This window comes from Beta vulgaris, chromosome 5 (assembly GCF_026745355.1).
Source record: "Beta vulgaris subsp. vulgaris cultivar EL10 chromosome 5, EL10.2, whole genome shotgun sequence".
Lineage (NCBI taxonomy): Eukaryota > Viridiplantae > Streptophyta > Magnoliopsida > Caryophyllales > Amaranthaceae > Beta > Beta vulgaris.
In genome coordinates, this window is record NC_079206.1 from 2,892,585 (window position 1) to 2,963,687 (window position 71,103).

Genomic DNA, 71,103 nt, shown 5'->3' on the forward strand with positions numbered 1-71,103 from the left:
TGGGTTTGTTCTTGGGCAGCTGGTGCCCTGGTGGTTTATAAAAGGATGGTTGGTTTTGTCATAGTAATTCTGCTCTTTACATGGCAGCTCGAGCCTGTTTCCGAGCTTTAAAAACGGGTACAGCAATAAGGGTCTACTAGGATCCAAATCCACAGGCTCTTCCTCTTTAGTTAGCTCTCTGCGAAACCATACGAAACGGAAATTCATACTAAGTGGACTATACAAGGAGTTTGCACTCTTGCCATGACCTTCACCTAGTGTCATTTCCCGAAAAAAAGAGAGTAGAATATGGTGTACAGAATGCTCGTAATGTAGCTGTAACTTGTAGGAAATGAAGCTCTGTATAGCTACTTTATAATTTGCTATGCTCGTCAGAAAAAAGAAAAAGTATTATTTCTGGTTTTTTAATTTCAAGAATCTCAAATGAAATACAAGTTCTTCAACTCTACCTAAGCCCTAATAGAATCTGCAGAGGGAAAAACATTTTCCTTCAAGTTGTATGTGTGTGTTTTGGGTATATGATTTACAGTAATGGGGAAAAGACTATTTCCCTTCATGTGTGCAATGTTGAGGGTCTGTGAAACAAGCTCTGATCAATAGTTTTACCGGGTCCGAGATGACCTATTTTAAGAAGAAATACGCTTTTTATCCAAGAGTTAGATATCTATCAAGAGAAGCGAACGTTTATGAGTCCCAAAATGACTGAAAAATATCCTCTCTATTGTCAGATATCCAATTGTTAGATAAATGATCACAGAAGATGAGCTGGTCGTTGCTGATGTCCTTTCCTCTAGTTATAGACAAATGAACTTACAGTAGCAGCGATTTGTCATTCACAGTCAATCACGGTCCGTGTGTTGAGGGCCAAGAGTGGTCTTCATTAAGGTCTATATTGAGTGTAGATACAAAAATTCCCACATGCAAAGTCAAACAGCTGCACATACAGCCCCTGAAACAATTCAAAGATTATGCTCAGACAAGTCCTTCACTTTATATGGACTCTTTCAGTAAACAATGGAAATTTACGTCTTTTCCAGTTCGGAAAATGTGACACCTTTGTGATTATCCACATGCTCATCGATTGCAATATACAAGGAACGAGAATCAAATATGACAAAATAATTCATTAAAACTATTCAATTTTTCATTAGTCAAAACTACATTTATCAGTTGTCAGTTTCAGTTTTAAAATTTCAAGTAATATAATATAAGTTGTATAACGAACTTAAAACTATCCAAACTTGCACTAGTTAAATCTACATTTTCTCTTTTTATTTTATTAGGAAAATAAGAAAGAAAAGAAAGAAGCGTGGGAGTACATATCGTTTAATTTTAAAACAAGCATGTAACATGCTAGCTCCCACATTATTCAGAAAGCATATGCCAATGATGGCTGCCATCTGATAGTATCTCCAAAAAAACTTGTATTGATTTGCAAGCTTCAAAACGACATGGATAGTATTAAACATTTGGTTGAAACGACTTGGGCATGACAAGGTACATGGGTTGTTTCATGATAGATTTAACAGAAGGGAAGTGAATCCCCACTCCTGCAATCCCTATCTCTCCTTGGGTTGGTCAAAATTCACAAGAGTTACCTGATGATGAAGAAGAACAGCAAAGCTTTGCTTCATCAATGTGCTTCACATCAAGTCCAATAAACCAAGACCCAGCACTGATGTCATCGTGGGCAAAGGTTCTAAGAATAGATCTGCAAAATACATTACAGGCTTTCATGATTTTTTCATCCCAGCTGACCCAGTCATTAGCACACAAATAAAAGCTTGAATGTATATGTGTGTGCTGCACATGTCTGCATGTGTGAATAAGACAGGAACAAGCAGAGATATTCAACCTGTTTATTGATACAAACTGAGCCAATTCCTGCGATATGACAAAAACCTCACCAGAAGCATGTCGAAAGTACCTGCCACAAACATATAGTCTTTTAGGCAAATTACACCAGATATAAGTGAATAATTTTAAACTCGGATATATCCTCCACGAGTGAGCAAAAGATAAAATCATAATGAAGCAATTAGAAAACAAAGAAAAATTCAAACAAGAATGAAGAATTTCTGTTTTCGAAGCAAAATTCAATGGGTTATCATCCATCCAATACACAAATTGGACTTTCGCTTGAGTATAATTCGAGAGGTGAATACCTCATTGCATATAATTTTTCCTATTTAATTTCACAATCATGATATTCTGCAACTTGGAAAACTTGCGTCCATTAAAAACACATGTTATCCACAATTGAACTGCCAAACAGTAATCCATATTTCTATGAGATACAGATACTCCCTCCATTCAAAACACTTGCAACCAAGCTCCTTGACATGCAGTTTAAAGAGGATGATAGACAATGTAAATAGACAAACTAAGACTATTTAAACAATTAATAACCCAATCACTACTCTTAACTGTGCTTTAACATCTAAATTAATTTGTCTCTCATCCTAGCAAAACTGTGTACCAAGGAACTTGGTTGCAACCGGAAAGTATTTCAAAATTAAGGAAGTTCTTAATACCAAAATTAAAATTCAATTCCATATGTCGCTTTCCCATGCCTCAAAATTTTTTGCAAGCAATATAAAACATGCCACTTTCAAAGTATATTAACACGATGCTACTAGTCAATGACTCAGTGGACTCATCACCCTCTCCCTCCGATTATCTTCCTCTTTATAATTAAAAATTGATGTGATGATGTATTATAAGTTATAACCCACCAGGCATATAAAGTATACGTGAGTGCAAGCTAACATTCAGATTCCAATTTCGAGTCACAAATTTCCAAAATCTTCCTACTGCTTCAGTTGATTTGATTGTGGCATGATAAGTGTTCAGACTATGGGTGGCAAGAACCAATATTTACACTTTATAATTCCTTTTTATAATGTTAACCTGATTATTATTGTTAAACTGGTGCCTACTAACAATAGTACTTTTCCTGTTATAGTGGCAACCAACAAGGCGATTTAATCCAATTATGAATATAAGACCTCAGTTTGTAAAAAATCACCGTCCAATATTATTTATAAGGGGAAGCGCCTCAAAAGAGAAACAACTTTGCCAAGATAAACTTAAAACCTATTTCCCAGCAAAACTCAATATTCATCGAGTTGACCATCCTTCCCTTTTATTTCTTCTTTTCTATCAAGTGACTCACTTTCTCACACTCACTTCTTTCATTACCTCCATTATTCTTTATTCTTCAGTACTTTGCAGGTAACTATATTCAATCCCCTCTCCGCTGCATAATCCAAACATCTATGATATTTCTTCTTCATGCTCTTACAACACTGGTCTAGGAGAAGATGGCACTGAAAACCAAACCCCATTACAGAAATCTGGAAGAATTGATGACAGCACTAAGAGAACCATTAGATACACTCATCTATATAATTATTTAAAAGTGTGGACAACACAATCTATCAAACATGTGGCATCATCCCTCTTGCAAAGGACCTCACTCTATCTCAACCTCATAAACTTACAAAACAATATCTATGTAAAGGCTCGAGCCTCTAAACTCTGAGTATGGATGAAAGATACTGATCAACCAATCTAGTACAATCAAACTCATGCTCTTATCACAAATAAGAATGAAATTGTTGGCCTTTAGTGGTGATTAAGAGTTCAATATAATAATTGAAATGCATGATATACTTGACTTATTCCCTTCTTTTTAGTAATATACTTCCATTTCAAATCAACAACACACCTTGATTGAACGTAATTATGTTCACTACTCGCAAAATGTAAGACAAGCAAGTTGGGGCATCATTAGGACCACTCACTAACTATAACTCTACAATGAAGACCTCAAAATAAATGTGACAATAATTGACATGGCCACAGGTAGTCCAAATCATGCAGCTATATATGGTTGGTTTAGGGGTTTTGTCAGCATCTAATAATAGACAAACCAATAGAAACAAAAAGAGATTAGAGACTGAATGGGAAGCATGCAACAAAAGACAAAAAAGGGGAGAAAAAAAGGGAAAGGAAAGGCAAGTCAACTTGCTGGAATATCGAACTCTTTTGCCAAAACATTGGTTTTAGCTGCAACTTGACAAACTCTTTGCATTCTAAAGGGTTTCCTAGGAAAAAAAATTAAAAAGATACTTTGTCACAAAATTGACTTTTATAAGGTGCTTTCTAACAGAAGATTCTATAAACTACCAAAGTGCAGGACTATGCATGCAGTGGAGGTCTTATAAGACAATCAATCAAGAAAAATAGTGCTTAATTTTATTTTCCGGCAACTTTGAATTCATCTTAAAGTTGGTAGTTTGAGAAGGTTTTTGTTTTGTTTGTTTGGTACTGCAGTTGGGTTGCTTTAGGTCCAAATATCGGTGAAGATATGATCTTGCTCATAAATAGTCTCAACTCACACTCCTTGAAATAGAACATGTGTTGATGTCTCCTTTATAAGGATTTATTTTATTCTTTTGCTTTGATTTGAAATAAGGACATGAATTTGGGGGTTGTACTGCTATAGGCTATAGCAATGAGACCCGCTGATCTTCCGACACAAAACACATACTCGCCACATGAAAATGAATATGGCCACATATGGGAATAGCAACATGGACATTTATTTGGGTTCATTGTACTGATATTTTAATTTCCTTCACTTTCAACATTTGAATTAAACATCTCGGATGAAAAAGGTGGAGGGAAAGCAAGGACGGGAAGAAGAAGAAGAAAAAGGCTCATGTAAGTCATGTGTCTACTATTCGGTCTACGGTAAACTGAAAGTCTTATTGGGTCCTTAGGTAAATCTTCTGACTCACTTCTTGATCTAGCTGTAAATATTCATGAGTATATTGACATGTGCAAATAAATACCGAATATAATATTCCTCAGCCCTCCACTTTTTTGAGTTAAAGTGAATTGAGCCTTTTGTATGTGCATCCAATATGTTTAGTTACATATCAACAAATGCATTGCATGATATCATGATGGACTGAACCTTGAAGCATTGCTTGAGATCCCTTTTTAATTCATTGCTCAGCTAATGGATAAGGATTTAGAGGGGAGGGGGGGGGGAGAGATAAAAGAAGATAAGGGAAATTTACATACGATTTTCCATCACCAAACTTCCACCAATCTGGTTCATACCATTTGTGACCCCTGCAAATTTATCAAGTTAATAAGATTTGGTATAATGACAGTATAAGATCAATTTCTTACATTTCAAAGTTAAGACAAGACATACGGCTCAGAAAAAACCTCCCCCGACTTCATGCACCCAATGTATATACGAGGCTTATCCAAATTTGCAGAAAGAACAGCTGCAAGGCCATCTGCAAGACAAAGCACAGCTCAGAGGCTTAATATCTCTTCATGAAAAAAAAAGTCTGTGTGCATGTCAGTAGATCAAAGCACATTCACATGCCAGTCAAAATCAACGAGAATACACATACCTATCTTAACATAAACATCGTCATTGATTTTGACATAAAACTCAGCCTCCCATGTTTCAGCGGCATGAGCCAAAAACAATTTTGTCTTTTTAGGATTCTCCTCTGGTGCCTCTATATGATCATCCTAAAGACGGAAAAGAAAACAAAAAATAAGGACATGTTGATTAATATCTATACACCAAGCATAAATGTCAACAATAGCTTTTGATTTCATATGTGCAGTTGTTTGAATCAACACGTGATAAGAGCATAGCTGAAGTTCACACTCTACCCCTCTATTATAAAGTGTAAGGAACTGTGTCTGAAGCTCTTTAGTGCAAACAAACTCCTATAGGACCCAGCTCATGGTTGAACAAGCTAAGCCCTCGGACAAATTCTAGATGAAAAGAGATCATGGATGTGAACATACAAGGATCATGAAGTCATTGGTCTGCCGGTTTTCAACATCAACCTCTCTGTCTAAACTGTCTCCACGGTTTGCACTGCAAGATAGCTTATTTTTAGTTGAAGTTTAAATATAAAGAACATGGCTTGTTAACAGCATTCCACACCATCTAACACAAACCTTCTTCCAATTACAAATCTTGAAACAATGCCCTTCTCATTCTCTAGCTTCTTTAATGCAGCTCCTACACAGATGCAACTATGAAGGTTATGCCTAACTTATATGACGAGGACTATAGACAAATGAAATCAATTACCAGTTGGCATCCATGCCTTTCGAATGGCATCTCTATTCCTCCTCCTCCCGAACTGTGTAGTAATTCCCATAACAGCTAAAAGTTTCTTCTTACCAGTAACATCATTCCCCTTAGAGTATTTTGTAACAAATCCTTCTTTTCTAGCAGCAGCCACCTCCATCTCAAGGGCTGACAACTTCTTTTGCTGTTCGCTGGAAACAATTATAAATCCTCAAAATTGGACTGTCCAAAAATCCGTATATGGATACTAATGAAACCAAAAAAATCAAACACTAAAACTGAAAGTAGACAACTTACCGACAAGCTATAACTTTTAATGTGTCATCAACAGATATAGTTGTGTGCCCCTAAAAATAAGAATTCGTAGTCAATTTTCTTTCACAGTGCATTATAATTTACCCATTTCTTTCCAAAGTACACTTACAAGTACATATTTTAAGTGCACCACAAAACTTCTTAAAATCTCTTAAACTACATCAAGTAAACATTTCAGACACACCATTCCTAGGCCCTATTCTTTTGGACCGAGAGAAACTGAACTAAACTCAACTTAACTGAAATTAGCTGAACTGAACAGAAATGAACTGAAAATAAGTCCAAAAGAACAGGGCCTTACTCTATCCTATCTATCATAACCATTACATAGCTCACACTCCTATCCTCTTACTCCGCTATTCGCCATTATCAGCTTACTCATTAAACTCCTCCTCATAAATAACATCTTCACATAACATATTAATTTTGCGAATGTGCCAAAGTAAATGGTACAGAAAGTATAGCATCAAATTTTGAATATACCTGACTAGTCCTCTTATCAAGTTCCTTGATAAGATAAACTCTATTCTCTGCATCTTGCCATAACCTTCCAATAAAAACAATCAAAATTCAACCAAACTATAAACTTCCAGTATTCGAACAAAAATTCAGCAACATTATGATCACTGAAAATCTCATATTACAATTAACAACAAACAAACTTAAGTTTACAGTAAAAAATAAATCGTTACGACAAGATAGAATGAAAAATTACCTTCCAGCAACGTAAACGGAAGCCATAGTAGCGAACATAGCAAGCATAAGAGCAGAAATTCGAGACCTAATTGGCGAACCAGAGAGTCGGTGACTCGATCCCCGACTCTGCATTGTTTCGTTCACACTTTCTCTGTATTGATTAGGTTTGCTGAATTCTTTGAATTGCGGCTTTTTAGGGTTTATATGAGAGATCAATCGAATTGAAATTGAATTTGAGATTGAAATTGTTGAATTGATAATTAATGTATGGCGGAATTTGAGAATTGTGCAATAAAGTGATTGATGACGAAAGGGGGGTTACTTTCGCGTTTCTGTTGTCAGCTACAACTCAAACTGACAGTTGAGACTTGGAGTTCCTTGTACTCTATAGCTATGTTATATGTAGAGAGCACCATTTATGTTGATTTTAAAATAGAGATCATCCATGATTCTCCTCTTTCTCTTTCTCTCTCTCTCCTTTTCAAAATCTTTTTTTAATATGTTTCCTTAATAAAAATGACTAGAAGTCAAAGATCATATTAGAATATGGAAAAAAATAATTATTTCTTTAAATGTAGCAAAATAAATATCTAATTGTAGAGCTCTAAAAATAAAATCAATGATGGAAAAAGAAAGAAATTACAAGGATGAAAGGAGAAGCTTTTTTCACGGACTGGTAAGGAAGTTCTCTTGAAATCTGTCATTCAGGTCATCTCGTTTATGTGATGGGTGCTTATAGATTCCCTGTTGCTATCATTACCTCCATACCCTCGGCCATGGCTCGATTCTGGTGGGGATATAGAGGAGACCGGCGTTCGATGCACTGGAGAAGTTGGGAGACTATGTACAACCCAAAGTGCTTAGGTAGTCTGATTTTTAAGGACCTTTTGTGTTTAATGATGCTCTTCTTGGAAGGCAAGTGTGGCGTATAATTCAATGTGAAGACTCCCTCTTAAGCAAGGTTCTAAAGGCTAAATATTACCTTCGCTCCAGCTTTCTCGAAGCTTCCTTAGGCTCGGTTGGGAGCTACTCATGGCGTAACAGTTGGGGTTCGAAATCGTTGGTGAGAGAAGGTGTTTTGTGGCGTGTGGGGAATGGAACAAACATTAAGATTTGGGATGATCTTTGGGTCCTGAATGGTGAGAGTCGCTTTTATCACTAGTACGAGAAATCAAAGCGATGGTTCGAAATCAACACTTTTGAAATTACATAATTGACCCATTTGGAAACCAAAGCAAAATAACAAGTTAACAACGTTCTTGAGGTATTTTAGAATAAAAGAAAAGCTTTACCCTTTACTAAAACAAAAGTATCGAAGTTGAAAGCGATGAGAAATCAGGTGCACTCATAGCGGAGGGAACGAGACAGAGCAATAAAGGAGCACCAGACAAACACGACAAACAACGCAACACAAAGTGTACAACAATAGTGTTGAACTTGCGAAGTGTATAACTCATAGCTCCGAACTCTAAATTGGGCGATTTTTGTGGCTACAACAACTCGAAGAAATCTACAACTTTGATGCATAAACAAAGAGAAAAATTGGGTTGCATGTTAGAGAAAATTCCAAGCAACAGATTGACAAAAACAGAAGAGAGAGAAAACTTAAGCTAAGGGTTCTTCCTTGGTTCATCATTTTGTGCTTTGTTTTCTTTTTGGTAAAATTGATAACAAAATCTTCAGGATCGTAATCTCCAGTAATTATTAGAGCTTAATTTGTGTGGTAAACCCTAAAATTTTGACAAGAAAGCAAATGGGTGTCATTCCCTCCAAGTGACACGAAGGAAGAGAAAGGAAATAATGGAGCTGATGGGATAAATTTGCTTTTGTTTTCTTTTTCTTTCCAAAAGCCAACAGATAAACTACTCAAATATAATCGACTACTAACCCATGTTCAATAAAGTAATTTCAAAACGCAATTAAGCAAAGAAAATATTAAAATTCAATAAGGTAATGATAGCTGCTTAAAAATATAGGCTATTACACGAATAGTCTAGATTTATTGAGGCACTGTGGCCAAGCCACCAAAGTTGTCGAAGAAGTCACTATTGCCACCTATAGGCTGTGTAAAACTAAATGCGGATGCTTCAATCAGTGAGGATAGGTGGGTGGGCATGGGAGTGGTGGCTCGAAAAGAAAAGGGGGATGTGTTGTTTGCGGCTACTTGTAGAGTGAAAGCATGGTGGTCGATAGAAGTGGCGGAAGGGAAGGCTCGTTGTTTTGCAATCAAGTTGGCCTGAAGTCATGAGCTACAAAATGTGATCTTTGAAACCGATTGTGTCACTATTGCGAATAGGTTCTAGAGGTGCTTTTTTTTTTTCTTATTTAGATGTTGTTCGAAGATGCTTTAGTTTTTAGTAAGGATTTTTCTTTTGTTAAATGGTCACATGTGCTAATTAAGGGATTTCTGTTTGGTGTTGAACAACCCTGGAAATGTCATTGTCCAGCAGCGGTTGCTCCATATGTATTTAATGGATGTTCTTTCCATTGAGTAATATATGCACCTCCGTTTTTCCTCTCACAAAAATAAAAATAAATATAAAAATAAAACCAACTATACATTTTTGGAATATTTGCTTCTAATAATGCAACTTTTTGGCCATTTGCAATACAACCTTTGGATTAATCCTGAATAATGCAACCTTTATACCTCATTTTCCTTGAGTAGGATAAAACTGGATAAACATATAAAACAGGTGAACTAGAACACTTGATGGTGAACAATTGGTGAGAAAGTTGCATATAAAGGTTGCTTAGAACCTATAAAAAGAAAAGAAACTACCAATTTTTTAAGTAAAATTTTATTTTATCCTACTCAAAGAAAATTGGGTATAAAGGTTGCATTATTCATAAATAATCAATAAGTTGTATTATTATTTGCAAAAGGCCAAAAGGTTGCATTATTAGAAGCAATTATTCCTACATTTTTTTATATTTTTAAAAGTTGTATCTATTATCTCTATCATGAAGTACTTCTATAAGTGAAGGGGGAGGAAGATGGTGTCCCCCTACAAAAAATCTGTTAATACCCTTAATAAATTTAAATTATCATATACATTAAATAATCTTTTCTGATTCCTACTTGTCATATACATTGAACAAGTTAACAATAAAATTGAATTCGAAATTTCAATTAAATATTAAATTAAGAAAAATAATTTCTTATTCTTCTTATATATGTGTTAAAAACTCTAATAAAAAATTAAATTTACAATATAACTTGAATTACACAATCAGAATAAAAAATACAGACTTGAATTTCATATTAATTAAAACCTAAATATTGACCATTATTCAGTAATCTATATTTAATCAAACACTTTTACTTTATTAATATTATTCAATGATTGAACCTGGTACATAAATTCTTTCGTTTTGTATAAGCACAAGCTTTCTTCTACTTTATATCTCTTTCTCTTAATGTTATATCTGAATAATGATGAACAAATAACTAAAAAAACAAAACGAAACATTGATTTAAGAAAAACTTATTAAAATAATTATAATGGATGAGATCATGTTTTAAGTGCTTATGAATATGACTCATCAAATTCCGCTTATAGTACTTATGATCTTACAATATTTCGATAACCCCTTTTGGCAATTCGGTCATTTGATGATAAACAATACATATATTCATGATTAAACCTATCATATAAACAATGCATTAATTATATACTCGATAGAGATGTGCGCATCGTACGTCCAAGATTATTTTTATTCATTTGGAACTCTTCTATATTACTTAAATAGTCATTAAGGATCCTCTAATTCAACAAAGAAAAAGTAGATCATATAGTTTTGGGTGTCATATGCACACATTAAATTCACTTGTATAATAAATATTGTACAAATTAGCTAAAAGTTGTAGCTTAATTTAAAAAAATGGATACTTAGGAGTTTGGGATATGTCTACGTAGCAAGTTAGCAACTAATTTGGTGTAGCCTACAAGAAAACATCGTTGGGTTGTTGCTAGCCAAGTTAATTTACAAATTCTGGCTACTTTCCGAAGTACTCTTTACCTGGCCTATTAAGAAACAATGACATCTTAGCAATCGGTGGCAACGACTCCTACACTATACCACCTGAATCGCCCATAACATTTATCTACAAAATTAGCTATATATAAGCTTGTGTTTCCTTTGCCAAATCATGTATCATTCATTTGCATGAGCATTTTTACAGCTTAAAGTCCTAGGAGAAGTAGTGAACTTTTCTCAAAGAAAGTGAGTAAAAGAGATTTAAGGAGATGGTAAATTTGATGGAGAGGGGGGTGTTACTAGTGCTTGTGGCTTGCATATTGCCAGCCATATTGGTTGAGTGTCGAGTTCGTCACTACAAGTTCAATGTAAGTGCTATCCTCATAAAACTTATTGCACGCATGCATGCATGTTATTAAGAATTTAGGTGTGAATTTAGGGTTTTAGTTTGATTAAAATTATCGTAATAATATAATGTTCCCTTTCGTTCTCTATTAATTTTTTAATTGAATCTTATTGTCTATTAAAAAAAATTCATATAGAAAGGACAAAAAGACTTCAAATCACATGTAAATCCGAATATATAATCAATTATAATGTACATCATTTTACATCTTAGACATATAATATTACAAAATTTGAAGTTTATTATATCATTGATTATAAATTATAATGTTCATCGTATTACATAGGTCGTTGACTCATTAGTAAATTTTGAAGTCGCATCATTAATCATAATTAGATCATATTGAATCAGTCATCATACATATTGTAAATTTCAGAGTTACATAATTCAATGAATATTTTAGTTGTCATGTTTTCTATTAAAGACCCAACAAAAATGTACTTATACTTTTTCAAAAAAAATTATATCCACATCGATGGTGTCACTAGACATTAGCAAACTTCTGTTAAAAGTCTTACTAAATGCTTTCGATTAAGTAACGAGGTTAATCAGCAATTATAAATATCTTTTGACGTAAAGGTCATTTTTTATTTATTGAACTTCTAAAATTATTTGGATAATGGTTTAGTTTTAAAAACTGGTAAAATATGCTTAATTAATGCTCTATCTAAGGGCCTACATCCTACTACAAAGTCCCCCCCCCTCCCGAATCTTGATGAGGTTTGATTCCATGACCTAGAGTCTTAGATCATGAGGAATGAGATATAGTTCTAAAGACTCAACTAAGGTACCGATGGAACTTATTTGAATAAACTTATATATATGTTGTTCGATCACATGTTGACTTAGTATGAAATTTTATTACATCTTTTAAAGCATTCCATGTATTTGTAGAATCTTCACCCACTAATAAGCATTTTCTAATAGGAGTACATACATAGTATATGAAACTTCTAAGGCTCTAGTAACTCATCCTTTGTTTTTAAATTACATAGTAATTCTATATATTAGTATATAGTCTATATATATTCTTATAACTGATGTGTTAAGAGTTTCTTTTGAAAGGAGATTTTAGATCTCCTAATGTTTCTTTCTCCTTATGTTTCTTAAAATAAATAAACAATAATAGTCGTCTAACCACAAACATTCTTAACCAATTAGGCGGTTACTAACTTAATGTAACGAATTACCACGTAAACACGTAGGGTGCATGCCTATGAATCAATTGAAATGAAAAAAAAGAAGTTAATTTAGCAAAAGTAGAAAGAAAGTCACTAAAAGTGTTTGGTTGGTAGTATAAGATGGTCTTTCGTCGATGTCTTTGATTTGGTGGAGTATAGATATCAGGGTAGGTTGTTGCTATTGCTATATTTCCTTTCAATTTGATGCACGATTATATTAAGTTTAGAAAGTCATATGTTGTTGTTTTACTTGTTATTTAGAAATATCACAATGATGTAAAAACAGACAAACTTTGCCCATCTTATTGTAATTTTGTCTACATTCTAATTTGCATGTATATATCTTTGAATTATTAGGTGGTGATGAAAAATCATACAAGACAATGTTCAACAAAATCAATTGTGACTGTTAATGGTAAATTTCCGGGCCCCACTATTGTGGCTAGAGAGGATGATACAGTGCTTGTGAAGGTGGTCAATCATGTTAAGTACAATCTTACCATTCATTGGTTAGTACTCCCTCTTATAATTTTTGGCCTAAATAAATTGATGAGAGATAAAATTAAATTTTCATAAAAAAAAGGATAAAATTAATGATCTAATGTATTTGATGTGAGAGAAAAGTGATAGACTATAAAAGAATAATAAAATACTAACTGTTATGGACTTCTAATAGCTACTCTAATAGCGGTTATACTGTTCATGTGTCTTGTTAGTGGCGCAGGCTACCCACTGTTAGTGTTTTATCATTACTAGTTTGGACTCTTATGATCATGATTTTGTTTGAATGTTTCACGTAAATGGCAAATATAGGGTAGTTTCAAGGAACTGAGAGAGTATATCTTTTTTATTAGGAAAGATAACTGGTACAAAGATCAACTCTTGCTAGACTACTAATTTACCGGGCACACTAGCTCAGAGTGTGGATACAAGGCTAAACAACCTATAATGCTCCAACAATTTTCACCTTTCCTATACAAAAAATATTATAAGCTGTTTTCTATTTATGGATGCCATATTGTTCCATTTACATGTAAATAATCATACCTTCTTGGAACTGATCATAATTGTTGATGAGATATTACCTATGAATAGTTCAGATTGTTAGGAATAGTGTATTGGCAACTCAATCTTGCAACTTCATTGTAGGCATTATTAAACATTAGACTAAGCTATAATTAATGGGAGAACAACACACTTAAGTCTTAAACCATGTACTCTATGATTTTCATCTTATTATTTTGATTTTGATTTTTGTTGTTTTATGATTCTGTAATGTGCAGGCATGGAATCAGACAAATAAGAACAGGGTGGTCAGATGGACCTGCATACATAGCACAATGCCCAATACAACCAGGACAAACTTACACTTACAATTTCACTGTGACGGGCCAAAGAGGAACTCTATTTTATCATGCCCATATACTTTGGCTTAGAGCCACTGTCCATGGTGCCATTGTTATATTGCCCAAACTTGGTGTTCCATATCCTTTTCCTAAGCCCGACAAGGAAAACATCATTGTCTTAGGTTAAAAAAAAAAACGTTGCTTACCATTCTTACATTCTATAGTCATATTCTCCGTATTAATGCTTCCTATACGCTTTGAAAAGAATGAAACTGTCAAAGGATCAACTCAACCAAAAGTCATATCCAGCGCTAAATATTCCACTGAGAACAGAGGGGTGGATGAGATTCAAATTTGTGATTTTTTTGTCATGCTGGCTCTTGATACCATGTCAGATGATCAACTCAACCAAAAGTTTAAGCTGACGGTTGAGGACCCAGAAATAGATCTATACTCTATCAGAATCACATTTCTTCTATGTGGGAGCTTTTTAATAGAAATGTTTCACTTATTTTAGAATGAAAGAAGTATAATTTTGAGATTTTAATAAACTAACCTAGAGATGAGGAGTCTTGGTGCGCACTTTCCTTAAACCTCCTTGTGGATTTTTATTGTTTGTGGTGGTATAACAATTGCAATTCTATATGAATTTTGTGCCAGTCACGTAATATCTTACGCATCACATTGTGCTTCTTCTAACTTGACTGAAAATTTGCATAGGTGAATGGTGGAAATCAGACGTCGAAGCTGTGATAAACGAAGCTCTAAAGTCTGGCTTGGCACCAAATGTTTCTGATGCTCATACGATCAATGGATATACAAGGCCCGTTAAGAATTGTAATTCAAAAGGTAACTACATAAAATCCCAAAATACAATCATAGTACTTTCTCCGTTTAATAATACTCGCTACACTTTCCATTGTAGGAAGTTTCACATTACTTGCTACACTTCCTTTTTGGAGAATAAACTCTCCTCTCACATGAGTCCCTTTTCTTTTTACTCTCTACCTCTCTCTTTTCCAAAAATTACCTAAGAGTCTGTGACTTGAGAAGTATAGCGAGTAATATGAAACATAGGAAGTATAATTTACCTGTTGTATTTCATATATTATGCATATACACACATATTCATATCTAATATAACATTGCAGAAATGTTCAACATACATGTGAAACCGGGGAAGAGATACATGCTACGCATCATCAATGCTGCACTTAATGAAGAGCTTTTCTTCAAGATTGCTGACCACAAACTCACTGTAGTAGAAGTTGATGCTACCTATGTTAAACCCTTTAAAACAGACACAATTGTGATATCACCAGGCCAAACTACCAATGTGATCCTAGAAGCTAATAATAAGGCAATGGGCAAGTACTTAGTAGTAGTTTCACCTTTTATGGATGCACCTGTCCCGGTGGATAATGCAACGGGCTTTGCCACACTTCGTTACCCCGCCTTTCGACACAAAACTCTATCCGCCACCCTCACCGCACCACCACCAATCAATGCCACCGCGGTAGCTGATAACTTCACCAATGCACTTAGATCACTTAACACAAAAGAGTTCCCAGCTAAAGTCCCACAAAAAGTTGATCATTCCTTATTTTTTACTGTTGGGTTAGGGGTAAATCCTTGCAAAACATGTGTTAATGGGTCTAGAATTGTGGCGGATATTAACAATATTACATTTGTTATGCCAGATATTTCTATTCTTCAAGCACATTACTATAACATAAGTGGAGTATTTACTGATGATTTCCCTGCAAAACCACCTACACCATTTAATTTCACAGGCAATAATCAAGTTACAAATGTTGGTACTACAAAAGGGACTAAAGTGTATAGACTTCCTTATAATGCAACAGTTCAATTAGTGTTGCAAGATACTGCAATAATAGCACCAGAGAATCACCCATTTCATCTTCATGGATTTAATTTCTTTGTAGTTGGGAAAGGTGTAGGAAATTTTAACCCGAAAAATGATCCGAAAAAGTTCAATCTCGTCGATCCTGTTGAACGGAATACGATCGGAGTACCATCTGGTGGATGGGCTGCTATCAGATTTAGAGCTGATAATCCAGGTAATGTATATAGTAGCTTTGAACATTTACTCAACTTATTCACCTATATAATTTTTATCATATACCACAACGTACCATAAATATGATACGTCCAAGACTACTTTTTGATCATTGATTATTTGAAATTCTCCAAATAAGCAAAATATATACTCCGTCCGTTTTCAAAAGTTCTTCCTACTTTTTTCAATTTTCTCTCACAAAAAGATTTCAAATAGGAACAACAAAAGAAAACGGAGGGAGCAGTTAAGAGGGAGAACTCTAAATCAGCAAATGAGGAAAGTTGTTGAACCCCATATATGTTGTGCACATGTGAGTTGTACCACATTGGAGAAAGAAAAGAGAAAGTACCACAATATAAGCTAGAGGAGCTACTCCTACTATTGCCAATAATTTTAGTATGAAACCTCGTTTGTGCTTGTATGTGGACCGAACTCTCCTCCTCCATACTGGGTTACTCGGATCCATTTTCAGTCATATCAAATTTATCAAAAATATAATGAAATGGCCGAACTCCAAATGAGCTAAAAATAGTCTACTGTACACTCGGGTGTATGATGATCACTCATTTAGTTTGTAGCTAATTGGTAAGATTTGTAATAGTTCTCTTTGTTGTTATGTACAGGTGTTTGGTTCTTTCATTGCCATTTGGAGATTCATACAACATGGGGGTTGAAAATGGCATTCTTAGTAGATGATGGCAAAGGACCAAGTGAATCTTTATTACCACCTCCAAATGATTTTCCTAAGTGTTAATAAGTTAATAAGCTTTAACAAATTTTCTATAGTTTTGTATTCTTTAAATTCTTAAGGGAACTCGGATGCACACAAGAAATGAGCTGAGATTTGCATCAATATTCAAACACGTCTTATTTAAAGAGGAGGGAAGAAATTGAAAGTAGATGTTATTTTTCTTGAGATGTAATCTAGTTGCCAAAAACCATGTATTATTGATGTTTCCATTCTTTGCTGTTACGAAATTTAAGTTCTAAACTATGATATTTGTTCCTATTGTAGACTTTGTAGCTCAATTTGAGATATTTGAGGAATAAGTAATCCAAAGTCAAATTATAGTATATTTTTCTTTTCTAACCCTTATTATAGTGTATTGTGTTTCAAGATAATCTTAATATGTGTTAAAATAATCTTTAATTTTTTATCTTAGTTGGTAAAGTCTTGTGCGAGTAATAATCAAGGCATGAGATTAAATTTTGTCTAGACAATTGTGCTTAATTGCTCTCTAACAGGATTAAGGTTTCGTTTGGTTCAAAATAAGGAATGGAAAGGGAATGGAATGGGATGAAAGGATGGAATGGAAATGGAATGTGTTACTTTAGACACTTGTTTGTTTTGATGTAGGAATGGAATCATTGGCCTAATGACTCCATTACTTTTTGTTTCCTATGGTGTGATGAGGGTTTCAAGATGGGGGAATCAAAATTGGGCTAGTAAGGGAGGGAAAAAAATGAATAACTCAACCAAACATAAAATAAGGGAGTGTGTTACCTCAATCCGTTTCCAAGCCTAAAATATTTCCAACCAAACGGACCCTAAAAAGAAAAAAGAAAAAACGTTGAACTAAGGCATATTCGTTCAAATTTTGTTTGTAACCTTGGAAATCTAGAATTAGAAATATGGAAAACTATTAAGGGGACATTCAAAATTAGTTCTTCAACTATTTTTTTTTTAAATCGCGATATTTTGACTTTTGCAATATTCATATGGCACCGTTGATCGGTAATTTTTTCTAATATATAAGAAAAAATAACCTATGTTGTTGGATGCATTTCAATGTATATTTTCATAATATCAACTTTATAATAATATTTACAAAAATAAATTTGGTGAAATTAATGTTCAATATCGTGTGTTAGCAAGCGTGAAAATAGTACATGAATTTAAAAATGGATTAAGTAACTGTTTTGAAAATCGACAACATAAAACTAAAAACTTCACAAAACAAACAACCCAACTACACAGGTCAACGCTTAAGAGTAGGGAGATATAAGAGAATCTCTACTCCCAAGCATAAGTAGGTAGTGGAGTTCGAACTTGTGACATCAAAGATTCAAAATCACGAGGTGAGTTCCCCACCTCTCCCACCAAGCAAGTTTGGCTATACATCAATATTTGTCGTAGCTTGTAATTTATCTCGATTTTTCGAAGTAATAATTAGGTGTATCCCTTAAAAGAAGGGTTATATAATTGTAAATTCTCATCTTGCTTACTTTACTTTTCAATTTTTTAATTTTTATACACCATCCTAACTATTAATTCCGAGCAAAGAGGATTCAATTATATCTCTATTATAACTCTTGATAAGTTTGATTTCCACTTAAAATATTTTAAATATTTTTTTTAAAAAAAAAAGTATTTAACTATTTAATATTAAGGTACATCTTTTTATAATTTGAAACATATATGATATTGTGTGCATTTGAATCTAGTAATACTTCCTCCGTTTTTTTACTCGCAACACTTTCCTAAAAGGAAAATTTATTAATTACTTGCAACACTTTTCTAAAAGAAAATTTTATTAATTACTTGCAACACTTTCTATTTTTGTTTTTCTTTTATCTCTATTTCTCTCCAATCACATGGACCCTCTTTTTTTTCCTCTCTACTTCTCTCGTATCCAAAAATTGTATTAAAGTTGATGAAAAAATAATTGTTGCGAGTAAAAATATGGTTGAAGTATATAGACCGTGAGTGCAACACATTTCCAAATAGAGATGGCCTCTTGTGCGGGTTGGTTTGTGGGCCCTAGTGGGCCGGGCTGAAATTTCATGGCCTAGGACCGGACCGTGAAATTCATGGTTTGGGTGGGCTGGTCCACGGGCTGAAAAATCTTAGCTTACACCGATTACGGATTTTCACATATCGAGAAGCAGTTCTAACGGTTCGTGGGCCTAGCGGGCTGGCATGATTTTTTTTTCAAAGTTATATTTATTATTGTTACATAAAACCTTTAAAATTAATTAAAATATATACAATTATTAATATTAATGAATAGTTTATTATTTTTGAATTTGATTGAATTATAACATATTCAATTTGATTGAATAATTACTTGGACTGGACTGCACTGGACCACTTTCATAGGCTAGACTCAAAAAATCTGGCCCATGATCCACCTACCAATTTCACAATTCGAGCTAGAATGAATCCGAATCGGACTTTTACGAGCTCAATCCTCACGGTCCAAGAGACATGCTAGAGTGGATGGGCTGAATCCGTCCCACGCTGTTGGTTATCTCTATTTTCCAGCCCACATCCGCAAGACATCTCCACATTATAAAGGCCCAATAGCCGAAACTTCACGAGATTTTTTTCCTCATATGTTTCACGACTGACCCAGTCACCAACAACAGTAAACGCTAAACCACCTCGTGAACAATCCTTCCTTTGCCAGCTCACTCTTTTTCTTTTCTTTTGTTAACCCTCTCCAAAATTTCTTATCACCATTATTTGTCTGACTCTAAAACTCTCTCCCAATAATTTACTACTACTAATACCAGAGAAAAGGAAAAAGGAAGGTTAGTTTTTTTGGTCTCTTTCTCATCATTCATTCATCGACACTTGAAGTCGAGAAAAAAAACTCATCTCCAGTTTTCTCTCACCCAATCATCCACAAACAAACCACAGGAGAGAGAAAATTCAAATTTTATTCAACAGATCCAAAGATGAATGACACCGATGTTCAAAAGCAGATCCAGCAGATGGTTAGATTCATCCGCCAAGAAGCGGAGGAGAAAGCTAATGAGATCTCTGTTGCTGCTGAAGAGGTTAATCTCTCGATTTTTTCTTTGATCGAGTGTTGAATTCGTTTTATTTGAATTTTTTTGATTGATTTTGTTTGTTTTTAGTTTGATTTTGGTTCGGATTTTCGATTCGAGGAACTAATTTGTTGAATTTTGATTGATTTGTTTTGCAGGAGTTTAACATTGAGAAGTTGCAGTTAGTTGAAGCGGAGAAGAAGAAGATCAGGCAGGAGTATGAGCGGAAAGAGAAGCAAGTTGATATTCGCAGGAAAATGTAAATTTTCTGCTGTTTATCTTGTTAATTGTTTAGTTACTTGCTGAATTTCATGTTGCGCTACTGCGATTTTGCTATTAGAGGACTTAGATTTATACGATTTGATCGGAAGATTGACTGTGATTGATACTAGATTTATTGTGAAGGTTAATGTAATCATGATAAGTGCATAATTAGGCTATTGCTTAGGGTTGACCTCCATTCAAATAATAATGATAATCTTGTTGAATCAGATATCTGCCTAGATTGATGCTTTATGTAGCTTAAAAGCTGCGAGAATCTAGGAATATTGATGCGGTAAATCGGCTGCTGTAGAAGGTCACAGTTTTTCTCTATAATATGCATCTGAAATGGTTACTTGCCTGATTTATTTATTCTTCCATGTTGCAAACTCATTGCCTTCTTAATGTAATTACGTTTGTTTTGCGTTGTTTTACTATAATGATGCAAGAATCTCTTTCCGCGCTAGAATTCTTTATTCAAGATTTCCATTGATGAACCTCTAGGATTCCTTGTTTAATAAGAGTTGAACACCTTCCGGATGTTTGAAACCAAAATTTGTATTATTGGATAAATTTGTGATGCAAACCTCTTTCCAATTTGTTGTCATCATTCAAAGTAATGTTTAATATCTTATAGATCAATAGAGATTGGTAGATCGAGAAACTGGTCATAGGACATTTTAGTGGTCCATGTCCTCTTTCAAATGTTTGAGGACACCTAGTTGACATTGTCATTTCTGTTACGATTAGTGGTTTTCTCTTCTCCAGGATACAGATTAGTGTGAAAGAAAACTTATTTTATGCATTTATTCAACTAGTGAATAGGTGTATGTGCTATGCAATCTGGTTTGTGTCTAGTAATATATTACTGTCACCCTTTAAGACAATGTATTGCATTAATTAGACACTATTGTATAAACGCAGACGCTGTAGTCTAAATGTCATTTTTCTTAAATCTTTCCTCCATTTATTACTTCATGCACCTTGTGAGGGGATATATATTAAAATAACCCTAATCTCGAAGATAGAGGTAAATTCAGGATAACTGCCGCTTGTATTCCCAGTATAAGATAAATGGAAGTGTTGTAATCTGGGCCTCTGTGGAAACATTTAGCCTAATGAAGACTCATTGATTTGCTTCTTTTGGCAGTGAGTACTCTATGCAGCTCAATGCATCTAGGATCAAGGTCCTTCAAGCTCAGGATGATCTAGTTAATTCCATGAAAGAGGAAGCATCCAAAGAATTGCTTCGTGTCAGTGGCGACCACCATCACTACAAAAAGCTCTTGAAAGAGCTTGTTGTTCAGGTTAGTACAATCAAGTTTGATACTATCTGTCTAGTCTTACATATAATATCTTATCTGATGCCACAAGATGGAGTCTACTTTTCATTTGCTAGTACATATATAGACCTTCTTGTGTGAATAAAGTGGGTTAGCTTGAGCTGGGGCTGAGATATCTTCACTTGAATGTCCTGGTGGCATGATTATAGAATACTTTTTTCTTCAGCTGGGTGATAGCTGGCAGTAGCAGAGAGACCGTCTCATTCTTTTTAACTTTTTTTTTATATTGTTTTAATTCTTCATTTGATTGAAATTATGTGAAATTGAGATTTGTCGTTGTTGTGCCCCTGTAATAATATTCACTTGCCTGTTAACAGAGTTTGCTTAGATTGAAAGAACCTGCTGTGTTGTTGCGCTGCCGGAAAGATGATGTGCACCTTGTGGAGCATGTTCTCCATTCAGCTAAAGAAGAATATGCTGAGAAAGCCAGTGTTCATTCTCCTGAGATTGTTGTTGACGATATCCATCTTCCACCAGGTCCTAGTCATCACCACACCCATGGTCTCTCTTGGTAAGTTACATTTTCAGGATTCAGTCTTTTCGGTGGATTAATTGGTATCGCTCTTGAACAGGTTTATCTTATTTTTGAAAGTTGCAGGCAGCCTTTAGGAGGCTTGTTCCGTTACCTTAATTTTTGAAATCTGTTGTAGAAGTCAATCTATTGAATCACTTTTTGTTTAAGTGTTGTGCAAGTGATGTAATTTTATTGCATGTTATTTCCAGTGCGGGAGGTGTTGTCTTGGCTTCTCGAGATGGCAAAATTGTGTGTGAGAACACGCTTGATGCAAGATTGGAGGTTGCATTCAGGAAGAAGCTTCCTCAGGTGATTTAAGCTTTCACTCTCATACTTAATGCTTTGTGTTTATTATGTTTTTGTTCAGTGGTGGATCCACGTCGAGGGTTGCGTCCTTGTGGGTGCGCATGTGCATCATAAGTTAAACAACTCAATGCATAGTGCCATAATACATTGATTGTATGTGGTATTGTGGTCTACTGATTTGTGTATGCATATAGAAGAAGAAGGTTGTGGTCCTCTTTTCACTATCACTTCAAATAAAATAGTGCACCAGCATAGAAAATTTATGGATCCACCACTATTTTTGTTGCCGGGACTCGTCATTTGACCTCAAGTACACGTGTTGGATCCTTGACACTCCAATATGAGTATGGATCCTTCCATATTCATTATGGACCAAAATTATGGAATTTTTTTTATTAAATTGCCTAGTTGGACACGTACCCCTGTGTCCACACGAGTACCTGACTTTGAGTAGCATAGTTTCTTTCAGGGTAGGCCTCAGGCGAGTGAGTGGGTGGGGGGAGGTCCTGGGTATACCAGAGTATTTGATACTGATACTGACTGCTACAATATATTCCTCCTACCCGGTTTATTTTCCTCATTCTTGATAGCTGAGTTTTGATTTTGAGTTCTTGACAGGCCTATAGTAATGCATATCTATTTGCACAATAGCACAATCAGAAATTAACTATATAATCTTCAGCTTTTGATGGATATTTCTCTGTTCATCTATATGTTATCATTATTGCAGATCCGCAAGGAGCTCTTTGGTATTGCTGCTGCATAATGAGTTGTGACCAGGAGAAACTCGTACGTTTCTTGTCACTGAGGCTGTTAAGATTTTGGATATGGTCACGGACCAGTCAACAATTTGTTCACTTCTGTTTACGAGTAGTACAAATTCTATTTATCCATTTGAGAGACAGTATGTTGATTAGTAAGTACATGAGTGTTTGATGTATTGATTTATTCAATCAGACGTATTGAAATGTTTATTTTTCCTGTTTATGGTCAGTCAATCAAATAAATGACAGCTCCAGATGAAAAGCTGCTTACCTTCATTAGCTTCTGTAAGTTCGGATAGTCTTCAGCAATGTATGGAAATATCGAATATTGAATTGCTGAATGTTATTAAAACCCATCTTTCATGTTTCGCTTTGAGCATTTATTTTCTCTTTCGGGTTCATTTCTAGATATGGCTTTTTTCGGAAATGTAACCCAACCAAGTGTTTTAACCCTCACGGTTTCTTATTTCAATCTAATGGTTCACTTGAAGTTGGGGATGGGAATTCGAACCTCTAAACCTGCAAGCACTTGCAGGTGGCAGGATTTGAACCCAAACCTCCTTGTCAAAACTCAGAAGGTAAAAATCCCATCACGGCACCACCTATCCCAACCTCGCTTGGTTTTCTGTATTTCCGGATTGGCAATAAGAATTGAGTATTTTTGTGGTTTACTATACTTTTATGGGACTCCATTTGCAGTTTTCCTCTGACTTCAATGATTAGAGAATGAGTTGAATGAGCTATGGCGTAAATATTTTGCTTTCCCTTTGTTTGGAATGAAGTGAAATATTCTAATTAGAACTGGACTCTTTTTTCCTGATGTGAACTGCTTTATGCAACTTCACCAACTTGTAAGTTAAGGATAGGAGTTAGCTCAAGTGGGTAGAGCGTTCTCCCTTGACCCTTGAGGTCAGGAGTTCGATCCTTACCTATGCTGGGGTATTTCCTTTATATGTCATACATGTCTTACCAACCAATGTGTAGAAAGACTTCACTTCTAATTTGTATACTATTCTCTTCGTTCACCCTAAAGAAGAAAAAAAAGAACATTATTGTTTTCATTGATGATTCCGACTTCCAAATAGCTAAAGGTGTATAAGACGTGTATAGTATATAGATATTTTTCGGTCGTCAGCATACAGCAGCGGCAAGAGTGTACCAAAAGTCGAAAAGCGATTTGAAAATGAAAGGGAAAATAACAAAATACAAGTGCATGTGTATGAGATCCATGATTTGCAATTTTACGAACTACTACTATTTCAAAGATTAATAATTATGCATCCCCCCTCTCCCCCCTTGCCTTTCTCTTGCATACTTTTGGCTGTTTCCTAAGATGGAGTGCCGAGAGCCCAAAATGCAAGTTGTGAATACAATATTACAATTGTTAGAAATTCATTGGTCAGTCCTTAAGCCCCATAAATATAATAATTGATCTTTAAAAAAAACATTAGGCATTTCTTAGGCCACGTCCCAATTAATGTAAATTTAGATGCTTGTGTTTTATTAGTTGTTTCAAATTAATTTTTACACTCTTATCTTCTCAAATACTTCGTCCGATTTTTATTAATTTACCTATTTTGACTTTTAATATTATTTATATACATGACTTTGACTACCTTTTGTGATCTGTACTTGAGGAAAATATAGTCATTTGAGATTTTGTTAGATTCTTCTCAATGTGTACTATTTGAATATGAGATATTAAAGTTTAAATTAATACCTCGACAGATATACTCCAAAGAAATGAGTAAACTAATAATAACCCAAGTAATATTTCTTCCAATGCTTCCTAAATCATACTTCAAGATATGTAATTACGAATAATGCATATCAACAAAATAAAAAGGTGGACTAAAAATAAACTATTACCCCCTCCTGTCTTTATTAGTTTACCCGTTTCTTTTGCACTAAGTTTGTAGAGAAATAATGTTTTGACACATAAAAGGAAAGATAAACTATTATTTTATATATAAATTAAATATATGTGATGAAAAGTCATTGATCCCATTCCGAAAATAAAAACAAAATAAATAATTAAACTAATAAGACATATCCGATAAAAAATACGGGAAAACTAATAAAGATCGGAAATATTATTTTTCTCTCCTGCCTTCAAAACTCAAACCTCCCCCATCTCTGAGACTCTCTCACGTAGACGTAACTCTTGGAGGGTCACTGTCCTTTCACTCCCTCGACGAGTCCGTCCACTTTCTATATCTTTCCCCAACCTCACTTTCTCTCTCCTCACCAACTCCCTTCTCACTCCATTCTCTCTCCTCAACAACAACAACAACAACAATGGCGGCCACAATATCTCCAGCTCAAATCGGTCTAGCAGGTCTAGCAGTAATGGGTCAAAACCTCGCTTTAAACATCGCCGAAAAAGGTTTCCCAATCTCCGTCTACAATCGCACTTCTTCAAAAGTCGACGAAACCCTAAATCGCGCAAAAATCGAAGGTGATCTTCCTCTAATTGGTCACTACACTCCTCGTGATTTCGTCCTCTCAATCCAACGCCCTAGATCCATCATCATCCTCGTGAAAGCTGGTTCACCTGTTGATCAAACCATCAATTCTCTCTCCTCTTTCATGGAACCTGGTGACACAATCATCGATGGTGGAAATGAATGGTACCAAAACACTGAACGACGTCTCAATGATGCACACTCTAATGGATTACTCTACCTTGGTATGGGTGTTTCTGGTGGAGAAGATGGAGCTCGTTATGGCCCTTCACTTATGCCGGGTGGTGATTTTAAGGCTTATGATAATGTAGAGAAGATTTTGAAGAAAGTTGCAGCTCAAGTTGATGATGGACCTTGTGTTACTTACATTGGTGAAGGTGGTGCGGGTAATTTTGTTAAGATGGTGCATAATGGGATTGAGTATGGAGATATGCAATTGATTTCGGAGGCGTATGATGTGTTGAAGAATGTTGGTGGATTGAGTAATGAGGAATTAGCTGAGATTTTTGATGAGTGGAATAAGAGTGAGCTTGAGAGTTTTTTGATTGAGATTACTGCTGATATTTTTAAGGTTAAAGATGAATTGGCTGATGGTGGATTGGTTGATAAGATTTTGGATAAGACTGGGATGAAAGGTACTGGTAAATGGACTGTTCAACAAGCTGCTGAACTCTCTGTTGCTGCTCCTACTATTGCTGCTTCTTTGGATTGCAGGTATAATAACTTAAACCTCGATTTTTCGATTTTTTTTAAAGATGTTGTTACAATGTTACTTGTCTGAGGATTTAGTGAATTGAGTGATGGAAAAGTATGTTACTTTAAGTATGGTTATTGTCTTATTGAATCATGAAGGAGAATGTGATTGATCAAATTGGATTTGGGTGTCTTAGGATGTGTGCTTGCAGGTTAAATTTGATGAAATGTTTATGTCTGGGTTATAGGATGTAAATTGTATCTGATTATTATTATGGATGAAAGTGGGGTTTTGTATGCTTGATGATTATTGGAGGATATATTGTATGTATGCTTATTGACATGGTATAACATTGCTTTGCAGGTACTTAAGTGGGTTGAAGGAGGAGAGAGAAAATGCGGCTAAGGTGTTGGAGGCCGCGGGAATGAAGGAGGAGGTCAATGCGGTTAGAGGAGGAGTTGATAAGAAGAGGTTGATTGATGATGTGAGGCAAGCTTTGTATGCTTCAAAGATATGTAGTTATGCTCAAGGGATGAATTTGTTGAGGGCAAAGAGTTCTGAAAAAGGTTGGGATTTGAATTTAGGGGAGTTGGCGAGGATTTGGAAAGGTGGGTGTATTATTAGGGCAGTTTTCTTGGACACGATTAAGAAGGCGTATCAAAGGAACCCCAACTTAGCTAGTTTGATTGTTGACCCTGAGTTTGCTAAAGAGATGGTACAGAGGCAAGCAGCTTGGAGGAGGGTTGTGGGTTTGGCGGTTTCTGCTGGGATAAGTACGCCGGGAATGTGTGCTAGTCTTGCTTATTTTGATACTTACAGGCGTGCCCGGCTTCCTGCCAACCTTGTTCAAGCTCAGAGGGACTACTTTGGCGCTCATACCTATGAGAGGGTTGATCGCCCTGGTTCCTACCACACAGAGTGGTCGAAGCTTGCTCGTAAGAGTAACCCTGGTGTTGCTGCTGCGCTTCACTGAGCTATGCTTTTTTTTCCTTGCCCTGTGTTCTCTTATCATGTATTTCTGTTGTTTCAAATTGAAGTTGGGATTTTGTGCCTCCAACGGTGATCCCTTGTTAGGCATAGGAATTGTTACAGTATTGTTTTAGCTCAGTAGAAATGATAGTGGGAACTGATGTTAATAAGAGCATGTCTTTTGAAATCAATACAAGCACTCACAGGTGCTGTCAAACTAAATTGAGTTTCTCTCTTCTTTACTGGGAAAAACATGTCCATAATTTTATTGGTCACTCCGACCTGTATATGTTATCTTGATAAGTTCTCTGCACTGACTCCAAAAAGTATTGGGCATAAGAGCTGTTCGTAAAGCTAGCTTTTGCGGCAGTTCAAATATTGTGAATGATGCAATTGAATTCTAAATGGTTTCCTCATTGGACGGTACCAGTGAGTTTCAACCATGATTACTAGTGCTCACATTAGTACATTTATGTTGGTCAGTGCAGGTCATGAAGCCAAAAATGTGATTCTGTGTTATCATTATGCTTCATTGCTTATTTGCTTTGTCTTTGAAAATATTGATATGAAGTAAATGAAAATCAGAATTCAGAGGTGTCGATAAAATACAGGAAAAAGCAGTTAGAAGTGGGATGGAGAACTCAGTGATGACCAGAAGGGGCTAATGTGAGCAGATGATCTGAAGATCTTTGTTTGCTGTGTTTTTGGATGAACAAGTAAGGAGGTTAGTATACTTAGCACCATGAGACTTTTGAGAACTGGTTTACCTCTCATCTTAAAGGAAACTGCAGTAGAGGAAGGTAAGAAATCAGTTGGCGGTGCTGTGTTCCAATCTTCTGCTGGTGCTCTAGGTTGAGTCCTAGTCTTTTATTTGGGAGTCTTCATGATGATGGTCTATGTTACTCGGACTCAGGTACTCATGTAGGTGCATATGCAAGTGTCTTAGTCGACTGTTTTGTGAAAAATTTCTTTGATTTTAGTCCAAAAGCTAAGTGTCCATACCAATATTGGAGTTCAAAATCCGACACAGGTACATAAGATAGAATAAAGAGTTTTAGCCTTTAGGTAACATAGATTCGTGGTATTGGTGTGATAATGACTCCATATTGTAGACTCTTTCATTATGTTAATTTAAATGTCCTGAAATGCTTGTACATTCCCTTTGTAGAAAACATTGTCTTCTATAGTTTCTAATGTTATCAATCACTTGGCTATGGCTTAGACACAAGTTTGTCCATAACAAGACATTCTCACATGCTGAAAGTTCATCTTCAGTTTACTTTGTTGCTTATACTGTATAAACTTCCATATTGTAGTCAACTAAAAATGACGCTAAGTGCACTTGAGTTGTTGCAATTCATAATCAAATAACTTTAGATGACCTTGGTCGCTGTGTATGCTAGATATATATAGATATTCTCGGTATTGGATGATACTTCTATATCTTAGTCTATGAGGTTGCGGTTGAATGCTTTTTTTTGAAATTTTAGTAGGAAGATAGTCGGCTTTTGTTATGTGGATATTGCACTGACACACATGTAAGTTGACCTCGGCCGTGTCCGAGAAAATCCACTCCGATGCCTAAGTTAGATTATACTTCTATGAGCGAAAAATATACTTCTATAATGGATTATATGGCTTACACTCTTTTCTCCTACTCGTTGGCTATTCTTTAGCAATGGCTATTGCTGCTGGGATTTACCTAAATAGCACTGTTGGGCCAGCTTATCTGGCCATTTGCTCAATCTTGTGAGCTGATAACATTACTGGTTCCAAACGGGTTTAAATATAGTAAACTGTGTTGACAACAGGGAAGAGGAAACGAAGAAGATAAAAACATAAACAAAAGAAATAAGGAAGAAGAAATGTTTATCTGGCTTCAGCCCTTAAAGCCGGTACTCGTTTAGTTTGCAGAAATATAAGTATGAAACTGACCTAGGCTGTATGTATCTGATTTGGTTGCAGATTGAATTTTCTGAGATCTTGTTATTAATGTATTAGGTGCATTTTTTGGTACTTAAATTCTTAGACCCATGTAATTTAGTCATTACCATGATCTCGTGCATAATGTGAGTTATGGATCATGACTTCTTGGGAATGGGTTGATGGTGAAGCATAATTCCTATAACCTACATTATTAGCTTCGACTGTTTGATGACGATCTTCCCCTTGATTCCCGTTGCTCATTTGTACTTCTTCCCATCTTTCTATTGTTTTCTTGAAAAACGAAAATACATCATATGTTTGTTTATATGACAGACTGGATGTCTTGACCTCATCTAATGGCTTAAATGTGTTACTCTGCAATGATTTTATAGTTAGTTATCCTTCACATCTTGCTTATAGTTAGTAATCATAAGGGAGGTAGTTTTCAGGGCCATGCCCACCACTTCTTTATTACGGCTTCTTCAACCCTCCTGCGCTATTGTTTTTGCGTCTTCCTTCTTCGTTCTATAGGAGGATCACCTGCTCATTCCAGAAAAAGGGTGATTGGGGCGGGTTGTAATGTCTCGAGTAGTTTCTAGATTAGTGTTCGGATGGAGACTGCTGGTTCTTCCAGTTTTCAATGTGCATTCGCCTGTCAATCACGTCTTGTTAATCTTGGCTGATGTACTGGTGATCTTCATTTCCGTATTCCTACTTGTATCATGGTCAACTAGTCATCAATACTAGATGCTCCAGCTTTCCCAAAGCCTTGATTTCCTTCAAGTGTGGCCATAACATCTGCTATTTTAAATTGTGGTTTGTGTCTTGTCTATCTGGGTTCTGGATTTAGTATCCTGTGTGCGAAGCTGATCGGAGACGAAACTATCTCGCCCTTAGACGATTGGCTACTTGTTTTGCTTCAGGGTTTAGCATGGTTGCTACTGACTGTTACTTTGTGCCTGAAGAGAGCATTTCAATGCACCATGGTGTTGAAATTGAAACTTTATTTAGCTTTGGCTGTTTTGCTTTCTGCATTTTTCTGCATACCTTCTTTATGGGAAAACAGTTGCTAGGAACACGATTGGATGTCCTAGTTTTTTCTGGCACTGTTCTATTACCCTTTTCAACTGTGCAAGGGTGCGAATATCCCACCTCTTAGTTTACATGGTACTGACGGCCCGTTTGATATTCGTCAATAAATTGCGGTAATGGTAATGAATTTTAAGTGTAATTTTATTAGGGAAGCACCCTTAAAATCTCCATGGGAAGGTATTTTTTCTCCATGAGCAAGCAATCTCACCCATAAACTCGTGTTTTTGTCTCAAAGGGGAAGCAATTTTCATTACCACTCATTACCACCTTGTAGGATGGGAATGGAAATTCAAGAAGGAAAATAGACACTTTAGGATAAATTAGCATTACCATGGGAATGGACAATGATATTTTTCACAAATTTACACACACATTCATTCTCATTACCACCATTTATGACCAACTACCAAACGGGCCATGAAGGTAAGTTTTCTCGAGCTTCAACAGATGACAGTGTGGAAGCAGCTAACATTCTGGTTGTATTTGCGTAGAAGTGTTTATTATTAACACCTTACGCTTCGATTGTATTTGATGATTTATATTTTAGGAAAAACATACTCATTAAATCTTGTTAGATTGGTTTCAATGCATCTTTTTTCGATATTAACTTTCTATAATTTTTAGTTATAGATATTTACCGATCACAAATTGGGATCTATCAAGCACTCACAAAATTGTTCTACTATAGTTTTTAAATAATATACACTATTTAGTACTTCATTTCAGAGCTTTTGGATTTGATGCTCATAGACACAGTAGTGAGTAGTGACTATCTGCCAGCCTGACAGGTAGACATATGAATGTTTCTGCTAAAGGTTAGAAAAAGTGAAAAACACATGTTATTGGAAGATGTGGTGTGCGAAATTCAGTAAAATGTGGATCAATTGTCATGGAATTACTTTAAAAAAGCATCTTTACCAATGATGATTAAGGACAAATGTGAATATATGTCTTAAACGCTATCGTTTTTATATCACTATTTGATATTGATAGTCTATTTTGCACAAAGAAAATAGTACACACAATCATATCAGATACTGTATTAGTTTTCATTACATAATCTGATAATCATAGAAAATTTGACTTATTTCGAACTGATATAAACAATATGAGAGATTACTTTTCGTTAAAACTATGCCATATTCTTTACATTTTCAATCGATATAATGTGACAAGTAACTAGTTGTTGGACCTGGGAATGTATATTTGGAGTTAGTATTCTTTCACAAGTACAAGTCATAGTTTAATGGTAAAATCACCGAAGATTCTTGCGGTCAATGGTATGACTTTCTATCTCCCACATGGAAGAATAAAGTTAAAATCTTAGTAGAAGTAAAATTTCAATATTATTGGACCTCTGGGTGAGTAAAAGGCTATGTGTACAAGACCTCTTATGCAAAAAAATTGATTTATTTATAAAAGGAATGTCATGTGGAGACAAAGTGGTACTATATCAACGATGGGGTGTTATTTTTTTGGGGCCCCCTTTTGGGAACCTCTTGATAAGGAAAAAATTTTCTCTAGATTGTCGTCGCACAAGATCACTTACACAAAAGCTCGACAAATTCTAACCCTTTCTCAAACAATATTAAATTTTTTGTTTTCATCAAAATTTAAACCTTAATCTATCATATAAAAATCAACTATCTTGATGCTCATAATATCAGAGCCTTAGGGGTGGAAAATAAATCATGTGAATTGGGGGTGGATAGTTGCTTTCACACATTCAAATGGTATTAAAGCTACATCATAAATGATGAAAAAGTTTCCACCCTAAATCTAGTAAAGAGTCAAACATTTGGCACCAATACACAAATTACAATTATTTTATTTAGGCTATGTTTAGTTCACCTGAAATTTTCTGATCTGAACTTATCTGATCTGAACTTATTTTTTCTGATCTGATATGATTACAAGATCTTATCTTTTAGATTTCTCTCAATATATAAGAAAAAATATAGTCATGTGGGGTCTTGTTTGATTCGTCTCAATGAGTACTTTATTAATATTCAATTATTATAATTTTACTAATATGTAATGAAAGATATAATGATTTTTAAATATAAGCATGATCTGAACTGATCTGATCTGAACTTATTTTTTCTAATCTGATCTGATTAGATCTGAAATAAGCAAAAATAAAGTGAACTTAACATAGCCTTAGTGGCCATCTGTGATCTGTCAATTAATAACACTACTTCTTTAACTTATTGTCTAACTACTCTAGAACATATGTTTCTTTTTCATAGAAAAGAAATTACCTTACATTTCAAAAAATTAAAAAAAAAAGATCCTTTTTTTTCCCTGACAAAGTAAAAAAAACAGAAAGAAAACACCAAATCAGCATTTTTTTTTTCCCATGTTATTGTCATACCAAAAAATGTGAACAAGTGTACTAGGATTTCACATATCCACACTTTCAGCATCCTATTCTAATTCCTCACCCTGTTTTTTAGAAGCTTAAACCATTTTCATGGCAAAGATAACCACATAAATCTTGTTATTATTCTCAAATGTTTCTCATTTTACTTCCAACACAAAAATTTAGTGATATGGGAAATAATTTCTGGGTCATATTTTGTGGGAATTCATCCTACCCATATGAAGAAATTGGTGCAATTTTCTCAGCAATAATAAATTCAAATTCATGTATGAATCACATCTTAGTAATCTTCATAGATATACTGCTCATTTTTACATCTTTACTTATCATTATATCCACTTCTAAAAGTCCCAGAATCAACTATATTGTTTCTGCACTCAGATTTTGTTCTGCTGTTGCTTATACTGCTCTGAGTTTAGCATACTTGGTTTTGGGAATATGGGTTTTTGAGGATAAAATAAGGAGTGAAAATACTGTTTTACCCTTGCATGGTTGGCTGATTATGCTCTTTCAAGGGTTTACATGGCTGTTTTTGGGTCTGATTCTAAGCTTCAAAAGGTCATTTACTCCTCACTTTACTATGATGAAGTCATGTGCCATTGTTTCTAGCTTATATGCTGGATTTATGTTTATTATATCTGTATATGAACTGATTGTTTTCAGGAGAATGAAATCTGTTAAGGTTATATTTGATGTTCTGTTGCTTCCTGGAGCAGTTTTGCTTCTTTTGTGTGTTTTCAGAGAAAATATAGATGAACTAGAATCAGAATCAAAATTTTCTTTCCACGAGTCTTATATACCTTTGCATGATAATGAAGATGTTCATATCACTGATGAAAATGAAAACATAACCCCATTTTCGAAAGCCGGGTTTTTTAGTAGAATGTCATTTTGGTGGCTGAATCAATTGATGAAGAAGGGTAAGGAGAAGATTCTTGAAGATGAAGATATCCCAAAGTTAAGATCTTCTGATCAGGCAGAAATATGTTACCAGGATTTTATGGAGAAATTTAGTGTAAGGAAAGAGAGAGGATTAAATTCCTTTGTTCCTACCTTATTTTATTGGCAATGGAAAGAAATCATGACTTCTGGGGCCTTTGCATTGGTTAAGGTACTCACACTCTCAACTGGGCCTCTTTTTCTTAAAGCATTCATTGACATAGCTGAAGGGAAAAAAGCCTTCAACTTCAAGTATGAAAGTTATGCAATGACTTTTCTGCTCTTCCTTACAAAAAGCTTAGAATCATTGTCAGAGAGGCAATGGTGCTTTAGGACTAGATTGATCGGACTTAAGATAAGATCGATGTTATCTGCAGCTGTTTATGCGAAGCAATTCAGACTCTCAAATGATGCTAAAACTAGTCACACACCCGGTGAGATAATCAACTATGTCACAGTTGATGCTTACAGAATAGGTGAATTTCCTTTCTGGTTCCATCAAATATGGGCTGTGGTTCTTCAAATGTGCATTGCTTTAGTGATTATTTACTATTGTGTTGGCATCGCAACAATTGCAGCATTAGTGATAGTTGGGATAGCAGTACTTGGAAACTCTCCGCTAGGAAAATTGCAGCATAAATATCAAACAAAGCTCATGTTAGAACAGGATAAAAGACTAGGAGCCATAACTGAAGCTTTGATGACTATGAAGGTGCTAAAAGTATATGCTTGGGAAAATCATTTTAAAAAAGTCAATGAACATATGAGAGAAATAGAATTCAGGTGGCTATCCGCTGTGATTTTGCAGAAAGGGTATTATATGATTCTTTTTTGGTCATTTCCAATATTGATGTCTATTACTACCTTTGGAGCATGCTGTTTCTTTGGCATTCCTTTGGATGCTGGTAATGTTTTTACATTTCTAGCTACTTTGAGAATAGTTCAGGAGCCTGTGAGATTGATCCCGGATGTCGCTGGAGCATATATACAAGCACGTGTATCATTAGATAGAATAGTAAGGTTCCTTAATGCAAACGAGATGCAGAATCAACATATCCAGGAAAAGAAGGAAGGGAAGGAACTAGAGAAGTGTATAGATATCAGAAGCACGGCGATCTCATGGGATTACTCTCTCAAACCGACCCTGATTAATGTGAATTTACTTATTAAACCCGGAGAGAACGTAGCCATTTGTGGTGCGGTTGGAGCTGGTAAATCCACACTTTTGGCAGCCATTCTGGGAGAAGTTCCGAACATCAATGGCAATGTAAGGCTCTAATATCTTCACCTGAAAAAAGTGTGTGAATTTCTTAATATGTGGTCTGCTGTGATGCGATCTAAGTTTTTCTGGTAAACTGGATGTTCTCCGTGATTTTTAACTGAAAAGGGTGGAAATCAGGATTAACTAATTAACCTTCCATCCATATATGCTGTAAGCTACTGCATTCTCAGCTAAGTGTGAATTTGGGTACTGATATGCTTCTGGTATTTCAGGTGCAGGTTTACGGAAAGCTTGCGTATGTCTCTCAGACGTCATGGATTCAAACTGGAACTATCCAAGATAATATTCTGTTTGGTTCTTCCATGGATCATGAGAAGTATCAGGACACACTTGAAAGGTGCTCATTGGTAAAAGATATTGACATGCTTCCATTTGGTGATCACACTGTCATTGGGGAAAGAGGAGTCAACCTCAGTGGTGGACAGAAGCAGCGAGTTCAGCTAGCACGCGCCTTATATCAGGATGCTGATCTATACCTCTTGGATGACCCATTTAGTGCTGTTGATGCTCACACCGCAACTAGTCTATTCAATGTGATCTACACTCTCGTTCCTTTTTTATAATTCAAGTGAAAATTCATATTCCTTAAATAACTGCATGAACTATTTTTGCAGCAATATGTGATGGAAGCTCTGACAGGAAAGACTGTCCTGCTAGTCACTCATCAAGTTGACTTCCTCCCTACCTTTGATTGTGTCTTGGTCAGTTTCAATAATACTGATTATCCTGCTACCTTTACTTCCTTTCTGCAATGCTGAAAGGAGACATGGGAATAACCAACATAGGGAAACATAAATGATTATTTCATGTTTTTCAATCTTAATTAGAGTATGCTCTAAAGTTAAGACTGTCGGACCCAGTCAGACCACTAATGTTTTTATGTATTATGCTTGACTCTTAAGTGAGTTTGTACGACTTTTTTAAAAATGATGTAGACTAAATTCATTTATTTTCAAATTTAGTTATATGGTTAATTGTGAACTAATAGTGGTTTGATTGGGTTAAACATTCTCATACAAGAATGTGTCTAACTAATGATCTTACATATATGTTTCACTTTGTTCACAGTTGATGGTCGAAGGTCAGATTATAAAGTCGGGAACTTATGACCAGTTGATGACATCAAGCCTTGAATTTCAGAATCTTGTCAATGCTCATACCACTGCGATTCAGTCTGGAAAATGCAAAGAGAAAATATCTTCACTAAATAAATGTCCCGCCAAAAGTGACAAAACAGAGTTTTTCAACAAGGAGAAAGAACATTTATTTTTAGGTGATCAATTGATTCAGAAAGAAGAAAGAGAAATAGGAGACAGTGGTTTTAAGCCTTATATCCAATACTTAAGTCATGGACGAGGTTTCTTATACTCATCCTTGGCAGTCTCAGCCCATATCTTATTCCTACTCGGGCAATCTATACAAAGTTATTGGCTAGCTACTAATGTTCAGTTTTCTGGTGTTAGTGAACTGAGGTTGGTCACAGTGTACTCAGTTATAGGATGCAGCGTGGCGCTCTTCTTGTTCTTAAGATCGTTTTCTATAGTATCCCTTAGCCTTAGTGCCTCACGATCAATATTTTCTACATTACTGAACTCCCTCTTTCGTGCACCTATGTCCTTCTTTGATGCCACTCCTCTGGGAAGGATACTCAGTCGGGTAAAAGATTATCTCTAAGTAGAAAGTGAGCTTTACTTGCCCATTGTCAATGACTAATAACATATTTTCTTATAGGTGTCTTCAGATCTAAGTATCATGGACCTTGATGTAGCCATGATGATAAGCATGGCCCTCGCTTCTACACTAACTGCCTTCTTCAGCTTTGGGATCCTGGCTATCGTGACATGGCAAGTCTTGCTGGTCATTGTGCCTATGGTTTATCTGACTATAGTCTTACAGGTGCAACCTAATCTTACACTCCAAGTTTGAAATTGTTTGCCAGTCTAGTCTTATTTCTTAAACTTCAAGTAGTATGACAGAATAATGAATATGGTTTATGGCATGCATGTTCTTCACAAGATACTAAGGCTCAGTTCTCCTTCCCTTATTTTCACTTATTTCAGGAAATATATGTACTGATAAGTTAAGTTCAAGGCTAATAAGTTCAGACAAGTTAAGTTCAAGACCTTAAAGTTCATGTAAATATAAGTAAGTTAAGTTCAAGGCCAATAAGGGCTATCCAAATTCAATTTACAACTACAATAAGTTCGGAGAAGTTCAAATAAGTAATAATCAGGTGAAGAGACACACCCTAAGACTTCTATATTTTCCATATATACAGCAATACTATTTTGTATCAGCAAAGGAGTTGATGCGAATTAATGGAACTACAAAGTCCACAGTGGCAAGCAATCTTGCTGAGGCAATTTCAGGAGCCACCACCATTCGAGCTTTTGGCAAGGAAGACCAGTACTTCTCAAAGGCAGTGGCGCTTATAGACAAGAGTGCCAGCCCATTTTTTCATAGTTTTTCTTCAAATGAATGGTTGATCCAACGCTTAGAGATGCTATGTGCAGTTATCCTCTCATGCTCGGCCCTTGCCCTGACTTTGCTTCCATTCAGTGAAGCCAACTCTGGTCAGTTTCCACCTCCCGAAACCCACACACAATGACTGATTGGTTCGATTGTCTATCTTTTGATTTACTTTTTAATTTCTTCTCTAATGATGCTCTGGGTAGCAGGATTTGTTGGGATGGCACTTTCCTATGGCCTCTCCTTGAATATCTATCTTGTCAGTTCTGTCCAAAACCAGTGCATGCTAGCCAACATGATAGTTTCAGCCGAAAGGCTGGAGCAGTACATGCACATTCCTGAAGAAGCCTGTGAAATTATCCAAGAAAACAGACCTCCACCTAATTGGCCGGATGCAGGGAGAATCGAGATCAATGATTTAAAGGTAAACTTAGGGTGCGTTCGCTTCACCTGTAAGATGAACTTCAGGTGTAATAAGTTCAGATTAGTTTTAACACCTTATAAATGAACTTCAATAAGATCAGGTGAAGCAAACGCACCCATAAACTACACTTATTTTCAGCCTCGTTATGAGAAATTCCTAATTTTCAACTCTGATATGATATATGCAAATAGTGCATATTACAACAGCATTTTGGATAATTAAGGAGAAAGTTGGAGGGTGAAGTTTTTTATGAACTTCCCAAAATACCTCCCAGTTCATCCCAAATACCTGTCAATTTACTCGAAATTACCTGAAATGCTAGTATGATATGCAACTATTTGTATATCAGACTTATAAATTAGGAAGAGCTCATGAGGCTACTGTCAGAACATTGTGTCAAGAAAATAAACGGTGACTGTCAACAGGTCAAATATAGACCAAATGGTCCATTGGTTCTTCAAGGGATCAGTTGCATCTTTGAAGGTGGAAGCAAGATTGGCATTGTGGGGAGGACCGGAAGTGGGAAAACAACCCTTATTAGCACTTTATTCCGCTTGGTGGAGCCTTCAGAAGGAAAAATCATCATAGATGGCATAGACATTTGCAGTATTGGGCTACATGATCTTAGGTCACACCTTAGCATCATACCTCAAGAACCCACGCTTTTTAGTGGTTCAGTTCGTCATAATCTAGACCCCTTGTCACAGCATACAGATCAGGAGATCTGGCAGGTGATGCACAATCTGAAACATCTTTTCACATTCTTCTCGCGTCCCCTGAAAGATTGCCCATTTGCTTCATGTTTATTGTCTCCTTGACATATATTTGACTATTACTATCTTCAGTTACTGAATGTTATAACAAATTGAAAAATTGACACTGAAACGAATCTAACAAGATCCAACATAATGTTTTGTCTTTACATATAAGTGAAAAAAATATGACTAAATTTGATAAGCTTTGACTATAACAGATGGGCATTCTTCAAGAGATGGAATATTACCAATAGTACTCCTTATGCTTGCTTTTATCTGACTTAAAAGTGATTGTTTTAAACATGTTGTTCAAGGTTCTGCGGAAAAGCGAGCTCCGAGATGTTGTTAATGAGAAAGAAGGTGGCCTAGACTCCTTAGGTATTGCAAAAGATGGAAAACAAGGATAAACCATTTTTCAATATCAACTAATAAATAAGGTAATTTGGTTTGCAGTTTTACAAGATGGCTTAAATTGGAGCATGGGACAGCGACAATTATTTTGTTTAGGACGAGCATTACTGAAGAAGAGGAAGATACTAGTTTTAGATGAAGCTACAGCATCCATTGATAACACCACAGATGCAATCCTCCAGAAAACCATAAGAACAGAATTTGCAGACTGTACAGTTGTAACAGTGGCACACAGGATACCAACTGTCATGGATTGCACAAGAGTTCTGGCTGTTAGTGACGGTAAGTTTCTTCGAATTCCATTTCTAGTTAAGAGTTATGTGACTTAGACACAAATACTCGTGTCAAACATAGCTATAGTATATCTAAGTGTTTGATTCGGCTATTGTACAAAAAAAGTGTCATCTTTTCTCGGAGTATCGAGGATTTAACACGGTACTTAATGCAAAACTAAAGTCCAAGTAACATAGGATATGAGAACTATCAAGGATCAACTCTGTAATCCTACTATAATGATTAATTTCTCCATCCGCTCTAAGTTGCCAAGTTAATTGTTCAAACTGCACTAGTAGAACAACAGTAATTTATGGACAGAAGAGCAATTTAGAACTAATTAAATGTGATTTTATTCACAGGGAAAGTGGCAGAGTTTGATGAGCCAGCGAATCTCATGAAGAAGGAATCATTGTTTGGGAAACTGGTTAAGGAGTATTGGTCATATGATGAAAATTCAAATGTGTATAATGATCAGCTCTTATGAAACCCATACAGCACAAGTAAACTACTTCCTCCGTTTCATAATACTCGCTATTCCTCCGTTTCATAATACTCGCTATACACTTTCCATTGTGGGAAGTTTCACATTACTTGCTACACTTTCTTTTTGGGTAATAAACTCTCTTTATCTTTCTCCTCTCACATGGATCCCTTTTCTTTTTACTCTCTACCTCTTTCTTCTCCAAAAATTGTCTAAGAGTCCGTGAATTGAGAAGCGTAGCGACTAGCGAGTAATACAAAACGGAGGAAGTAGTTACACAGTAGTCAGTAGGTGTACAAAAAATTTCCTATAAAAGCAATTTAATGAAATAAAGAGAGAAACAATAAGCCTCAAGACAACATTTCTCTCAAGATTAGCAAGAAAGGGTTTAATGAGGTACTATCATATATCTCTATATTTGTTACAATTAGACCACAAATGATACTTCCCCACAAATTTCTTTCATTTTTTCCTTCTAAATTTTACACATTTTGAAAGAGGTTGCCCAAGGACAATTCTTGATACTTATTGGCTGTTAGGGGTAATCAATCATGGGAACTACATCATGTGTCGTCTATAGTACTATTGACTGAACAACTTGATATTTCAATTCACTTTCTATAGGCCTTCAACTTCTCCACGGAAAGTTAATCTTGCCATGAAAGATGAAATTCTAAGGTCTTACTCCCTCTGTTTACAAAACGATGTTCTGTTTTGATTTTTGACTATTCACAGACTCTACTTTGGCCATATTTTTTCTACATAATAGAAAATTCAATATTAGCGTATAAGATGTATAAATTGTCTCGACACATATTTTCAAAAAAAAATAATTTTTTAATTTTTTTTGATGATTGATAATAAGAGATAATAATAATCAGAGTTTTACATTCACAATCGTGCAAGTTAAAATGAAGCATCTACTTAAAAGCATAGGAAGTACTAGTGTGATGCAAAGAAATTCCTCTCAATTGATAATAGTTCCTTTTTGAAAAAAAAATCGTTTTGTTATTTGTAGAGAGGCACAAAAGAGTTTCGATCGCAAAGTTTGAGCACACCTCCTAATACTTTAATCAACTAAACTAAACTAGTTAATATCTACTTTTTGAAGAAAATTGGGGATCCTCACACGTGGTACAACATGTGTCAATGTGTGGAAAATAATCCATTTCAAGTGTCATCCAAGAACCTGAAGGTAGTCATCAGGTGAGCCTTGAAATAGGTCCTAACATGGACTGCTATAAGGTATGTCAAATTGGCAATAAAATGGCATGAGTTGGATTGCCAAGACTTGGCCTAGTTATTACTTCCCCGTTTCAAATTAATTGTGACATTTTTAAAATCACAAACTTTTAGGTAATTTTTGGAGAGGAGAGAGATAGAGAAATAAAGTAAGAGGGTCCCATGTCCATGTAATAGGAGAGAGATAGAGATAAAATAATATCCAAAATGAAAGTGTCACAACTAAATTGAAGTTCTCTAAAATAGAAAGTATCACAACTAAATTGAAACGGAGAAAGTAGTTATTTTGACTTGTTCGAGCCTATCCTAGTCTGATCAGCTCATGCTCCGTTGAGCTTGAGGTTGGGCTAACCCAGTCCACTGGCGACCTTTAAAGAACCCGTTTGTTTATCTATAATATAAAAACACAAGCGGACTCGAACCCCCGACTTTCGCCACCGGGTAAAACCATTGAACTGCTTTTGGACAAGAGATGAACACGATAAGTAGCAAAAGTAACTTAGAATCTGATTTTGAGCTCAAAGGACAAATTCACAAGGTTCTTGAGATTTTCTGCAAACCGGCAAGGTTTCACATGTTATTAAATTTCGGTAGGGTTTCACAAACATGTTAATAAATTCTGCATCAAACCTTGTCTATAAGACTCACACATATTTCATAAGTTGATAAAACCAATTAATATTGGCTCGAACTGCATAGGACACTTCTCTTGTATTATACCAATGAACTCAAATTCAATGCAAAAAAAAAAAAAAAAAAAAAATATATAAGATCAAATGCTCATTCTTGCGCTAAGTATAATCTAATGCTGATAGCATCATGTATTCTACTGAGGTATATGCCGATAAAATTCTTAGGAAGTAGAAGTATATGGAGTTGTTTGGTTGGCAAAATCATAGGAATTTGCACTTCCTACGAAGTTCTACTTCCTCCAGAATGGAGGAAGTTACTTACCTAGGTCCCCTAGGTAAGTAGAGCTTCCCATAGGAAGTCTACTTCCATTATCAAACAAACACAATTTTACACTTCCTAGGATTTTCAAATACATGGAAAAAATAACTTAAATGATATAATGGGATGAACAATATCAACCAAACTTGCTTAATTACTCTTTGTATAGTGTGTGACATTCAATTGCTTCTATTACATTCATTTTCCTCCAACCTCCTCACTGTCACTTTGTGGCTTACTCGCGAGTTCCTACCAAGTCAAAGGCCGAAAATTTGACTTTTTTGCCGAAAATAGTGTTTTTAGTACCTTTTAACAAAACTTAAATTTAGGTTGTATATCCCCACAAAAAATTTTACTGAGGTATATGTCGTATATCCTCACAAAATGTTCTATTATCCTGGTATATCCCCGCAAAAAACTCCAAATTTAATACGCTAAGTATATATATTGAAACTAAATAACTAATCTTACTCGATCTTGTAGGATGATATTTTCTTAAGGATTATGCTATATGCAGCCCTTAGGGTTGTATATAAGACATAAATACACTATTTAAAATGGAAATAAATTGTGAATTTATGGAAAATTTTTGCATCAAGTGATATAATAAATGATCAATTAATGCAACTTATTTCCATTTTTAGCTTCTTATATATAGCCTTTAAGGCTGCATATAGCTTTTCCTTTTTTTAATATAAGTTTGGTTAAAAAAAAACGTTCATTTTAAGTACATCGGGTACCAATTATGATGTTGAAAAAGAAGTGTTATAAATTATAGTAGACGAATAAACTTTTTGACGATCTCTATTAGAGTAACATTATAGGTAAAGAGTATAATGGTCTTTTACTAGTCATAGATCTGTAATGTAAACACTATCTATATTGAATGTCAGGGTAGAATAGTCTCCACACTTGTACAATCTCAAACTAAAATGTATGTGTTTGTATCGCAGAATGCTCGGCCACCCTTACCAGCAAGTTGCCAACCAGCGTTGGCTCATCTAATCAAGAGATGTTGGGCAGCAAACCCAAACAAAAGGCCTGATTTTAGCTACATTGTTTCTGCTCTTGAAGAATATGACGAGTGTGTGAAAGAAGGCCTTCCACTCACATCACACCGAGGCCAATTAGTAAGGCGTAATGCAAATGCAATGGTTCATCGTTTCAAAGGCTGCATTTCCTTCAATTCCTCCTCCTCTATACCTGTACATGTATGACCTTCAAACTCTACCATCTACGTAGGAGGAGGTAGAGGTATTACCAGAACACGTCAACACTTAACATTTTTAGAGATATATAAAGATTAAAGGACGAAAAAGGGGTTAGAAATTTCAATTGCGCTTATATTCATCATCATATCTTGATTAATTAATGTTGATTATTTTGAATTTACTAAAGTTTATGACTGATCCCCTCTTCTTCTTTGCCTTTGCCTAATTTAATTGGGGTTACTCCATGTCAAATTTATAGGGGTTGATTATGTGTACATATGCATCTATTGCTCCTTCAATGTATTTTGATAGGTTATATCTTTGAATCTCGCTCTTACAATGATGATTGTATCCCGTTTTATTGTTCTTTTAAGCTAGCTAGTTAATATAACTCAAATCAATTACAGCTAGTTACGTAGAATTCCAAAGTTATACTAATACTACCCAAGGGCCAAGGTTGCTTGGTCTATTGGTAGGATTCGCACGTTGTGACTATGATATCTTAAGTTTGAATCTTGCCACTAGGGTCCTTGAAAGGTGATAGTTTTTTCGTCAACGTGCAACTTTGACCTAGAAAACTAATCTAAATTTAACTATAGGGAGATTTTGGTTAGTAGGACTCTCTTCAAATGAAAGAGCAATCTCTTAAAACATGATAGCACAGGAAAACCTAATTTGTACATCGTCATACGTAGCGTTACCATCACTGCTTTCAACAACTACCCTTCATCATGTCTTAAACAAAATATATAGGATTATAGGAGTATAAAATCATAACTATTCGAACACTTAGGGATCTATCTGATAGTGTTTGGTATAAGGATTGTGAGAGAGACCCAACAACCAGTGACCCCACCCCACTGTCTCAATAGGTACAGAGCAAAACCTTTAGAAAAACTATTAGGATATCTCAAAATTGATAGATTCACCTCAGTTGTGAAGTCTTTAAGAAGAAGTATTTCTACTAGAAATTTGATTCGTTCATTTGCACCACCCTATTCTTGTTTGATTCAATATGGGCAAAAAAATGTTGGAAATTGATAATGTGTAACGAGTATCTTCATCATGGAAAATGAAAGCCGACACTGGAACATAACTAAAAATAATTTTATAAATTATTATTTAATATTTTGAATAATACAAAACGATTAATAATAATATGAATTTCACGCAATTTAAACACTCATTGCGAGATAATTTAAAATATTGCAAAATCAAGCAATCATTTAGTATTGGATTTCTCTTAATAGCCGTATGAGGGACTTGGAGAATATGTAGGAGTAGTGTAAGTTGGGGAGTAGATTGGTGATGCAGTGTATTCTGGAGACTCGTACACTGGAGATGGTGAGTAAACTGGAGATTTGGTGTACTCTGGTGACTTGTACACTGGTGATGGGGTGTATTCTGGTGACTCGTATGATGGAGATTGTGTGTAAACTGGTGAGTTGTACACTGGAGATGAAGTATATTCTGTTGACTTGTATACTGGAGATGGGGTGTATTCTGGTGACTTGTATACTGAAGATGGGGTGTATTCTGGTGACTTGTATACTGGAGATGGGGTGTATTCTGGTGACTTGTACACTGGAGATGGGGTGTATTCTGGTGACTTGTATACTGGAGATGGGGTGTATTCTGGTGATTTGTATACTGGAGATGAGGTGTATTCGGGTGACTTGTACACTGGAGATGGGGTGTATTCTGGTGATTTATACACTGGAGATGGGTTGTATTCTGGTGACTTGTACACGGGAGATGGGCTGTATTTTGGTGACTTGTATACTGGAGAAGGGGTGTACTCTGGTGACTTGTACACTGGGGATGGAGTGTATTCTGGTGACTTGTATATTGGAGATGGGGTGTACTCTGGTGACTTGTACACTGGGGATGGAGTATATTCTGGTGACTTGTATATTGGAGATGGGGTGTATTCTGGTGACTTGTACACGGGAGATGGACTGTATTTTGGTGACTTATATATTGGAGATGGAGTGTATTCTGGTGACTTGTATACTGGAGATGGGGTGTATTCAGGTGACTTGTACACGGGAGATGGACTGTATTTTGGTGACTTGTATACTGGAGATGGAGTGTATTCTGGTGACTTGTATACTGGAGATGGGGTGTATTCAGGTGACTTGTATACTGGAGATGGGGTGTATTCTGGTGACTTGTATACTGGAGATGGGGTGTATTCTGGTGACTTGTATACTGGAGATGGGGTGTATTCTGGTGACTTGTATACTGGAGATGGGGTGTATTCTGGTGACTTGTATACTGGAGATGGGGTGTATTCTGGTGATTTGTATACTGGAGATGGGGTGTATTCTGGTGACTTGTACACGGGAGATGGGCTGTATTTTGGTGACTTGTATACTGGAGAAGGGGTGTACTCTGGTGACTTGTACACTGGGGATGGGGTGTATTCTGGTGACTTGTATATTGGAGATGGGGTGTATTCTGGTGACTTGTACACGGGAGATGGACTGTATTTTGGTGACTTATATATTGGAGATGGGGTGTATTCTGGTGACTTGTATACTGGAGATGGGGTGTATTCAGGTGACTTGTACACGGGAGATGGACTGTATTTTGGTGACTTGTATACTGGAGATGGGGTGTATTCTGGTGACTTGTATACTGGAGATGGGGTGTATTCTGGAGACTTGTACACGGGAGATGGACTGTATTTTGGTGATTTGTATATTGGAGATGGGGTGTATTCTGGTGACTTGTATATTGGAGATGGAGTGTATTCCGGTGACTTGTACACGGGGGATGGGCTGTATTTTGGTGACTTGTACACTGGAGATGGGGTATACTCTGGTGACTTGTATACCGGAGATGGAGTGTATTCTGGTGAAGTGTATATTGGAGATGGGGTGTATACTGGTGATGGGCTGTAAGTTGGAGACGCGTAGACTGGAGAATAAGATGGTGTCTTGTATTCTGGAGTAGGACTGTAAGTATAGTAATCACTAGCAGATGAAACTGCCACCAAAGTGATGAGAAGGAAAGACATGAAAGAAGCACGATTGAAAGCCATTTTGAAGGAAGATGAAGATGAAAAGATGAGTTTGTGAAATATTTGGTTTGTAAATGAGGTTTATATAAGCTTGTCCTTGGTCTCATTCCTTACTATAAAATCAACGAAGATATAGTATTGGAGAGCACATCTTCATTGATGAATTGAGTACCACCTTCTTGGCACGTTTTAGCCAATAGAAAAATATCAAATTGACTTGATCTTTGTATAAACCTCATATGTAAAAATCAAATTGAAATGTTTAGTTTGTTATCATATCATCAGATTGTAGCTGGGAGTTAGGAGACACCAAAGCTTAACAATAGCAATTATGCCAGTGGGTTGCGCGTTGTAGATAAAACTATATATTGCAAAAAATATTCCGTTGAATTGTCTTAATAATTCACCGACGGTAAGGAAGGGGAGATCAGTAAATGAAAATTGTTGGTGCGCCGGTGGCTTGTCAATCTATACTAATATATTAAAAGGCGTGCATAAAGGAGGAACGGTGCCACGTGGCGCTCTCCCTAGGGAGTTTTAGTTCATGTAATCCACGTACAATAAAAAAAAATTAGAAATTACGTAGTATAGATTTTGATCCCGTGACCTCAAGTTTATGAAATAGTTGTATTTAGTGCTAACATATCAAAGTACAATATTAATAAATGAATTTTTTCTTACTCGGGGTATAGCCCGGGCCTAATAACTACTAGTTTTAATGCCAAAAATCGCGTACTTGTTGGGAAAAAAAGACAGCATATGAAGACGTGCCAGGACTTTTTTTAAAAAATCTACTTACTAGACTTTAGATTCACGATATGTGGATGATAAACAAGTACGGACTGCACTCTTATTTACACTAACTTAGGGTTCTTGGCTTTTCAGGTAACATCAGATGAGAGACATTTTACCACTTAATAAGGGTATCAGGCTATCAGCTACTGAAAAAATTCAGAACCTAAAAAAAAAAACGAAAAAAAAGAAACTTACATCCAAAGACTATTACTTAATCGTCAGCTCGGCTTTGAGATGCAATACACCATTGATAAAGAATAGGCTATCGTCCGCCATAAATGAAGTCCATGGTGTGCCAAACAAGTTTCTGTACCCAACTGCCTTCCCTCCCATAAAAGTGTAGTTACCTCTATATTTGGTAATAAACTCATCAGCTGGGCTTTGCCTTGCAGAAAATTCATAATCCACAGCAAATGATACAGAACCCTTTTCCTGCATTCCCAAGAACAGCCCAAAGCAATGGAAGGAGCTCTGTTGATCCATATTACAGTGGGCTGAAAGGAAAAAGCCCTGCCCACCCAGATGGAAAGCCTGGGAATAAACCCGGCCTGATGGGAACAAATTTTGGCATTCCTCTTTTTTCAGATCCAAGTAAACGATACACTGCGGTCTTGGTAATTCGAACTCTATCACCTTAACGGGGCGGTATTTGTAAGCCCGTTCCATATAACGATGACCCATGGTATTAGTCTCATCTCCAAGCAGGGCTCGCTGACGATAAGGCGGCTCGGCCTTGAAGAAAAGTGCTTCTGATACCAGCTTTAAAGAGAGTTCTGGGTCTAGATCATTGCAAGTCATCACCTTCCTTAGCTTCCTACAAGTCATGTGCGGAAAACGAATCAGTCGGCACAGTCGAGTGCCAAGTACGTTTCGTCGCTCCTCCAACTTCGAGTAATGATTCCTAGTCCACTTCACAGCAAAATCATAAACTGCATCTTCTGAAGCAATTTGGAGATCATCACTAGACAACACTGCCTCAACTCCAGCAAGAGGAAGTTTCATCACCTCATCATGAAATCTGGTAAAGAAATGGCCTGTCAGCTATTACTCTCACATGGGGAAGTCCAAAATTAGAAGAAATGGGGCCTGTTATTTAGAAAATTCGCAGAAAGTTTCTTTTCTCTCCATCTTTTATAGATAATTTCAGGTGAACTTACTTAGACATGTCCTTGAACTTTAAAGCAAGGAACTCCTTGGCTGCATCTGTCAATGATTTTACAGCATCAGCCATCAAGACACTCGAGGGAAGATCCAAGTATAGCAAAGCTGATTCAGAAGTCATAGTAAAATTCCGCAACATGCGACTGCAGTATCTCATGCATGAAGCAACTTCAAATTTGTCGGCAGCCATCAGCACATCAAGTAAACCAGCAGGCGTGTTCGTTTGCAATGTATTGCTGTACATAAAATTCAGGAGATCCATGAGCGCAGCTTCTTCTGCTCCATGGAAAATATGAGAACATTATAAGTATATGCTTCAAAGCACATTCCAAGAAGAAACTTTGCAGAGTTAATTGAAGATACTTCAAAGAAGTAACAATTTATAATACAAATTATTTGGTGAGAATAATGAAAATGAAAACTGAACTCCTGCAGAAATGGAATTATAACATAATATTAACGGAGATAATAGATAGAACAACAATGTCCAAACCTAGATAGATAATAGCTAAAATAGCCACTTCCTGACTGTGCAAAGCATCTAGTCAGCTTAGACCAGTCACTCCCCGTGTAAGTGACCATCTATTTCCTCCTATTTCTTGTGAGGGATTATAAACAAAATCCAAACACATCATTTCATTTGCACTTACCAGAGGCATGGATTCGCAAAGTCACATGTCGCTGTTCAGATTCCCTCATCCCATTTGAAAATAACTACAGATGAAGATCTAAAAATCAGAAACATGATCAAAACAATACATGATACGGTGATGCAAAAAATGAGATCCCCACCTTGTAAAAAAAGGGACTCTTAGCAGCTAATATTGGAGAACTAATGTGAATAGTCTTCACTTGGAGAACAGCAGAACAATCCATTCTTAATGAAATATCGATATTCTGGAGAGTTTCATCACCTACAAAGTCTAAAACAGACCAATATTAAGTATACAGAGCTTGAGCAGTAAGCAAGATTATTAAAAAAAAGTAAAGACTACAACAAAAACAAAAAAGAAATTATTAATTAGTTTGGAAGAGATCAATAAACTTTCCATCACTCTAACCAGTGCACCACCCCACTGTCTTCTCAACTTAAAATTTGACTCAAACTCATATATTTGACCTCGATTTTCTAGTAATGTACAATGAATCTGTGATATTAAGAAGATGGACCAAGTCATAAAATAATGAAATTTAGTCAATAGTTATGAAACCTGTAACTAAGAGACTGAAAAATCTACTTGGGCAAGGAAGACTTCTATGTGGCCCCAATTAGCAAAACATTGAGCAAATCTAAAATATCGAGATAAGCACACAGATCGAAAGACGGGTATCCCCAAATAATCTTAGGCTCTTGGGAAGAAGAATTCAATCTCATACCATCAATAGACGGTGACTCTTCAATCATAGCAACAGCTTCCCCATCTAGACTTTCATAGGCAACACCATCAGAGTCCGGCATACTGCCGTTCAGAATCTGGTCATCAGGCTGAAGAATAACATCCGCGCCTGCAGTAAACTCTTTACCCGTCATCAAAAAGCCATGAAAACCAAAAACTGCAGGAGTGCACTTTCACATAGACCCAAGATTACAATAAAGAATAGATAAGCATCAAAGAGTACCTAAAAAAGAAACAAGATAACTAGGGAGAAACTCTATATATATAGAACACTTGTTCTAAGAGAGCATGAGATTAGTGAAAATCCAGGATTATAACAAAGTATTCTCATGTTCTCATATAAGGATTGTTCTCACCACATGTATAAGATGCAGCCTCCTTCCACTAAAATTCCTTAGAGATAACTAGACTTAATATAGGACTCTTAGGATCTAATCTGCAATCATCACAAAATCACAAAGGGAGAACAAAAATTCAACATATAGGATTCAACGATAAAATCGAAGTGTCCACTTCAGCAAAAACCAGGAATCCTTTCCCACTTGAGGCATTAACTTCCTTGAAAGTCTCATTTAACTATTTAAGGAAAGAATCATTCAAACTATGTGGTTTTCCGTTATTTTATACCATTAATCCTTTCTAGGTAAGGCAATATTAATTATTCCAAGTTCTAGTTACTTACTCATATAGTAAATTTTCAACCCTGCTTATTTTATTTTCAAAGTGGAATTATACTAAAAAGAGACTGATGTCACAGTATTCATATCACTCTATCTTGGGTTTCCCACCAGGTGTTACGCCCTTGAATCCATAAATATTCACGTTTGGTATATGTCTGTTGCGACCAAGATCTTTGAGGATGATATAATGACAACTAATCACAGGTACTACTGAAAGTGGCTATGAACGAGTTGAATCTCCTCATCCATAAATTGATTCATCATCTAACCTGATAAATGTCTATTGGGACCTACAGTACCTATAGTTGATACTATGTAATTTACACAACTAAAATTAACCATATCACGAGAAGCGTGACCTGTTCTCGCATGTCAATTTAGACAAGATAAAGACATTCTTTCCATAGGAAAACCATAATAGTGAAGGAAGGAGTAAAACCAGCACAATCAATAAGGCTGGAGCTGAGGCATTAATTCTTCCATCTAGAAGATCAAAAGGACGAAAGCATCCAGAACTTGAGTTCACACTTTAAACTTGGTGTTATACCAAAACCCTTCCTATCAATCTAACAAGTACAAATTTTAGTTTCAAGACATATTTCCTATGGCCATTCACATAGAGTCAAAATTTCAGTAATTTTGCACCTAATTTACTAAAAAAAATCAGCTAAGTCCCAAACAGACGACTAAGTGCCCGGCGTGTGTCTCCGACAGCACTACAAACCAAATATGGAATACCAACCAGTTGTTGGTTGACAAGGATAAATTCTCGTTCAATATAAACGAGATAGCTAAACATTCGTAAATCATAATCATTCAAGCTATGATTATATTTTGAAGTTCGAAGCTGATCATCTACTCGAAGCCAAGCACTTGATCAACTTGACTACTAACGGCCCGTTTGGTAGTTGGTAATAAATGGTGGTAATGGGAATGAATTTGTGTGTAAATTTGTGAAAAATATCATTGTCCATTACCATGGTAATGCTAATTTATCCTAAAGTGTCCACTTTCCTTCTTTAATTTTCATTCCCATCCAATACCACCTTGTAGAGTGGTAATGAGTGGTAATGAAAATTGCTTCCCCTTGGAGACAAAAACACAAGTTTAGGGGTGAGATTGCTTGTCCATGAAGAAAAAATGCCTCCCCATGGAGATTTTAAGGGTGCTTCCCTTATAAAATTACACTTAAAATTCATTCCCATTACCACAATGTATTAACGACTACCAAACGGGCCGTAAGTACGGACAAAGGGATAGTCATGAACCAAATAACAAACATTCCTTTAGTAAAACTAATGAGTGTTTTGAGGTGTGCAACTCAAAACACTTATTTAAGCACTATCAGCCATATAAATACCACTAGTTATAATAGTACATTGATATTATAAGACTATAAGTAACAGATTATACTGAATAGAATTTTTACTAGTTAAATCGATACTCATGTAAACTAGGACAGTGTTGCATAAGCAAAAACACAAAATATGATCTCAAAAAAAATCACATGAAACAAATACACGATATTTGGCAACATATGTCTGATATTATCACTAATTCAATGCGCAAAAAACCCTAGATTTCAAATTCCACAATTCAAACAGTACGAAATTCAAGAATGATTAAAGAAAACAAACCATGATCCTTCTTGATATCCTCTCTTCTACGCTTACGATTCTTCGCCCAATCAGCTATGGTGGTGCAACCATCAGCGTCAGATTTGATGTCTGGCAAATCAGGAACAATCTCAACCTTCAAAATTCGGTCGGAGAAATTGCTGTCATTGAAGGCAAATCCAAAGTCGGATTCAGAGCTTGAAGGTCGAAGATCATCGTTACTAGTTGAAGCTGGATTAATCGGAATTTTGGACTTGGTTAACTCCATATTCGACTGTTTAATCTAAGTCTGAGATGAAATTGACGCAAACCCTAACCCCCAATTTATGGTTTTCTTTCCGAGTTCACATCGGAATTATACTACATACAACTATACAAGTGACACCGCTTACGGTTACAGTAAAACTTTAGCACAAATGCCGATTCTCGATAGTAAGTACTGTTATAGACTTTACTCTGCTAGGAATTTGGTTTTACATGCTAGAGTGTCAATTTTGTTGCGGATTGGGTGAATGGCGGGCCGGGCTCGGGCTCATGAGTGGCGGGGCGGGTTTGAAATTTTAAAAGCTGTCCCCGGCCCAAGCCCACGGTCCGCGGGCCAGGCTCGTGCTTCCTGCGGCCCTGGCCTATGTTTTATGTTGTTTTTTTTTATTTTTAACAGTTTTAGGCTAAAAACAAAGGAAAGGAGCGTTCGGCCCGCGGGCTCGTGCCGGTGCGGGACGGAAATAAAATTTCTTGGCCGTGATAGGCCCGCGGCCCACGTAGCGGACAACGGGTCGGGCCTCGGGCGGGCTCGTGCCGGGCCGGCCCATGCCCACCTCTACGGATTGGCGATGTTTTGTTCCTAAAACATATATACTCCATCCGCTTCATTTCAATCTACACACTTATATTTTTCACGCATGTCACTGCAAAATTTTGAGGACATATATCTTTAGTTTTTTTATTTGTAAAAATTATAAAAAGTACGTATTAATAAAATACATATTATGATGAATCTAATAGGATCCTACATGACTATATTTTCATCCGCGTATAAATCACAAACGATGGTCAAAGTGAAATTTGTGAATAGTGTAAAATATCAAAGTGTAAGAATTAAAATGAAACGGAGGGAGTATCAACTTGAAGTGACAAGATCGAAACATATGTTATGTACTTTTTAATTTTTTTATTGTACATGGATTATATGAACTAAAACTCCTTGGGACTTGGGAGCATCATGTTCTTGTTTAGAAACGCCTTTTAATTTTTTAACTAGTATTTGGGCCCGAGCGTTACCCCGGTTTGGTGCTGTTTTTCAAATTTGATATGCATTTTTTTCCATTCCCATTAAAATATATTAAGGAAATCTCAACCTTTGAAAGGTGCAAATATAATAATGTGAACACTTAAGCATGATTAAAAGTTGATTAAGATGGTAATTGTGTCATGTATAGTAATAGCAAGAGGTCACATGTTCAAATCTTGTTGTAAACTAATTTAACACACACGCCTTTTAATATATTTGTATAGATAACAACATTAAATCTTATACTCGTATAATGTTAGACTATGTCGTTTCACAAAGAATGCACAATTCTTTACACGTACTTGGGTGCACTGTGCATGTTTATAATTTGCAAAGGCATACTTGGTCACAATGGTGATTCATTTAATCCTGCTCCATTAGGACTTGGTTTGATACAGGCCCGTCTCAAATGATATACAACATCTTTGCAAACTCATATTTAAAAAATTCAATAATGTAATAGTTCATTCATTCATGATTCTCCACTTCGGTTCCGTTTGGTAGGGCGTAAAACGTTTTTCCGGAAAACTGTTTTCCTCTATTTTCAGTTTTACATTGTTTGGTTGGCAAAATAGTGTAAAATCATTTTCCCTTGGGGTAAAATTACTCTCCCAAGGATGGAAAACCATTTTCCTTTCAAAATGAAGGGAAAACTATTTTCCTTCTCTCTCTTGTACACTCCTCTCACTACCTCCTTACTTTCCCTTTCATTTCATCATTTTTTTTACATCAAACCAAACAACGGAAAACTAAATTTGGAATTGTGTTTTCCATTGTAAATTGTTTTCCATGAAAATCATTTTACACTGAAAATATTTTACGCCCTACCAAATGGAGCCTTCATATAATCATATTAGGAAAAAAGAATAGCCCAAATAAGTAGATAAACCTTTTCTTTTTCACTATCTGGACTTCCTTTACTTTGAGACCCTCACAATTAAGGGGCCATATTCCATTGAAATATTGAACATGTTGAACATGGTAAAAGCCGGCCCTAGTTTGATAATGATGCTATCAATACGGACGGTAGGGGTAGCCTCGTGGGTATCCAATTTGTCCAAAAAGGCTTGGCTGTAAGACAATTCTGTGCTTTATAACACAAAAGTGTCCGAAACCCGTGAAGCCCAAAACCCCTAATAACTTTCCTTTCTAACTAGCCATGGATTTCCCTGGTGATGGAATAAGCAAAGAGCCCAAAAACTATACTCTATGTAAGAAATACAATACAATTAGCCCAAAATAGATAAAATCTAGTATTTTAATCCGAGCAATATCTTATGTCAGTTACAATTATCAAAAAGATTAGTATTCATAAATTTTATAATTCACTTTATTAATATTTCGTAATTTTCTATCTAGTGCAAATATTGAAAAATAGACGTTATAGCTAATAGTATGATAAATTGTTTCAAAAAAACTAATGAGTTCATGGAACATACGATATAGTGGACTGGTGGTTAAACTCTTATATTTCATTTCAAATGTCATATGTTGATTCCTAATCGCTGCTTATTTTTATTTTTAATGAGATCATAGGAGTAAGTATGTCGATTAATACTTGAGCCATGCATTAAGTCGGTCAGTTAAAAAATTCTCAAGAGAATTCTACATCCTCATTTTGCTGACATTGAATTCTTTTCATGATCATCTTGCTTGAGATTTCTAGAATAATCATGAGATGATTTCCTTAATTTAAGGCGACAATCACCAACATATACTTGTTACTTATTTTCCGACTTGAGCCATAGTAGAATTGGGCCATTAAACCCAACATCCACATAAAACTCCCTATTATTTGAGATATGGAATTATGGATCGATGCTTAGATAGCCTCGTTTTAATTAGGTTTGTATTTTAGAACTTAAAGTTAAGTATGTGTCAAAGATGATTGATTAAAATTAAAGGATTCTATTTAAGATTTTTGCTGGATTTATTTTGCAAATGTGAAAATATTAGATTAATTAGTTTCGGCTAATAAGATTTCATCCAACTTAATGTGAAGAAGTTTTTGTATAATTCAAACAATTCTTCGTTGGTAAAAATTACTATTACTTAACTTGTTGGCCGGTTCTTTTTCATGGTACTTGTCTTGTGACAAAAGGGAGTATTCAGATGTTTTTATATTGATGAAAGTTTAAAGATCGCGCTAGAGTAAGAAACCTTTGGTTTAAGTTTGTTGTCCGACGTAGACTTTCGTTAAATTGGATTTCTAACCGTGCTTAAAATAGTTAACTTTTAAAAAGTTATATTTCAGTCGTAATAATTTAGTCATTTAAAGTTAGAATTAGGTTTTGATTTGGATATATCATATCGAACATTACCTCAATGAGTGTTATTATAATTGTGTGAGTTTGCTTGACTATGTATAATTATTATCCACTTTTAGATTATTTGTGTTGAGTTGATCTGAAAATTCAGACTGTTACACATATATTAGGTACTATCGATTAAGTACAAGTCAAGTGAATCAACCAACAATTACCAAACAAATAATTTTTTGGAAAATTCGAATAGTTAGTTAAAAAAAGATTTATCTTACTAAAATAGAGGTATGTAAATTGGAAATTTACTTATAAAAAAAATAAGGTTATGCGATAAAACAAAGACCCAACCAAATTAAACAATTATCTTCTTTTTATCTTCTAGCCAACTATTCGTCATAAGAAGTATAGCTGCCTCTCTTAAGTTGATTTGTAGCCCATCATTAGCCTTTTGATAAGTTGTTAGAAATTAAACTAACAATACGCAATGGCAGAAGAGAAAGATATAAAGGTTGTGCCGTGGTAGAAGACCACTGACTTGAAAGCAATTACGGCCTGGCAAAGGTGGTAATCGATATGGCGGAACGCTCCCCAAGGTTAATACAACAGCTTAGAGTGTTTTTTTTTTGCATGTCTTGAACTGATCAGAAGCACTGATTTTATAGGAGAGAATCAGGCCAAAAAAACGGAGGGCAGTAAATGGGAGGATATTAAGGGATTGTCATCAATTCTGTAACGGGTAAAACGTTACAAATCTCCAACGGCCACACACGCGCTCAGCCCGAGTCCAAAAAGTTAGTTAAGTTAAGTTTATAGCCCAAAGCCTTGGCCCGATCCCAGCAGGCGGCGCGCGTGTGTGATATGCAAGCCCAAACCAAACATGACATCCAACCACAAAAACATCTCAAGTACCAACTCAATAATAGGAAGGATGGAGGGAATATAAAAACAAGAAGGCATTCCCTCCCACAAGCAATGTAGGATAATAGAATAAAAGAAGCTAAGGCTTTTCAAGCCTTAACTCCAACATAAGTAATTATCTTCGTTATATTTACCATATTTCCAAGAGAAACATAATGTTTGGTTAGTAAAAGAAAGGAAGAGAAGAGAAAGGAAAGGAAGATAAAATAAAAAAACCTAGTCTCCCCTTTCTTTTTCTCTCTCTCAAACCCTAGCCTCTCCTACCCATTCTTCATCAATTAGGGGCTGCCATGGATGTTTTCATCCATGGTAAGCCCCTTTTCCCCTTTTATTTCCAGTTTTTAATTTATTTTCTTGTTTTGTTCAATAAATTAGTATCTCTTTATGAGATTTTCTCAAACCCTGTTATGGGGTTTTTAGTTTATGTTTTGAAAATCTCCTTCTCCCATATGGGAGTTGTGAGTATGGTTCTTTTGTTTTTATGTATGAGAAATTATTCTCATTGGTTGAAGTTCGAGACTCAACATGAAGGTATTGGAATCTCAGATGCGGTCAACCCGACTCGATCAAGAATGCTCTTCCCAAACTATATCAGAATGATAGACTTCCTCATCAATAGCTACTTGATTCAGCAAATACAAGAGGGATGTGCTGTATTGTTCGATCTGGTTCATTGTAGTTTCTTCGAAGACGAATTTGATTTAGTCTTGTTTGATTGTATCTTGTTTTACTTTAATACCTATTGTAGATGCCGTTTGACCTTCAATTAATGAAATTTCTCTTTTCAAAAAAAAAAAAAGAAGAGAAAGGAAAGGAATGGAAGAAAAAAGAAAAAAAAAACTTAACTTCCTATTTTCGGCATAAATTTTCTCTTTATTTCCCAATTCTCTCACTTTTGAAAGGAAAAAAAGTTGAAATTTTATTAAAGAGTATTTTCTTTCACTTAATTTTTTTTTAATGAACCAAACATTGTAAAGAAACAAAGTTCCTTCCACTTCATTTATTTTCCTTCCAAATTCTTTCTACCAAACAAGCTGTAAGTGTGAAGTCATTTACGTCAAAATTTCGCAATTTATTGTTATGAACTTGAAAATTGAGTTGAATATAGTTTTAGGAGTAATCTTTTAGACAATTCATATATATATATATGGTGCTTATGGTGCATGCCCCAATATACGACTATAAATAAACAACTAGTAACAATGTAACATATATATGACTAGGTGGTTCACTAAATATATGTTTTCTTCTTAATTAACTTGACTGGTTTAATTTAGGTGGTTCACTAAATAAACTCTGCTTAACCTTATTCTTTTTTAGGAAAGATGACTAGATCATGAGTTGTGTGAATGGTGGCTTGGTGCTGAGCACCCTAACATGGCATGTTTTTCTTGAAAATTGAACTTCAAAGTACAACCTAGATATTCTGATGACAGCTTTTGTAAGTATATTAATTAATACTTAATTAGTGTATTATAATTATTCTAATGAAAGTGGCGGCTCATTGGTTAAGCTGATATTATTATACATTTATGTGCATCTTTCAAGAAATATTATGCTATAAAGATCACTAGTTTACTTAATTCATATAAAAACACTGGTTTGTAAACACATGAGAGTACATTTTTGTTGGGCTCTCTGCTTACTTTTGGTTTTTTCGCATCATCTCATGCATTCTTTATTTCTTACCTTCATGGCTCATGGCCCTCATGTGTCATGGCTTTCTGAGAAGACCTGAAAAATCTATATCTATTCTCCCCAACTTATTTTCAGTTTAATTCAGTTCTGGACAAGATTTTTACTCTGCTCACATATCACTATTCAATAATTTCAGTTCAATTCAGATTGTTTTATGTCGAAGAGAACATGTCCTTAATCAACTGCTACTTCAATATAGATATGCTTTGTTTCTTTCACCTTAAACAATGGTCTAATTTCATAATTTTAAGAAGTTACCTCCTATTCGTAATGTATTACCTTCCTTTTCATCAAATCGCAAAGAAAAAACTTTCAATGTGTTTTTTTTAACTTCCTTAATTATTAACTAAAATTCCATTTCTTACATTCTTAATTAGTCTCAAAATTGTTTTCCTATGTGCTTTTCTTATCAACGCTCGAACTAAGTTTATTATTATTTTCTGTTATTAATAATCTACATAATCTTTATAAGAATATATGGTCAAAAAAGTTGACCACAAAAAAGATGCATATAAAAATATTCTATTTTGAATAAAGGGAATAACCTTTGCAACTTATCAATGAAAACATGTTTATTTTAGATAATTTCAACATACAATGTCTAAAATATATATTTTTTTGTGTCTTTTTTAGTGGCTACACTTTAATAGTAATTATTATTCACCAACTTAACTTATTCGATTTGTCCTTCCTTATATACAAGGAAAATATTGTCAGGTGGAAACTTGTTATATTCGTCTAAACGTGTAGTTCTCAAATATCAAATTTTTGTAATTTCTAGTTATGCCTAAGGCTCGAAGTAATGTATTATTGGAATGCGTTAAAACAAGAATTAAAACAATTAACAAAACTGAAGAAGCCTAAAGTTTTTGTATGAGGTAGTCTCATCCTCTATTTCCCTTGATATTAGGGGCGTTTTTATTTTTATTCAAGAGAGGAAGAAAAATGAATAATTGATTCTAATAATAAAATCTTTCACCGATTAATTTTTAATAAACTAACTTTTTAATTCTTCCTGAATAATGCAACCTTGCCTATTGAAATCAAAAGTTTCCTATTGTTGTTTAATTATTCTGTTGAAGTCTTGAAAATATCATTAGAATGAGAATCTTAGCTATTGTCCCTAAGAAGATTGTTAGATGTTACAAGGAATGGTTTTTGAGTCTGTAATGGCTTGGAGTCTGTTGCTCATGTGGTGTTGTTACTTGTTAGTACTATTATTTTGAGCTCTTATTGGGTGTTGTCCTGCAGGTTGTTTGAGTTGTACCTAATTTTTGTTCAGTTTTAATATATTCTTATCTTACTTAGCAAAAAAAAATATAATGCAACCTTTATACCTTATTTATTTCTAGTGAGTCGGACTGACTTAAAATCGTCTAAAATATTAACTTTTTACCATAGAAGTAGGCCATGGAGGTAATGAAAGGGAAAAATGGATGAGTTGGGAAATGTGGTTTACCAAATGATCTGATTATCAACACGTCAAAACCCATTAAAAGCAAATAACCCCAAAAGTGTTGCATTATTCAAGAATAACTGAAAGGTCGACTTTAAAAATTAATCAATGAAATGTTGTATTATTAGAATCTATTATTCCGGAAGAAAAATTCTAATATAGGTTGTAATTTGGCATCAAAGCATAACCCCTCTAAAGCAAAGTGTATTTTGAGAGAGGTTTGGTGGTCCAATCCCCCCTTTGAGATATTATTTTAAGTTGAATTTTAGTGGTTTCACGCTTCAAGATGATCGGGCAACATCGTGTGGTTTTATTATTTAAGATTTGAGTGGTAAAATTATATATTTTTATTCTAACTGCTAAAGCTTGTGGGTTGCAGGTTGGTGTTCGTGCTATTCTATCTCTTGGTATTATGATTATATACGTTGAAGGAGATGATTCGATTGTTATTAATGCTCTACATAACAGTTAGAAAGTTTCTTGGGAGATCAATCAATTGGTGTATGATGCAGCTGAGGCTTGTTGCATCATGGGAATGTCTCTTTTTTCCACTATTTTCGAAAAGTCAATAAGATTACAGAACGAACTGCCTAACTTATAAAAGTCATTCGTGTTGTTCTCTTTATCGTTGGTTTGAACTTCGTTATCTTTCTTTCATCTCTATCCTTCGAAAATATGTTTTACATTGAACCTATTTTAGAAGCTAATCTAGGTTTCTTTTCCTTAAAAAAACAAAAACTTAAACAAGTATATACAATTATTAATTTCTAGATAGTAGTATCAATCAACCTTTATGTATACCTTCTTAACAATGAAATGACATGCACTATAACAATAGTGATGATTAAGTTAATCACAGGCTGATTATATACCTAAATATATTTTGTTCAATTTCAAAGTTATTGGTCATTCTTAAAGTACTTGGTTGGCCAGATGTGGATATGACTCATCACAGAGTTATATATTCTCTCTTCTTGTGATCCTTTATTCTCCCTGAACTATAAAAAAACCTATTATTGATGTACTCCAAATAAGCAACTTCTTAATTATTTTAAAATAGGAATTATATATCGTAAAGCTAGCACCCAAAAAAATTAAAGTATTAATAAGTAATCAAGCTTTATAAAACATATATATAAATTATCCGTTTCATATTACTCGTTATACTTCTCAATTCACGGAGTACAGTTTTAGACAATTTTTGGAGAAGAGAGAGATAAAGAGTAAAAAGAAAAGGGATCCATGTGAGACGCGAGAGATAGAGAGAGTTTATTGTCCAAAAAAGAAGTCTAGCAAGTAATGTGAAACTTTCCGCAATAAAAAGTGTAGCGAGTATTATGAAACGGAGGAAGTATGTAAGTAATTAAATAGTAAATTTAAAAATAGCAAAGAATCGATCAAGGTACAATGAAAGAACAATATAAGCAGAATCATGACAATGCTTTGAAGTACAAAATTGCAATAATCTAATTCCTTGACCTGACCACATTGTGCTCCATACTTTTTCTTCTTTTTTCGCCAAATTAAACTTCTATTTGTTCTGATAGGAATATATATTGATTAATTACTTTAGAAATGCTGATGCTTCAACAGTTCAAAGTAGAAATTTTCTTAAGCTTAGATTTAGTGAATATATAGCTGAATTTCCTAGTAGTAGTATCAAAGCTTACGTGAAATTAGCATTTAGGCAAGTAGAATATCATGCGGAAAGTTTTTTTTTTCCCCTATGCTTATTTGCACTCCACCAAACATTTAAAAGAGCTTTAAAAAAAAAACAAATGTACTAAAAATCAACATTTACAATTTGAGCTTTTATTCCTTACACTTTGCCTTTTCTTGTATGATAAGATACTATATATTGATGGATCTTATATGACATATTAATCAATTTGTATATTTTTTTTAAACGAGAAGAATATAATATAATGAAATTATTGGGTGGAAATCTTTTGATAAATTGATATACAAAGAGAGTGAAGATTCTCTAATTTCTTTAATCCATCAATTCACTTGGTTACATTACTATCTTTAAGAGAAAGAATTGATAGTTACCTTACTTTCTTAAATTATAGGCAAAATTAGCATCAATACCAAAAACTCCGACGCTAGTGCACTCAACACCACGAACTTTAACTGATAGCGAAAACACTATCAACTATGGTCTATGGATATGGGTGTAGCTCGTATCATAAATGATGTCGGAGATTTATATCCTCGCCGGAGACAATACATCCTCGTTAATTTTTCCCCCAATCCCCCCCCCCCTTTGGCCTGAACTCATTTGAGTTCACGTAGCATCGCAAACTTTAGGTGGTAGTCAAAATTAAAATGTGACGAACTATTAGCCTTGGTGTATAGCGTATCATTAATGATATCACATGCATGTAAGATAAAAACATACAAGTGATTGATTATATAATTATAGAGATAGGAATCAAAGTTGAACTGTCAAATGTGCAAATTTTACATGCAAAATGGTCTTATGGAAATCTTTATGTTCTCGGACTTTAGATTCTTACTATTTTCAAAACCCCAACCATTTTCATATTAAAAACTCGGAAAAAATATGAAAAATCTCAGAACTTTTTCGTTTCTAAAATGTTTTTAGCTACATAACTGATAACTCAAACTCATAGCAGATAGCTAATAGTTAGTTACTGATACATTACCATATTTTTCTCCTAAAATCTTTTAGAAACCCTTCAAAAATCTGAGAATGAAATTTCATTCATTTATATCATTATTTGTATATACTCCATCAGAAAAAAGATTAAATCCCTTAATCTGTTTATTGCTTTAATATATATATTAGGGTTAACAAAGAAAGAACTAAAATGAGAAATTAAACAAACCCAAAAGTTGGAAGAAGATAATGAAGGAGCAAAAGCTGAAAAAAAGGACCATATTCTGGTGGGCAGTGAACTGTGAAGTGGGTAATACTATTGATCTCTCAGCCAACAATGGTGGCAGAAAAAGATATAATATAAAATTTAAAATATGAATAAATAATATTGACAGTAATAATTTAAAACCACTAGAAATGAACAGCAGAAATGCAGAACATCAGAAGATGGAGAACAGATCTAGTGAGAGTATAAAAATAAATGGGTTATGCTATATGTAGTTTATAGAGTTGCATAGACATAAATACACTACTTAAAATGGAAATAAGTTGTGAATTTATGGAAAAAATTTACATCAACCAATATAATAAATGATCAATTAATGCAACTTATTTTCATTTTTAGCTTCTTATATACTCCCTCTGTCCCAAAATATAGTTCCCATTTCTATTTTGGGTTCCCCAAAATATAGTTTCCATTTCCATATTTAGTTCTACATTTTTCCGTAATTTGTCTAGGAAAACCGTGTCCCATCATTTATTTTCTTCTTAAAATTTGTTTTTTCCTTTGTTTATTCAACCAGAATGTTACCAATTATTCTATATGCTCTTTTACCAATTATTCTGCACTCTCTCTCTTAAAATCATCTTTTCCCATACAACATTTATTTAAATAAACAAAAAATCTTTACTATATCTCTTAGATTCTACTTACATAAATTATCGTGAAAAAAGGAAAATGGAAATTATATTTTGGGACGAAAGGAGTACTAGCATGTAGCTTTTCTCTATATAAAAACAGAAAGATTTAAATTTTATAAATAGTCCTAAATTAAGAAAAAGAAAGAAAAGGAGAAAAAAGAATCACCATAACAGCTGTGTTAAAATAAAAATGGAGGTCATTTCATCATTTTCATGGGACAACCCCATTTGTCCAATTTGCACTCTTAGCCCTAGGGCATATTATTGTTATTATTGATACTATTTCTTTATTATCACTCACTCTCTTTGTTTCTCTCTCTATCACATCAGTTATGTTACATCGGTACTTGTCCTCTTGTTGAGTATGCTGATGAATTCTCTGTTCTTTTTCCTCACCCATCTAATCTTCTGTCGCCCGTTCATCAAGGGTGAAAATTATTCTGCAGCTCCAAGATGGAGCTTTTATTATTATGTCTTTGAACTTATCGACTCAAAATATTACTCCCTCCCTCTTATAATATAAATTCTAATTAAATTCTTACGCAAGAATTAAAGCAATTAAAAAACTAATATGAACTCGGTGCACCCGATCCATATCACGTGAGTTTATAATAGTGTATATTGATATGATATAGTGTATATATTAAAATGATATAGTATATGTTAAAATGATATAGTGTATGTTACAGTAATATAGTGTATGTTAAAATGATATAGTGTATATTAAAATGATATAGTATATGTTCCAGTGATATAATATATGCTAAAATGATATAGTATATATTAAAATGATATAGTGTATGTTACAGTGATATAATGTATGTTATAATGATATAGTGTATGTTAAAGTGATATAGTTTATGGTAATAGTGTGTGTTAAAATGATATAGTGTATGTTACAATGATATAGGCTATGTTCAGTTCACCTTATTTTTGCTTATTTCAGATCTAATCAGATCAGATCAGATCAGAAAAAATAAGTTCAGATCAGATCTGTCAGTTTTTAAACTCATTTTTACTATTAAATATCTTTCATTACATAATAGTAAAAATTATAATAATTGAATATTAATAAAGTATTCATTGAGACGAATCAAACAAGACCCCACATGACTATATTTTTTCGTATATATTGAGAGAAATCTAAAAGATAAGATCTTGTAATCAGATCAGTTCAGAAAAAATAAGTTCAGATCAGATCAGAAAAAATAAGTTCAGATCAGATCAGATAAGTTCAGATCAGAAAATTTCAGGTGAACTAAACATAGCCATAGTGTGTGTTAAAGTGATATAGTGTGTGTTAAAGTGATATAGGGTGTGTTAAAGTGATATAGTGTGTTAAAATGATATAGTGTATGTTAAAGTAATATAGTGTATGTTAAAAGTGATATAGTATATGTTAAAGTGATATAGGGTGTGTTAAAGTGATATAGGGTGTGTTAAAGTGATATAGTGTATGTTGAAATGATATAGTGTATGTTAAAGTGATATAACGGGTCACGTGCTTGGACCTGGTCCACACTATTTTTAGTGTGAATCGGGTCCACGCAAGTCGGATTGCAAATAGAATATAGTTTAGATAAGATATATAGATTCACTTGTATTGGGAATTGACCTAATCTTATTTTGAAAAAATAAAGTAAAAACAGTTGTTGAATTTAATTATTTGGCGAAAATGAATATGGAGAAGCTCGGTGATTTTATGCGATAAATGTATCTAACTATCCCTTTTAACAAACTAAGTTACCATAAATCCATCATTAAAAATATCAACCCGTGAAAGCACTTTTATTTATTTTTATCAACCAATAAAATCACAAAAAAAAAACCTCACACGAATTACACTTTTTTACAGTCAAATTCAATGGTTGTAAACAAATCACACCAATTTTCCTACATAAAATTTTTGGAGCAAAGGGTTCCATGAGTTCAGTATCAACACATAGGACTTCATCTTCATTTCTTCACTTCCTCATTACAAACACAACCAGACTTTTGAAAAAAAATTGCACAGCATCATCGTCTGTTCCTTCACGGCTTCAGAATGGAACTTGAATGATGCTTGGTCTCCAAGTGATTATGATGATAGTGACACTAATATTGCGCCAAAATTGGAGGGTGGGGACATGGAACAGTTGGGCTTCCAAGTGGATATCAATTAGGCACCACCAGTATCACTACGAGACAATGAAGAAGTTGCATCACCTCATCACAAGCTGAGGAACAGGCTCAGCAGTGACAAAAAGTTACAAGTCTTGTTGTTCCTTCTCAACACAACAAAAGAAGGTAAGTTGCAATATGGCAATATGAAATTAACTTTAACTCAGTTTAATGTTGCAACAAAAACTGTCAGTCGTATTTGGAATACAACAAAACATTTTACAGAAACCATGCTAAGGTGCAGTGTTGAGGGGAAATTGCACTTATGTGGTAGGAACAAAATACAAGTCCAGTCCAGTGACATAACAAAACTAACAATGGGGTAGAGATCTTGCATTAGAGATCTTGCCACATTAATTGATGTTTCAAAGAGCACGATCCATAGATTGGTTCAAAGAGGACTCATTAGGGCACACACAACCCATTGCACATTTGCACCTTAGTTTGAAGGAAGCCAACAAAAAAAATCAGGTTGCAATGGATCTTGAATTTACTAATGGGAGATAATTCAATTACAAAGAGAATATATTTCCCAATAATGTATGACTTTATGCACTTGGATGAAAAATGGTTTTACTTGATTAACAAATCTCAAAGAGTTTATTTATCCAAAGATGAGCAGGGATAGTACATAGCAGCCAACAGCATTAAGTTCATTCCCAATGTCATGTTCTCAGCAGTAGTGAGGAGGCCTAGATATAATGATAAAGGCCACTGCACTTTTGATGGGAAAATTGGAAATTTTCCATTCACTTATCAAGAACCAGCAAAGAGAGCATCGAAAAACAAAGCAAGGGGAACTATGGTCACCAAGGTTTGTGGAATCAGTGAACCAGATGGTCACTAGAAGCATGCTTATTGAACAAATCATACCAACTATCATAGCAAAATGGCCACGGGATGATAGGGGGCCAAAAACAATCTTCATCTGTATCAAGACAGTACAATGTCAAATCTCACATAACACAAGAAGATCCACAATGGCAAACAATATGTGAACAAAATGGATTCACTTTCATTTAAATCCAACAACCACCCACAGTCCATACATGAACATCCTATACCTTGAATTTTTCAAGTCCATTCAATCATTCATGCACAAAAAGATGCCAAAGGACATTAACAGTTTGTTAGCTAGTTGTTGTCAACCAAGCTTATAACGAGTTAGATCATAAAACTTTAACAATATTTGGTTGTCTCTTCAGTATATTATGAATGAGATATTGAAAGTTGGTGGAGGGAACGATTATGATCTTCCTAATCAAAACAAGAAAAAAATGGAGAATAAAGAATGTCATTTTAGAAGAACAAATTAATGCACCAATGTGGGCAGTCGTTGATGCATGGGAGAGGGTGGTTGATGAGGTTTAAAACTCCAATGCACAAGGAGGTCAGGATGAAACTATGTGATTGCAATTAGGGATGGCAATGGACAGGGTCTGGGTAGGGTAAGGCTAGACCCATACCCATACCCTAATTTTTGGATATAGACCCATACCCTACCCATACTCATAGGGTAATTTTTTTAGGACTCGTACCCGTAGGGTCTGCCGGTCTGGGTAGGATCTAGGGTATAAAATGGGTCCAATACAAAGAAAAAATCCGCGTACATCACATGTATATATAATCGTTAAGCACAATTTTATATATTAATTTTGCAATTAGCTTCTACTAGTTATACACTTCTACTTCATTTCTTACAAAAAAACATCACAAGCAATTGTGTACTCTATGCGAAATAGAGATTGTGAGTCTGATAGAAGTAAGATTTGTGGCTTGTAAGTGAGGGAGGGTTAGAGTTAGGGTTTTAATTTATAGGAAGTTTGCTAGAAGTTGGAGCTTGGAAAATTATGTTTATATCTATATTTATTGTAATTTTAAAAAATAAAAAATATATATTTTATTTAGATGGGTCTATGGATATGGTTTGGGAAGAGTCTGGGTATTTGAGGAGTGGACCCATACCCAACCCTTACCCGATAGGACCAAGACCCATGCCCTACCCTTACCCATAGGGTCTAAAAAATTAAGACCCATACCCTAATTTTAGAGTAGGGTCTGGGTAGGGTCCTGGACCTATTGCCATCCCTAATTGCAGCAAGTAGTTTGGCAGGAAAAACAAGTTTTTTTTTGCGTTAGTTTTCTACACTAGTGGAAAAAAGCCCATCTGATGCAGTCAAAATCGGACTTACTGATGCGGTTTTGGTCCGCATCAGATGGGTTCGCAACAGATCCCATTTATTTACTGATCCGGTCCAAAACTGGATCAGTAAATTATTTACTAATGCAGTTATGAAGGAAAACTGCATCAGCTAATCACATTAACTTATGCGGTTTTCCTTTAGAACCGCATCGGTAAATTTATATTCATGTAAACAAAAAGTGTAGACCTGCAAGTTGTAGGTCTGCAGTTTGCTTATGGCGGGGTTGTTGAATCCAAAATGTATAACAATATACTTCAGAAACAAATGGAATAGGGTTAGTATAAGGGGGAAGGTTTAGGGGTAGGGTTAGATTGAGGGTTAGGGTTAAGGTTACGTTAAATTAGGGTTAGGGTTTTATAATGGCAAAATTGTAAATAAACCTAATGGTGGGTTAACGACGGTTAGGAAAATGGTATATATGGTGCATAGTTTTTGAAAACTCAAAGGTATATAATGCATTTCTGAAACATTAAGGATACATGGTGAATTTGTTAATTTGTCGGGGATATTTGGTGAAAAACTCTTTTTACTTTTGTCTACAAAAACATGTTAGTATATCTGATGCTGTTGAATTCCATCTACAACTTCAAAAATATTATTTTTTATGAGTATTGTTTAATAAATAATTTAAGATATGCATATCTAAAGTTGTACACTAATTATTATGAAAAATAATATGGCACTTGGAAGCAACTATTTGTGGAAAGTGGATATGAATGAAAAGAAAAGGGAAAGACACAAAAAATACTGGAGTACATTTTGATTTGACTAATTGAAATGAATATGGGAAGTAGAGAACAGCAAGGATGGTACATTTTTTAGTAGGCAGCTTTTCAAAAAAAAGAAAATAAAGAAAGGAAAGAAAGCTGGAAAAAGTCTAATGGCTGTGGTGTATGAATCTGATGTGACTATCTCGCAGAGCACAAACATTGGATTTTACTCCATTTGTTTTTTTTTTTTTTTTTTTTTTTTGATAAAGAGAAGAAAAACTTAGGCAAAACCTCTAATTCGGAGGCCGGCCTAAAACATCCTTTCAGATGAGGAGAGAAAAATCCATATCATAAGGAGGGAAACTAAAACACAAAGAGGAAACCGCATGACCCCGATGAGCCATGAAATCTGCCGCTCGATTAGCCTCGCGAAAACAATGCTGCACTGACACTGAATTGAACTTCAAGAGCTCCAAACCTACATCAGAAATAATATTATCAATTACCAAGGAGTATGCCAAATCTTATTAATCGCATTAACTACTGCAAGGTTATCTCCTTCAATCACGACATTGGAAAGATTTAACCCCTAACGGCTTCAAGCAACCCCCAAGCTTCCGCTTGAAGGATGGAAGTGCAAGGCCCTAACGAATTAGAACCAGCCAAAATAACTTCACCCATAGAATCACGGATCACAAAACCCAAAGAGGCCTGACCAGAACTCCCTTTGGTTTCTTTAGTTTACCCCTTTTTTAATTAGGATAAATAGTTTTGTTGGATATAGGAAGAATAAGAAAAGATTAAATAATATTAATAGAAATAAAAGAATTAGGTAAATTAATTGCAAGAGAGTAAGAGACATTATAAAAAGAAATACGGACAAATTAATAAAATTGGACGGAGTATTTCATAATTCAACTCAACTAAAGAATTTTCCTCGTAAATTTCAAGTTTGAAGTAGAGTATTCCCTCTTTTTCATAATATAATGTTTGTTTATTTTTTACACGATCTTCAAATGAATCTTTGACTCTTGATATCTTCATTTTTTTTATTAATATAAAATATGAAAAGTTGATATTATAAAACTTCATATTTAGACGACTCTAACAAGATCACATGTAAATATGCTTTCTTGTATATATAAATGAGAATATTTCGTCAAATATTGTGAAATTTAACCCACCTAAAAAGAAACAGAAAGTATATTATGAGACGGATGGATTAATTTTTTTTGTCAGTAAGATCTTAAAAGAATAGAGTCTTTTTCTCATCAAATAAATTATTACTCCTTCATTCCATTTATTATTCAATTTAATTTCGAACTCAAAAATAATGTTGAATAATCCTAAATGTCTCTGGATTCTCAAGCAAGACAACTTTAAAAAATTCTACATGGTAACTTTAAGTTTTAAAATTTTCTATGTTGTAGAAAAAAAAAAAAAAGTTCTCATTCTAACGAGTCTTTTGGTTCCACATATAAAATTGAAAGGAAACTGACAAAAATAAATTAAGGAAAATGGTAATGGTTATTTTCAGTAAATGAAAACCATTATCACAAAATAATGATATTGTTACTTGAGGGGGAGGTAACAAATTAGAAGAATCCATTATAATGGATTGATGAGGGGTTTAACCAAACAAGAAGAAAGGCAATCCATAATTGATCATGTTTATTACACTACAAGAAAAGACAATATCAACAACGATTCAAACTCGTCGCTGATACTCTCAAAAATCGTCGTTGGACCATCAACGTATTCAACGACGGTCAACAATCGTCGTATCGATGGTCGCTGATTTAGGAATCAACGACCGTCAGGCCGTCGGTACCAATATCAATGGCGATTTTCTTACTTATCATCGACCGTTTAGAATACCAACATTGAGGATATGCCACCGACCGTTTTAAACGGTCGCTGAACAAAAACGACTGTTTATCCGTCGTTGTCCATTTTAAAAGCAGTCGGTGGCAACGACGATTTTAAACATTCGCTGATTGCAAGAATAACGACCGTTATTCAAACCATGCATCGCAGTGAAGCAGTTGTGGTTTTGGCCTTATCTTGTAGAGTTAGAGCCTACAAATAGTGTACCAAACGACCCCTAAAAAGTGACACTATAATTAGGGGTGAAAGTTATTTGTATAAAACCTAATTAATCTAATCCAATCTAAACGGAATTAATTTGAATCGGACTTGAAATATGTTCCGATTAGATTTGGATTGAGTTTTTTGAAATCAGATTTTGGGTTGGATTGGATTTTCGGATTGGATTTGATCCAAAAAGGTCCTACTATATTGTTTATTTATGATCGGGTTTAATTGACTGTTAAAAAAACAAATGGTCCGACAATCTTTCACTTTCCCTAAAAGTTATAACCCTCATTTGCTGCTACCTGCTATTTAGTTGAACATGTTGTTATATTGTTGTTGAACCTTTGATTGTAAGAAATTATGAATTATTTTTTTGAGGGCAAATGAATTGTGAATTTGTAATGAATTATTAGTTGTTATTAGTTTTATTCATGTCTTTTTAAGGGATTGTGCGAATTACTTCTATTATCAAACATTTTATTCCGGTACTCGCGCGAAGTTTGTTTCATCGAAAAACTGAATTTTAAAAAGTTGGATAGTTCGAATGGGATCATCTAGTGTTGAAAAATTTAGTTCATGAGAATTAGATGGAATATGCCTATTAATATCACTTATTTTTGTAAAAGAATAATAGAGGGTCAGTTGAGAGAATGTCAAATTTTTTCTTTCAATACGTAAAAAATTCCAAAATTATGAAGTCATCACGTAAAATTTCTCATAGATTGTTTCTTGTTATAATTAGTGTATGAAAATGGTATGCATACTACCATACCTATAAACATTGCTTTTAGAATCTCCTAAATAACCAATTTTAATTTTGTATATCTTGTAGGAATAAGTAGAACTCCCATTCTCTGAATTATCTTTTAGCGAAACTTTTTTTTTTTGTTGTTGCCATGTTAGGAGAGCGGGAAGCCGGGAAATACCATTGCACATTTAATGGCAAGTGAAATGTAATTTTAATTACGAAATTGTTTATACGAACAATTTTCCCCAAATTATTTATCTTTAGCT

General features: G+C 34.9%; 7 protein-coding genes across 11 annotated transcripts; 4 read left to right on the plus strand and 3 right to left on the minus strand.

Moving 5' to 3' along the window:
- Positions 1-371: 371 nt before the first annotated feature.
- LOC104892203 (hydroxyproline O-galactosyltransferase HPGT1) lies at positions 372-7,655 on the minus strand. Of its 2 annotated transcripts, XM_010678054.4 has the most exons (12): positions 7,170-7,655; positions 6,938-7,001; positions 6,437-6,486; positions 6,140-6,330; positions 6,004-6,067; positions 5,848-5,920; positions 5,439-5,562; positions 5,231-5,318; positions 5,095-5,145; positions 1,856-1,927; positions 1,599-1,711; positions 372-949 (listed from the first exon to the last, which is right to left on the minus strand). In XM_010678054.4, exons 1-12 carry the CDS (start codon positions 7,280-7,282, stop codon positions 927-929), a joined length of 1,026 nt encoding a protein of 341 aa, XP_010676356.1. In that variant the 5' UTR covers positions 7,283-7,655; the 3' UTR covers positions 372-926. The 2 variants fall into 2 exon arrangements, with proteins under 2 accessions (XP_010676356.1, XP_048501161.1); XM_048645204.2 differs by lacking the exon at positions 6,437-6,486.
- A 3,646-nt stretch (positions 7,656-11,301) lies between these two features.
- LOC104892204 (laccase-4) lies at positions 11,302-17,218 on the plus strand. Its single transcript, XM_010678055.3, has 6 exons — positions 11,302-11,499; positions 13,076-13,227; positions 14,002-14,246; positions 14,785-14,913; positions 15,216-16,145; positions 16,768-17,218. The coding sequence occupies exons 1-6, from the start codon at positions 11,401-11,403 to the stop codon at positions 16,896-16,898; spliced, it is 1,686 nt and encodes a 561-aa protein (XP_010676357.1). The 5' UTR covers positions 11,302-11,400; the 3' UTR covers positions 16,899-17,218.
- Positions 17,219-19,603: 2,385 nt separating this feature from the next.
- LOC104892206 (V-type proton ATPase subunit E) lies at positions 19,604-23,474 on the plus strand. Its single transcript, XM_010678056.4, has 6 exons — positions 19,604-19,927; positions 20,077-20,177; positions 21,330-21,486; positions 21,840-22,033; positions 22,246-22,345; positions 23,073-23,474. Exons 1-6 carry the CDS (start codon positions 19,826-19,828, stop codon positions 23,106-23,108), a joined length of 690 nt encoding a protein of 229 aa, XP_010676358.1. The 5' UTR covers positions 19,604-19,825; the 3' UTR covers positions 23,109-23,474.
- Positions 23,349-27,456, plus strand: LOC104892666 (6-phosphogluconate dehydrogenase, decarboxylating 2, chloroplastic). Its single transcript, XM_048645690.1, has 3 exons — positions 23,349-23,391; positions 25,154-26,285; positions 26,629-27,456. The coding sequence occupies exons 1-3, from the start codon at positions 23,349-23,351 to the stop codon at positions 27,236-27,238; spliced, it is 1,785 nt and encodes a 594-aa protein (XP_048501647.1). The 3' UTR covers positions 27,239-27,456.
- A 5,104-nt stretch (positions 27,457-32,560) lies between these two features.
- On the plus strand, positions 32,561-40,079 carry LOC104892207 (ABC transporter C family member 10). 3 transcript variants are annotated; one of them, XM_019249419.3, is made up of 11 exons: positions 32,570-34,841; positions 35,069-35,389; positions 35,471-35,557; positions 35,925-36,512; positions 36,588-36,752; positions 37,135-37,429; positions 37,535-37,749; positions 38,175-38,480; positions 38,819-38,864; positions 38,958-39,197; positions 39,551-40,079. In XM_019249419.3, exons 1-11 carry the CDS (start codon positions 32,766-32,768, stop codon positions 39,673-39,675), a joined length of 4,464 nt encoding a protein of 1,487 aa, XP_019104964.1. In that variant the 5' UTR covers positions 32,570-32,765; the 3' UTR covers positions 39,676-40,079. The 3 variants fall into 3 exon arrangements, with proteins under 3 accessions (XP_010676364.1, XP_019104964.1, XP_010676360.1); XM_010678058.4 differs by having other exon boundaries at positions 32,572-34,841; positions 38,819-38,882; XM_010678062.4 differs by lacking the exons at positions 38,819-38,864; positions 39,551-40,079 and having other exon boundaries at positions 32,561-34,841; positions 38,958-39,115.
- A 4,090-nt stretch (positions 40,080-44,169) lies between these two features.
- On the minus strand, positions 44,170-46,164 carry LOC130591534 (extensin-2-like). Its single transcript, XM_057394880.1, has one exon. The coding sequence runs from the start codon at positions 46,120-46,122 to the stop codon at positions 44,320-44,322; it is 1,803 nt and encodes a 600-aa protein (XP_057250863.1). The 5' UTR covers positions 46,123-46,164; the 3' UTR covers positions 44,170-44,319.
- A 762-nt stretch (positions 46,165-46,926) lies between these two features.
- LOC104892209 (BTB/POZ domain-containing protein POB1) lies at positions 46,927-52,197 on the minus strand. Of its 2 annotated transcripts, none has more exons than XM_048645203.2 (6): positions 51,772-52,197; positions 49,435-49,563; positions 48,850-48,971; positions 48,708-48,771; positions 48,054-48,333; positions 46,927-47,914 (listed from the first exon to the last, which is right to left on the minus strand). In XM_048645203.2, exons 1-6 carry the CDS (start codon positions 52,016-52,018, stop codon positions 47,104-47,106), a joined length of 1,653 nt encoding a protein of 550 aa, XP_048501160.1. In that variant the 5' UTR covers positions 52,019-52,197; the 3' UTR covers positions 46,927-47,103. The 2 variants fall into 2 exon arrangements, with proteins under 2 accessions (XP_048501160.1, XP_010676365.1); XM_010678063.4 differs by having other exon boundaries at positions 48,850-48,980; positions 51,772-52,196.
- Positions 52,198-71,103: the final 18,906 nt, after the last annotated feature.

Coding starts and splice junctions, on each gene's coding strand:
- LOC104892203 (XM_010678054.4), bottom strand. CDS start 7,282: ATGCAGAGTCGGGGATCGAGTCACCGACTCTCTGGTTCGCCAATTAGG. Junction 7,002..7,169: donor TCCGTTTACGTTGCTGGAAG/GTAATTTTTCAT, acceptor TTTTATTGGAAG/GTTATGGCAAGATGCAGAGA. Junction 5,563..5,847: donor CCAATGACTTCATGATCCTT/GTATGTTCACAT, acceptor TTCCGTCTTTAG/GATGATCATATAGAGGCACC.
- LOC104892204 (XM_010678055.3), top strand. CDS start 11,401: ATGGTAAATTTGATGGAGAGGGGGGTGTTACTAGTGCTTGTGGCTTGC. Junction 11,500..13,075: donor TTCGTCACTACAAGTTCAAT/GTAAGTGCTATC, acceptor TTGAATTATTAG/GTGGTGATGAAAAATCATAC. Junction 16,146..16,767: donor ATTTAGAGCTGATAATCCAG/GTAATGTATATA, acceptor TGTTATGTACAG/GTGTTTGGTTCTTTCATTGC.
- LOC104892206 (XM_010678056.4), top strand. CDS start 19,826: ATGAATGACACCGATGTTCAAAAGCAGATCCAGCAGATGGTTAGATTC. Junction 19,928..20,076: donor TCTCTGTTGCTGCTGAAGAG/GTTAATCTCTCG, acceptor TTTGTTTTGCAG/GAGTTTAACATTGAGAAGTT. Junction 20,178..21,329: donor GTTGATATTCGCAGGAAAAT/GTAAATTTTCTG, acceptor TTCTTTTGGCAG/TGAGTACTCTATGCAGCTCA.
- LOC104892666 (XM_048645690.1), top strand. CDS start 23,349: ATGACAGCTCCAGATGAAAAGCTGCTTACCTTCATTAGCTTCT. Junction 23,392..25,153: donor GCTTACCTTCATTAGCTTCT/GTAAGTTCGGAT, acceptor TAAACTAATAAG/ACATATCCGATAAAAAATAC. Junction 26,286..26,628: donor GCTGCTTCTTTGGATTGCAG/GTATAATAACTT, acceptor ATTGCTTTGCAG/GTACTTAAGTGGGTTGAAGG.
- LOC104892207 (XM_010678058.4), top strand. CDS start 32,766: ATGTTTCTCATTTTACTTCCAACACAAAAATTTAGTGATATGGGAAAT. Junction 35,390..35,470: donor CCGCAACTAGTCTATTCAAT/GTGATCTACACT, acceptor CTATTTTTGCAG/CAATATGTGATGGAAGCTCT. Junction 39,198..39,550: donor AGTTCTGGCTGTTAGTGACG/GTAAGTTTCTTC, acceptor TTTTATTCACAG/GGAAAGTGGCAGAGTTTGAT.
- LOC130591534 (XM_057394880.1), bottom strand. CDS start 46,122: ATGGCTTTCAATCGTGCTTCTTTCATGTCTTTCCTTCTCATCACTTTG.
- LOC104892209 (XM_010678063.4), bottom strand. CDS start 52,018: ATGGAGTTAACCAAGTCCAAAATTCCGATTAATCCAGCTTCAACTAGT. Junction 49,564..51,771: donor GGATATCAAGAAGGATCATG/GTTTGTTTTCTT, acceptor AGTTTACTGCAG/GCGCGGATGTTATTCTTCAG. Junction 48,981..49,434: donor AGAGTCACCGTCTATTGATG/GTATGAGATTGA, acceptor GGTCTGTTTTAG/ACTTTGTAGGTGATGAAACT.